Raw genomic sequence first — 65165 nt, 5'->3', positions numbered from 1 at the left:
CTCTTTCGGTCTTGGTTTGGCATTCTATGGCGAGATTTCCTGTAGATTCAACCAATGGCAGCCATAGGTTACTCACCTCTAATCCAGAGTATCTGTTTAGTGAAGGTTTAATAGTGTTAATGTAAAATGATCCTTTGATTTTTCTTGTCTTCCAGAATTTGCCTGTGTCGTTGATTCTAGTTTTCTCCCAGTTTATTCTGTGTCCAGTTGACATGGCACGCTCTGCAATGGCTGAATTTTGTGTTTTCTTTAGTCTTGAACTATCTTTATGTTCTTTTATTCTTCTCACAAGTTTTCTTCCCATTTTTCCAATGTATGTATCATTGCAGGAACAAGGAATTTTATAGATGACGTTTTTAAGATTCTTTTTGATAGGTCGCTGTTTGTTTGTTACCAGAATGGATTTTAAGGTATTGTAGGATTTCCACCAGACATCTATGTTGAATTTCTTGGCTATGCGTTTGAGTTTTTCACTGAAATGTTGCAGGTATGGTAGGTAAATGGTAGTAAATGGTGATTTTCTGATATTTTCTTTCTGTCGTGTATAGTGTTTGTAGAGGTTTATAATATCTAGTGCTCTAATGTTTGTGGAGAAAAGTTGTTGAAGCTCAGTATATTGTATTCCAGTTGTGTTGGTTAGATGGTGCTTCTTCCGTCTATATTCTTCTGTATGCAGTCTTAGGAGGTGTCTGCTGGTACTGTCGAGGACCTTTTTATCTTAGTAGTTCTGGTGAAAGTAATTTCTTTGAGTTTCAGAAGGTACGGGATGACGTTGGAATCCCTGCAGTGTTATAGGAAGGTCAGGTGATTAGAGCAGTGTGCAAGCTTTGTAAGGTTCTTATTGAAGTCTTTGATCTTCTTGATAGAGGCTGGTCCATAACAACTCTTTAGGTATTCTTTGATAAATTGTTTAGGCAGAGTATTCATGATGTAACGTTGTAGAATTGACGGAAACTGCCTGTTGTAGAGACACAAGCGTAGAGGACGACGTTTCGAAAGTCTTCCGCCTTTCGTCTTCAAGTCAGTGTGTATGAACGAACGAACGAAACCTTGGTAGGGGTTTACTTTAGAGAGAGAGGAGGCTGAGGAATTCTCTCCTCAACTACATGCTTGTAGTTCCTCTTCGTCCTTGCTCATGGAAGATTATTTATCTGTACATGGGGTTTCTCCTATATTTTAATTTGGTTTACTTGAGGCAATGAAGTGAGGTGGGGTAGTATGAAAATGTTGAGTGAAAACGCTGAGCGAGACAAAGGCAGCAAAAAGGAAGTGGTCAAGTCCGGAGCTCATATTCAGAAAGGAAGCAAGCCACAGACCAACCCCGCGATAATCTGTGGAACGTCCCGTGATCAGGGACACGAAGTGACTGGGATCTATAAGTCTAAGTGCCTTAGAATTTGTTGTGGGGGAAAACGGGAGTGCCCTAAGAAAACCTACTTTCACAGGACAGGTGCTGAATATTCTACCTATCTTGTGCCCAGAGCTGAGAAAGAAAAACACCATATATAAACGTAAACATATATACACCTTATTTATGTTGCGTGTTTTGTGATTGTTGAAATACGTTGTGCAGTTAGATGTATTTTGTAGGAGCACTGGCTGATTTGTATAGCGACGCAGTTAGTTCATTTCTACGTTCTGCTTTTGAATAATATTTGTATGCTATTTCAGTTAGCCTGTTCCTAAGGTTGGGTAGTTTACTGATTTTGTGTACGTAGTTGACAGGTGTGTATGTTGGTAGTTGGTTTGCTGCTCTTAGTATTTTTATTGTTGTACTTGGATCTGTAGTGTATTGTTAGACATGTTATATGTGACTTGACACCCATATTCTATTAATGGGCGGATGTAAGCCTTGTATATTTTAATGATGGTTTCAGGTGAGCAGCTAGTGTTTGCTAGCTATGATCAGCAAATGTGTGTGTAAGGTGTTGTCGATCTTTTATAGTGTCCTGGTGAATTGTGGAGAATGTGTTATGATTGGTTGGATTATCACTGTTTGTGATTGAAGGAGAGATTCAACCAATAGTAGCCAAAGGTTACCTCTAATTTGGAATCTCTGTTTAGTGACTCGTAATCCGAGGGTCGTGGGTTCGCGCTAAACATGCTCGCCCTCCCAGCCGTGGGGGTGTATAATGTTACGGTCAATCCCACTATTCGTTGGTAAAGAGTAGCCCAAGAGTTGGCGGTGGGTGGTGATGACTAGCTGCCTTCCCTCTAGTCTTACACTGCTAAATTAGGGACGGCTAGCACAGATAGCCCTCGAGTAGCTTTGTGCGAAATTCCCAAACAAACAAAACTGTTTAGTGAAGGTTTAATAGTGTTAATATAAATTAATCAAAAACAGTGATTATCCAACCAATCATAACATGCTCTCCACAATTTACTAGGACACTATAAAAAGACCGACAACACCTTACACACACATTGACCTGAAGACAAAAGGCAGAAGACTTTTGAAACATTGTTCTTTACACTTGTGTCTCTAAAACAAGCAATTGCCGTCCATTCTTCGAAGTTTCATCATTTAGATATAATAATCTGGATATTGGTCTTCAGTAAGCAGTCCTGTGATCCAGTAAAGTTTATCTCCCTTGGAATTAACATCAAGCACACTCATTATGTTTATATTTCATAATGATTGTTCATTTTGCATTTCAATTTGTGTCTAGTCTCGTTACTTTATTGTACATTGATTTAGTTAGTAAACTACTTAGCATTGTTACATACTTAGTATCATAAGAGAATATCTTATCTAGAGGACCTATCAGCTACAGCTGTGACATTAATTCAGATTTATCTGGATATACTACAGAGTGGATGGGTAATAGAAAGTTGTGATACCACTACTGCAGGATATCGATATAGAAAAGGCTGCTATATCTGTTTACATGACTAAGAAAACATATGAACAAGAGAAAGAGTCATTTGCTGAGGGCAGATGGTTATGGGCCTGAGAGAGGTCATATCCTGGACATAGGGCTTTTGTAAATGCTGCAATGGCCCTTACCTTTACTTCATTACAACCAACAACCCAAGGAGAAGAGTTACCAATTTCTGCTACAATCAGATCTCTTGTCCAAGATATCCCTTTGACGTGAAAGAAACACAGGATCATCACAGTTGTGTGGTAGCTGGGTAGATCACTCTGTATAGGACTCAAAGTCCGATTTCAATTTTAACCAACCAGAGCTATTTCACCAACAAACGCTGATTAGTTAAATAAGTCATGTGGCAATTATGGTCCTCCCTGAGCCAAAAGGTATACAACAAATATATACATGGTCCACGGATTAGCATAGCTGGGAAAAAGCAGTAAGATAAACTGCTTAGAATATCTTATAGTTCTGCCACATTAACTCAGAAGCCTACTGCTCATCAGAGTACTTCAGATCTATCAAATTCAACCCCTAATGTTTCAGTCTACTATTGGGCAACAGTCTACAAAATAATACTTTATGATGTCTCACAATTATCTGCAATTAAGGCTAAGCAAATTTCTCCTTGAATTATAAGAGTACTGCTTAGGAACGTCTGTATCACATCCTTAATCAGTTCAGAGAAGATGCTATCTGGAATGAATGGATTAAGAGGCAGGCAATGCAGTGCCTAATTATAAATCTACATAATGCAGCATGTCTCTTGATGAAACATTTGGAAAAGAAGAAAGTAATTGAACATACTTGTCCAGCTATTCACAGCAAAACAGATGAGAGAGTGCCATATTTACAGGTGAGAAACAGCTTTGATAATCAGTCAAGTCACAACAAATGGCTTCTGATTTTATTTGGCTGAGTAGCAAGAGCTCCAACAAGAATACCACATAATTTGTGTTAGTTCTTTTGTATCTAGCTGAGCAGCAAGAGCTATACTGAGAATACCACATAATCTGCATTAGATCTTTTGCATCTAGCTGAGCAGCAAGAAATCCACCGAGTAGACTTTTAACCATCTTTGTGCAAGTTTACAGACATGATGGTATCTAATAGTGTGTGAATGTTTATACATGATGATCGTATCCATCAGTGTAAATGTCTAGATAGTTTTTAATAGTATGTAAATGTAGATACAGTGATGTTATTTTGTAATGTAAATTTGTCTAGACTGTAGTGGTGGTGTCCAGCAGATTGTAACTGTTTAGATATAAATGATGGTATTTAGTGAGTATAGAGTAGGTTAACACTAATCAAACACAGATGCTAATCTGGTAGAATAAAATTGGTCAAGTAGAATGTGGTAAGAATGGAAATCAATAACAAATTGTTAAAACCACCAGTGGTATTCAGTGAAGTATAAATAATTCAGATACAAAGGTGATATTTTATTTCACAGCAATCACTGTTTTACTAACTTACTTGTATTAGAGATACAGTTTTTCCTTCTCATACAGTAATACTGGATGTGAGAGAAAGTAAGCAAACAGATCAAGCTTCAATCATTTTCTTATAAAAAGTACTTTATTACAAAATATCTGATAACAAGAAATAGGTCTTCAGAAAGATTATGTACAAAATGCACATTTACATAAGTTTTTAAGGCTCACAAAACCCTTCTTAGCAGCACTGACGAAAGAAAACATATTGCAATTCAAACTGGAGTTAGAGCAATAATAACTTCCTAATTTTTAGGTGTTTAATCTCAACCTTGAAAATTGAAAACTTCCCATCTTAATATCTTAGGATTACACAGAAGAAAAAACAAACTTATTATTTGTGAACTTAAATGCAGCTTACTGAACTTTAACAAAAAGATGATTTAAATTAAAACAAAGATCTCTTTACTGTAATACATTTTTATGTTCAACACTATGACATAACCAAAACGTCTAGCTCATTGTACAAAAAATACACAACTAAATTATAGCCATATAGATTTTGTAACTCATAAGTGAGTTTCTTTTTTGCTATATAGGTTATTAAAAACACACTAAGTACATTAAATTTATATTCAGCTGCCATTTCAGAAATAAATATTAGTCCCCTGTACAAATAATCATTTTTATGAAACTTAACTTTTTCTTCAGCATAAAAGCTAGTGTCAGATAAAAAACCAAAGTCAAAGTTCATTTCCACAACCTTTATAACAACATAAATTAATTCTGGCAGTTTTGTTTGCAAGGCCTGAAAAAAAATGGAAGATTAAGTATTGGGTATTGTTAACTCAATTACTAAGAACAGACAAATAATTTCAGAAATTAAAAGTCAACTTTCAAACTGATACAAGACCTGCAAATATTGTTGGGTTGTAAGCTTAATTATTAAAAACTGTAATCGGGGTTAGTGCACGAGAGAAAGGGTTAATAGTTCAATAACAATGGTGTTAGTAATGGATGCCAGGGCAGGAAGTTTATAACAAACAAATTAACTACAAATAAATAAGGAGCTAACAGACAAGTTAGTAAGTCAGTACCAAAATGGTAGCCAAGAAAGTTTCATAAACAAGAAGTTAGCAAGCCAAGAGCAAGACTAAATTAGGGTTAGCAGGAACATGTTGATAAATTGGAAGACAAGTAAAAGCTAAAAAATTACAAAGGCAATACAAAGACTGAATTAAGGTTAACAGGAACATGTTAGGTTGGAAGACTGTAGAAAAGTTTGATAATGGTATGATATTGTGAATTGAATTATAAAATAATAGAATGCAGCAGCTGGTCAGTAAGTGGTATTTTCTGAAGGTTACCATTTGTCTAATACTCACCATCACTGATACAGATTAACTGATAACATGTCACAATTGCAATTAGAAAAATTTAAGTAACTAGACAATTTATGTATGATGTTTGAATTAGGATAAATATAGAAATAAAATTCAATAAAGATTTAAGTCAAAAATATTTTGTAGATACCTACTTCACTCACTAAAAGATAAACTTAACTACACCTATTTGATATGATAAAGATTTTACTTGTTGAACATAATAAAAAACAACTACATGTTTGCAAATATTTCAACTCAAAGAAACCATGGATGTATTAAAAGGTAAAAACTAATTTTAAGCAAAGATATCTTTATTAACCCTTAAACAACATCTAATCATGCAACTTTGTTTTTTCACACTGTATATATACATATTTGTTTCTATAGAAACAACCTATATATGTGATAATGATTATCTTCTCCAAACATTGAACATTTGTTACCCATTCAATTTTTTAACCATATAATTTTACTATATGTAAAGATATCCAATATCTTCTTATTGAAGAAAATTTCTGTAGCTTGAAAACAGATACAGTTTAATATACAAAAACTTTCACAATCTGCAAGTGAAAGGTTAAAACACTTACAGAAACCAGGAAAAAACATCACTGTTGACATAGTCTAATTATTGCTCTGTCCAACCATATTCAAGCTCTACTTATAACTGCTTTAAAGTTGTTTCTTTAACAAATGGTTAATCCATTTGATATGACATATTATGAGGTTTCATCCAAAGCCTGTACAAAAACAAAGATAAATGTTTTAAAATCAATAAAATGGATATTGTATTCGAGTTGATAAGTTCTTACTCTCTAAAATGGACGTACAAAAAGCCAACAAACATAACTAAGTGGATTGTTTTGTTTAGAGGCAAAACATTTTCCAGCTGTAGAGAAATAAATGTCAGAAAATGATAAATATTGGTTCTAAAACATTTTTAAATGAAGTTAAATTTCCATAAAAACCTGAATTTACATTAGTATCTCAAGAAATTCCTTCAGGTGACAAAAAGAAAAAAAGCCAAAGAAAATGCTGTCTTTAGACTTCACTATTTTTTAATCGCAAACTTTGTACATGAAAACATAGGTGCAACACAACTGCACCATTTAATATTTAGAAACAGTGAGAGTTACTCGTGCATCTGTCCCATGTTGCAACAATATTGAGTACACAATATGTGATACTGTTTTTCATATATATAATCATTCACAACAATACTGGGGCCTTAAGAGTTGTATCTACAACTATGCATTTATACGCTTTGTAACCAATCAAGTGAAATGAATAATCATAAGTGACACTACTTATTAATTACACAAGTACATAATCAAAGTAAAAACCTAGTATTCATTGATATTCTTGAAGTAGCCAAAGTTTAAAGTTCAACAACACAAAAATCAGAACATAAATTAACTTTTATAACTATCAAAAGTTTTATTATAAAACCTTATATTAAAAAGTTATAAAACTAGAAAGTCTATTCAGATAAAAATTATTATTGTATTAACAAGTAACAGTGATTCACGTTTTTACACTAGCTGCAGTAACATTTAATTTTTATACGATGGTGTGATAATAGTTAACTTTCAAAATGTTACATTTGTAATACTAGAACCAAATTTTTAGTACTTTTTACACACACAGTACTTACACTACAATAACACTATTTTTAACTAGTCAGTATTGACCATATAATCTTAAAGTAATTTAAGTAAAATTAAAATAGCGTTAACATATTCCATGAATAAGTAGTTCACGTCAGGTTACAATTCAGTAATTCTAAAGCTTTATTATTTCTAGTAAATTGATTGATATGAACTTCAAAACAAAGACTATAAATTTCTAATTAAGATCAAGTACTCTAATGTGTATTCTAGCTTTTTAACAATGAAAACTGATGCTGAACAAATCTATGTTACAAAAGCTGCACATTGTTAGTGAGTCTGGAAGAAGACAAAGCAACATGATTTACCATTGTAACATAGGACTGATGTTCACATTGTTGTATTACTCAGAAAAAGTCAGTTATTGGTTCTTGCAGTAACTGGATTGATGTAGACTTCAGTTATGTTGATTTAAACCAGTCTTAAATACTTTTTTGTAACTATATAGTAGTGAAAATATCTGGATATTTTAAAATTAATTTAAAAAACAAAGGGGGGTTTAGATCTCTCCTAGGTTTATTCCTACTTATAAAACATTGCCCTCTTGAACTTTACATCAGATCCATGAAGGAAAGAGTTAATGATTCTGAAAAACTGGAAGGTACAGATCCCTTAAATCAACTCCTTTTTATACAATATTAAACAATATAGTTAATTTCTGGAACAAATGGATAGGGGGAATCCAGACTGCTTTAGTCCCTCCCTTAGATCTATGCCTGCTTATATAAAATTAAAAAAATATAGTTAACCAATTATAAATCAGAAACATGAATAAATTTACAGTATTTCACACTTAAGTAGCTAGAGAGTTGATGGTGGTTGTTGCCAGCCTGTTGCCTTCCCTCTAGTGACCATTTCAAAATTTGTGACAGTGGCAGATAGTCTTGGTAGCTGAGCAAGAACAAAGACAAAACAAGCAAATTTAGTGGAGATCTTCAAATCATGAGGTGTGTTGTTTACTACTACTTTCACTGACCATTAGCCTTTTTCTTCCTGCTTAGATTAATATTTTGACCATTCTTTGCATATAGTTTAAATTAAGAACAATACAATAACAATATAACATTTATCAAAGCATTAGGGGTTAGATTATTTGACCCAGTAAAGTATGACTAATTAACAGTATAAGAGGTTTTTTGAAGTGGAAATGAAAATAAAACTCTGTATATCTAGTAATCTTACCCAAGATCCACAAGTGACATCTGGTTAACTCTAAAGCTGTAACAAACTTTGTTCTGCAAGGTTTAGATAATAACACAGTGTGTACACAAACAAAAAAGTGTGTTTATGGATAGGAAACAATATCGGCTATCTGTGCTGTAAAGAATCCAAACAGTTTTATCCACAAACATCAGCAATTAAATAAAACAATTTCCATGTGAACAGAGATGTTGGGACGTCAGTTATGTTGAACAGAGATGTTGGGACGTCAGTTATATTGAACAGAGATGTTAAGACGTCAGTTATGTTTGGGAATCTCTACTAAATAAATACATTCATTATCACAGGTAAGTTAGGGAAGCTACAGGATTTTAAATTTCCTGCACCAACAACTAGTTAAGTCTCATGGGTTTATTAGCTTTAATATACTTAGTAAGGCCAAACAAATGTTTTGAGGGTTTATTCACACACTTGTATATAGAGCCTTTTATATGTTGTCACATAAGTTACATGCAGTAAGCAAAAGGTTCCTTAAGATATCAGCTTTAATTATTAAACCTATCTATCAAGACAGGTTTAATGTTCACTTACACTGAGGTCAAATCTCAAAAGATATTACAGTGAGCCTATGCACACACACAGAATGAAATATTTAATATATTTATGCTTCTGTTGAATCAAACATAATATAAAAGTACAGGTTTATTAAACATTCTTATATAGTTAGTGATTACACATGTTCACAGTGAATAAGAATTTTTAACAAAATAGGTCTAGCCAATTTGTATGTAATTTTGGTTAATGTAAGCACCCACTGAATAACATATGCCAAATCTTACTATCAAATTAGCTACATTTATTGAACATATGTTTGTGTACAGGCTGCCTAGATGCTGTCAATGTCTAGCCATATATGATAATTAGTCTTCCTAGATGCTATCAGTTCCTTGCTATGTAATTATTATTACTTTAAGGTTAACTTGTGCTTTGAAGTTGTACAAGATATTTCTATGGAGTTAAAATGCAGAGAAAAAACATGTACACACTGAATGATACCTCTCTTTGTCAGTAATTAATTAGTATAGCCAAACAAAATTACCTTTTATGGTTAAGAAATGTAAACATCGGGTAATGCGTACTGAATATAAACCTAATCTTTGTCCACTATACAGCTTTAATATTAGGCTATAGTTGTATATGCACTACATTACAATTACTGACTGTATTTTATTAAGTAACATCAAATCAATACACACATCTGACTGATTATATTTAGTATATTACAGACAAGCTGTATTTTAAATTTTAACAACAGAAAAATATGTTTTGTATGCTCTACTGCCCACAGTCTGGAATGTCAGATATATCCCATTATTGTCACCCTAAATTATAAGCCCTTATACTCTCTGTCAACAATTAAAGTAAGTTTAACTATCACCACCTTCACCAAAGGTTACATTTTTCTAATATGCAACAGAAGCTTCTTTGTATTCAGAGCCTTCTTGAGTGAAGAAGTCTTCCAGCTTCCATTGTAAGGTTTCAAATGTTGGTCGTTTGAGGGGATCTTTATGCCAGCATTCCAGCATGATCTCATAGAGGTCCATGGGACAACCTGGTGGGCATGGCATACGATAACCATGCTCCACCTGGTGAAGAACTTCTGCATTTGTCATCCCTGAAAAGGGTAAAACACAAAATCTTAGCTTTATTTACTGTTATCTTCAAAAATTGAAATTTAAAAATTGTATTCCTATTTTTGTTAACGTTAGGCATAACAGCTCTTGACAATTTACTAGATGATGGAAAACAATTTTAAATGTGATACACCTCCAAAACTGTACCCAACAAGTTATAGGATGTTTCCGATTTGTTTTTAGAATAAAACAAAACATAGGTAACAAAACAGCTGCATGAAAATTACTTAACAGTTTAAAAGAAAAATTGCAGACAGTGAGAAAATGAGTGGAGGCACTTTTTATAAGTTCAAGTTTTCGTTTTGTTGTAGAAGTTTATTCTTTTCAAATGAAGACACCTCAGTTGCTGTTGTTTAACTTGCTTTCAAATTCCAACCTTTCAAATTCAAAGACTAATTATTAAGTTCAATATTTATGGAATTGGTGAAAATGCTAAGATGTGGACAGACAGTAGATAGAATGCAAAGCTGCATAAAATGGAAAAACTTAGAAAATATCACTGGTAGAGAGTTCTCTTCAATAGAAAAATGATTGGTGAGAAACAAGTCTCTGCTGCTGAAGTAATACACTTGTGAAACAGTTTACATAACAATGTGGATTTTGCTGATACTTTAAATCCTTTAAAACCTTTGTTGGACAGACAAACAAAGAGCTATGCCTATATTTCAATCAGTTTAAAAAAAAAAAAAAAAGATGACAAAAGAAAAGAATTAGTGTTAACTTTCTGAATATGATGAGTGATCTTCAGTCACCTCAACTTTTCTTAAGGTATTTGGAAAAGTTCATCATAACATGCTTTACAAATGTTTCAGGATTCAAGATATTTTGATTTTATTACACGTTACTAACCACTGTTTGATAAAAGAATTTTGCTCGACACAACAGTATTTCACCAGCTTGTACTATTTTACCCCTTCTCTACTGCTTTTTCAACTTATGAACAATCATATTGTAGTGAATTTACTCAGTTACTTTTAATTGTTGTTACACACAAATTTCCAAAAATTCTAAAAACAAACACTTTCACGTACACCTTTAAATGTTAAGAACATCCCTACTTGAACATTGTGATTATCATATCTACCTGGATAAGGTATTCTACCATATGTGACAAGTTCAGTCAGTAAAATACCGAAAGACCAAACATCCGACTTGATGGAAAACTTGCTATAGTTAGCTGCTTCAGGAGCAGTCCACTTGATAGGAAACCTGGCTCCAACCCTGGCTTCATATTCATCCTCCTAAAAGTATCAAGTGCAGAATAAAGTAATAAAGTTGACAGCTTAAATCATGAAAAAAACTACTTGAGTAAAAGTTCTATACCAGTATACAACCTAGAGTAAAATGTTCCTCATTAAGTCATTATAGTGTATTAGCTAACATAAAACATACTAACTTCATAAACATAGCCAGAAAACTATAATGTAGTTAGAAAATTGATATGTATAAGTTTTTCCAATTGCTTATGAAGTTAGGCCAATTGCTCATGAAGGTCTTACCTTAATTAAACGAGCTAGACCAAAATCAGCTATTTTTACAACATTGTTTTCTCCCACCAGAATGTTTCGTGCTGCCAAATCTCGATGAATGTAGTTCTGAGCTTCAAGGTATGCCATACCAGAAGCTATTTGAGCTGACATGTCAATCAAAGGATGCAGTTTCAAGGATCTTCCTTTACCTATGGAAACAACATAACTAAGTAAGACTTACTATTTATCATAGAAGTAGATGACTTGGTTGTTATTAGAGTAGATGCAAAGGTACACAATGTGCTACCTGTGCTTTGTCTGTCACAAGTATCAGAACTCAATTTTAAGTGTCAAAAGTATGCAGATTTACCACTGCACCAGTTGGTGCGTGAAGTCCTGAACAGTAGGTAACAGCATAATGTATTTTTAAAATTCAGTAATTATTTTATACAATTCACTGTTTACATACTCAAAGAACTAAAATTGTTATATAGTTACAATATACAAGAATCACCAGTTCAGACATACTTCTGCACTTCAACTCAACAATAAGTAGTTCAGTTATAAAATTATTTTAATATAGAGCATGTCATACACAAAATTAGAGACTTGGAAGTCTTGATGTTCAAATGTTGACTGAATCTTTCTTGGTAAACCAAAATGTGAGCTACGAAGATATTGTAATACTATCAAACAGACATAACATCCAGTTATGCTTAGACACCTGTATAAGCTTCATTTCTCATTTAAACAAACTATGCATGCATACATTTTATGGGATTTATTACAATACAGTAAGCTGTGTAAGTGAACCTAACAGAAATTGTTAATATTTTTGCTTTGTTAACTTTGTAAAATGTTAAAACACTAAAATGTGTCATTCTTACCTATTAAGTCTTATGAGACTTTAGATAAAGCATCATTACATCAGTCAATACTTACATTAATGAAAAGATTTATACCAACCTTGCAGGTATTCTAATAGACTTCCATTTTTCATAAGTTCTGTTATAATGTAAATTGGTTCCTCTAAAGTGCATACAGCATACAACTGAACAAGTTTAGGATGTCGTAGTTTCTTCATGATGTGGGCCTCAGCCAAGAAATCTTTTGGATCCATCGTTCCTAGTGTTTGAATTGTTAATAACAGTACAATAAAACATACACATTCTGCATATTCAAATTTATGTATAGTATGTATAGCTGAACACGTCTTGGGTAGTGTACATTTAGTTGGTATAGTTGAACCCATCTCAGCACTACATGTTTAGTATGTATAATTGAATAAGCCTCAGTACTGAGAAACACTGCACTCAAACTATTGGTAGATAAAAAAATATTTGTATCTCTGACATTATTTCAAGCACAAACATGATTATAGCAAGAAGTCATTTGGACTGTCTTTTATTTATTATCAACATTTATTTGTATCTCACTAGAAATTTTCTTTTCACCCCTTTCAAATGTTGGGGGAACAATTTATCACTTAATTATATAGGCCTATATAATATATAATAATTAGGGAGTTGCAACAAGTCGTAATATTTGTCTGTATGAGCATATAGTGGTAATGTACACACCAAAATCAATGATTACGCTCAAATCATAATGGTTGGCATCTCTGATATTGATTGGTAGAAGTGCATATTCATACGTTTTACAATTACATTCAAAGTTGAATTATACTATTTTATTAGCAATACATGTCAGTACAACTGTCATCAAAACATAGCTAAAAAAATCAAATTTTAATACATATTTTTGTTTTATAAGGATATATCTAAATAAATTTAAATTTCAGTTTTCTGTATTTTGTAACACTTGTTCACTCCAAATTTCACATATTAGATAATCTTTCCATCCCTATTTGAGCTCTGGAATTTTAATGCAATTTAAAAACTGGCACAATACATAATGTTAAGATACAATCTAACCTAAGAATCTTCAACTGTCTTGCTTTACTTAAAGACATACCATAAGTTAAATACCGTTATACTCTTATGATCCACTGTCTTTGGAAAATCATCAGTAACTCTCTCTGATGTTATATTATTTATAACCCATATGAAGAGAATATTTTATATTATTGATTTATATATAAAACTAAGTTGTTATTTCACCACTAACTGAATTATGCATTGTAAAGATTCAACGTTTTTATGGATGAATTCAACTCGATCAGCTAAGGGAACAGTTTTGATGCACTTATAGCTCAATTAGAAACTCAGTAAAGTTCTAATAGTTATAGGACATTATATGCTTTGTGAATGTTATTATTGTATGTTCAAAACTGTATATTTGAAATACATAACTTTGTAAATTACTAACAAGCATAACAAAAATTAAGATTAATTTTAACTGACACTTCAATGTCTTAAAACCAAACATGTTACCAAACCCATACCTAAGTACTTATATTATTGTTCTTTACATGTATTTATAAAAGAGTGTAAAATGGAAAAATTAGAATATTATTAGGTTAGAAAACAAAATAAACAGAAATGAATTATTCAATGAGGTATGCATACAGGATATATACGAGTTATGTAGTTCAATACTCTGTTTTAACACAGCTTGAGTTTTTTGCTCACCAGGTGTTTATAACATTTATGTCCTCATTTAGTGGTTAGATGTGGTTTAAAGATCAATATAACAAAACAGATGTAGACTGTTACAACCTTAAGGTTCTTTAGGATAAATAATTGTAAATTTCTGTTATAATCTGCATTGTTACGTTGTAGAAAGAAGAAAGGGTAATTTAAGATTTATTCGGTATTTTTTCAAGGTGATTATACAAGTTCAGTAAAATGAACTGATATATAATGTTAGGGTAAATTAAATAACAGGCAAAATATAATGTTCTATTGAAAGAAGACTCCAATATTCATTTGATATTCTAGAGATTATGAAAGTTGAACACTAAGATAAAATTAGCAACGCTTAAAGTATATTTTCAACACTCCTCATCTCTCACTTTAGCTTGTCATGATTCAGTGCTGTCTTCTGTAAGCAAACTCTTTTGCTTGCCACTAGCCTTGAGGACTTCCACCTAATCTCATGATTTTCTGTGATATTTATGCATTGTTGTTTGCAAAAGAGCATGTAACTACCTTCATCAATATGAATGCAACATTGCCTCCCAGCATAGCTGGCTATTTCTACACTTATTGTTCAACTATTACTTCAACACTAGGAAAAAAAGATGCACCAGAAGTTGGAAGTGTGAGAAGAGAAGTATCTATTGGTAACACAGTTTTCACTGATAGAAATGTTCAAATATAACACACAACAAGCTAGAATACCAAGGTGAAATAGTGAAAATACAAAATTTTACCTTCATGAGCCCCCATCAGGATGCCCAAAGAGAACCCATGAAGTGCAACACCCTATAGATTGGAACAGTATTGGAGCACACTCTTGGGAGTCCTTCCTGTATTAGGGTACACTTTTCAAACAGAAAGTGTTGCAAGCATAGGCAGAAGATACATGCACCATCCCAAACCTGTATTAGGCTTTTGGAAGCAGTACGTGTGTAGTGTAATTAAGACCTGTCAAACTGTACGTTGGGAGTCAACTCTTCTCCAAAACCGGGTGATACTATGAATCCAGCTACCAGGCATGGGACCGGGTGATACTATGAATCAAGCTACCAGGCATGGTAGGAGGAGGATACTTACCATCTTCACCAGCGAGTCAGAATGGAAAGTAACATTTGCTCAGCAACTTGTGAAAACTTGAGTTGGTTGGTCCTTTAACCAATTCAACACATCATCCAGGAACTTAATATTCAAATGAAGCAGAGAATGTGTTCTGCTGTGATGGGAATAGAATAACATATTCATAGAACCAGATACTGGTTGGATGCGAGATGAGACTTCTTTAGCTTGACCAGCCAAACAAAAGATGCTTTTAAAAATAGATGAATAAAGAATATAAAAAGTGAGTGAGTGTAAGGCAAAGATCAGAAAACTGAGCTTGATAGAGAATTATGGAAGACAATGAATCAGAACTTCAAGACCGAAAACAAAACAAAGATTGGGAGTAATCTAAGGCAATGTATAACTAGTTGTGGAGGATGAGGCAAACCAGCACCAGAGGGAACTTTAGATAAAAACAGTTTCCAGCATAGATTCAGATACAAGGAGAAGGAATAAAAACATTATAAAGAAGAGACAAAGAAAAGGAGACAATGTTGTAAAAAGTAGGACAGAGTGAAGAAGCTAACATGTCTGTGAGGTTACAGAAGGAGACAGAATGTTGTAAAAAGTAGGACAGAGTGAAGAAGCTAACATGTCTGTGAGGTTACAGAATGTTGTAAAAAGTAGGACAGAGTGAAGAAGCTAACATGTCTGTGAGGTTACAGAATGTTGTAAAAAGTAGGACAGAGTGAAGAAACTAACATGTCTGTGAGGTTACAGAATGTTGTAAAAAAGGAGACAGTGAACGTCTGTTGTTACAGAATGTTGTAAAAAGTAGGACAGAGTGAAGAAACTAACATGTCTGTGAGGTTACAGAAGGAGACAATGTTGTAAGGAGGAGGACAGGGTGAAGAAACTAACGTCTGTGAGGTTACAGAATGTTGTAAAAAGTAGGACAGAGTGAAGAAACTAACATGTCTGTGAGGTTACAGAAGGAGACAGAATGTTGTAAAAAGTAGGACAGGGTGAAGAAACTAACATGTCTGTGAGGTTACAGAAGGAGACAGAATGTTGTAAGGAGGAGGACAGGGTGAAGAAACTAACATGTCTGTGAGGTTACAGAAGGAGACAGAATGTTGTAAACAGAAGGACAGAGTGAAGAAACTAACATGTCTGTGAGGTTACAGAAGGAGACAGAATGTTGTAAAAAGAAGGACAGAGTGAAGAAACTAACATGTCTGTGAGGTTACAGAAGGAGACAGAATGTTGTAAGAAGGACAGAGTGAAGAAACCAACATGTCTGTGAGGTTACAGAAGGAGACAGAATGTTGTAAAAGTAGGACAAGGAAGGAGGACATGTCTGTGAAGAAGGAACATGTCTGTGAGGAGGACAGAAGGAGACAACGTCTGTGAGGTTACAGAATGTTGTAAAAAGTAGGACAGAGTGAAGAAACTAACATGTCTGTGAGGTTACAGAAGGAGACAATGTTGTAAAAAGTAGGACAGGGTGAAGAAACTAACATGTCTGTGAGGTTACAGAAGGAGACAGAATGTTGTAAGGAGGAGGACAGGGTGAAGAAACTAACATGTCTGTGAGGTTACAGAAGGAGACAGAATGTTGTAAACAGAAGGACAGAGTGAAGAAACTAACATGTCTGTGAGGTTACAGAAGGAGACAGAATGTTGTAAACAGAAGGACAGAGTGAAGAAACTAACATGTCTGTGAGGTTACAGAAGGAGACAGAATGTTGTAAACAGAAGGACAGAGTGAAGAAACTAACATGTCTGTGAGGTTACAGAAGGAGACAGAATGTTGTAAAAAGTAGGACAGAGTGAAGAAACTAACATGTCTGTGAGGTTACAGAAGGAGACAATGTTGTAAGGAGGAGGACAGGGTGAAGAAACTAACATGTCTGTGAGGTTACAGAAGGAGACAGAATGTTGTAAGTAGGACAGAGTGAAGAAACTAACATGTCTGTGAGGTTACAGAATGTTGTAAAAAGTAGGACAGAGTGAAGAAACTAACATGTCTGTGAGGTTACAGAATGTTGTAAAAAGTAGGACAGAGTGAAGAAACTAACATGTCTGTGAGGTTACAGAAGGAGACAGAATGTTGTAAGTAAGACAGAGTGAAGAAACTAACATGTCTGTGAGGTTACAGAAGGAGACAGAATGTTGTAAGTAGGACAGAGTGAAGAAACTAACATGTCTGTGAGGTTACAGAAGGAGACAATGTTGTAAAAAGTAGGACAGAGTGAAGAAACTAACATGTCTGTGAGGTTACAGAATGTTGTAAAAAGTAGGACAGAGTGAAGAAACTAACATGTCTGTGAGGTTACAGAAGGAGACAGAATGTTGTAAGTAGGACAGAGTGAAGAAACTAACATGTCTGTGAGGTTACAGGAGGAGGCAGAATGCTGAGACAGATCCACATCTGCACTGAAAAAACTGTCTGAAAATAAAAAAAAATAAATGTTGTTTTACAGATACTTCAACCAAATAATGATGTTGAGAAAAAAAAGCATCTTAACACATGCACACCAGACTTAGAAGTGACGATTAAACAACCAGTCTAGAAGGAGCCACCTGTGCCAAGTGGCAGTGTTATACTCCTATTGGTGGAGAGTTTTTGCAAGCAACAAGGGAGCAATATCCCATGGAAATGCATAAGACTGGGTGCAAGCCTCAAGGCTAGTGGCAAGTAAAAACATTTGCACATACAGGGCAGCACTGAACTGAGAAAAGCTAGATGTGAAACAAAGTTATATATCATGTTGGAAAAAAGTAATTATTTTACTTAAAACAAAAATCACTTCGCACTCAAACTAGTCACAGTTTAAGTCAAATTATGATTCCTTAAGTTCACACACAAAACTTTAGTATAAATATTTGATCAAAAAGACATTTAATGTTAACCATAAACTTTAAAACGTTAATGAGAATATACTTACTATATTTAAAATTATAATTTGGATAGTTTTGTGGTTATATTGTGGTTAATAGATTAATGAAAATGGAGAGCTAAAACTGTACCTTACAGTAAACATGACCAAGTCAGACTTCAGATATATTTTTCATTATGTATGACCATCAGACTAAGGACTAAAGTTATGCACACAGAAATATTAGCCTGTAGACTATGTACCATTTATTCAATACATCTGACTTTGAAGGACTTTGGCCCAGACACTTCTTCCCCTCCTTGAAGTACTTACCTGGTTTGAGGGTTTTGATGGCCACAGGAGTGGTATTATTCCATAATCCTTCCCAGACCTCTCCAAACTGACCCTGTCCCAGCTTTCTAACAAACTTGAGTGAACTTCTCTCAATTTCCCATTGATCTCTAGTACAATGAGAAAGACTACTTGTTGTGGGCTTCTCCACCTGGTGATGAGAGATTGAACTTAAGCACTAAAGACAGTGTAGATGGACTTTCAGTCATTTTTATAAATGCACAAACAGATAAGTAAATCATATTAAATAAGAATTTTAATAATTTTTCTTTATGTTTAATGGTGAACTTGGAACTTAGTAACTAAAAAGTCCTGTTTCACTAATAATGCTAGTTTTCACACTTTTGGTATGATTCACTACTTCATACACATCTGATCTACTGTATCAATCATTAGAAATCCTGAAATGTAGTCATTAAAGAATCGTTAATGTACTATTAAATAATTAAATATATCACAATGCATTAGTAACAAGTTTTTAGATCAGGTATGTGAAACAACAGCATTAGAAGGATATGTTTAATTATTTACATGGAGACAAATTCATAACTTAGTTGGTTGTACTTCTTATAACAGACCTTAAATAAGACAATAACACACAATATTTTTTTTTTTTTTTAAAGAAGCAAACTAAAGAACAGAATGATCAACAACCTAGTGGATTAATTTTTCTGGAAAAACTAAAATTAATATACATACACTATACTCACAAACAAGACACATTATATACCTATGGATATATTATATAAAGTGTTTAACAGACATCTGATATTTCAAAATAAATATAATTTGAGGCCTCATTTTTGTAGAAACCCTAAAATATATTACCAAAAGAGTCCAGATTATGAATTCAGTGAACAAGTCTCTACAATATAAAATAATTTCTTTCTAATTTGGATACCAGAGTAACACCACAGGGTCATTACAAGTTTACAAGTATCTAACAAATCTCCATGATGTAAAACAATGTTTTTGTTTTGGATACAAGTTTGGTGGTAAATACTGTTGAATTAACTTTCTAACAGCATGACAGTTTAATATCTTCCAGTTTAAAATAAATAACACTACTACTTATTATACCTTTCATATCTTGTTTTATCTAACTGATGTATTCCAAAGTCAGTCTTCCTCTATAAACATAAGGTCAAATTACACACACCAGTTAAATTGCTTTATAATCATCTTGAGTTTGGATTTTTTTTTTTTTTTTAATATAATACTCTCATATGTATTCTTTTCTAACTTAGAAGTGAGTTACTTTCATAATGGTTGTAATTCATAAGAAGCTGACTGTTGTACACGTTGTTATGCACTTATTTTTTTCTATAACAAAATTTGAAAGGTACACAAAGCATTCAGCCATAAGCAAGTGTAGAAACACCTATACAATACCTATTCCAATAACTCTGCTTAAACTAAATATTTCTCCTAATAATTACAAAGATCAGATTTCAAGATTAATCAAAACCCATCGAGTTTATATATTTTTGATAAATAAATTAAAAAAAAGTTAAAGGTAAACTATTTTACTACAAGTTGTGTGTTTACTGGAAAGGTTTGTATTACAAGAATCTACCACAACTTTTAACCTAATTAGTTTCACAAGAATAATTCTTATGAAGAAGTTATATTTTTCATAAGAGAACATAAATATTTTTAATTACCTGAATACAAGGTTTGCGAAGATTAACACATAAGCCATCAGAATCCTTGCTGTAATGTTCTACTAACTCTTGTAAGGTTCGGAATGTTGTCCTTCGAGCAATGAAGAATCCCCCTTCGTCCAGCTGTCTGATACGATAGTGTTTTACAGTGTCTCCATCTTTCACTGTTAGTGATAAATTAAATAATTTTATTTCAAATATAAACCCTTTACTTATAAAAAACTAACTTACTTAACTAAAGTTTGAAAAATTCAGATGGCAAAACTATGGGGAAAAAAATCTGAAAATTATTTGAACGAAAAATATATCTCAGGAAAAATATACAAGTTACATATAATCTGTGTGCTTTCAAAGGTAAAGCTTTTCTCATCTGTGGCAAACTGGGAATGATCGAGTTAAGTGTTGTGCAAGAAAAGATGGATTGATACCATGGTAGATACCCATGGTAACCTGGATGAAATCAGGTAAAATAATCTATAAATCAAAATTATGATTAAAGTCATGAAAATAAGTAAAATTTGTTTCTGATTATTACTGTTTTGAATTCTTCCAACTATTCAAATATTGCGATTATGGTTTCCCATTATTAATAGATTAATACAAGTTTGTTCAACTAAATCAATTCATATTAGAATTCACAAAAATAAAGAACTATTCAAAATTAGTTTCCAGTTATTAGTATTTTGATTGTTCCAACAATTTTGATCCAAGTAATCAAAATATTATTACATACTTATGCATATTTAGCCATAATGATGTCCATTACTTTTGTTCACCTTACTTGGGCTCAGTAACAGTAATTTTACTTATTATTTAGAGTACAATTGTTTTTAAGAGACCTGTTGTGTATTAATTATTCTTTATTTCCTTAAAACAATGTTGTTTATTAAATGACTTGCTCATTTAACTGTGTTAAAAATTACTAGACACAGACTGATGACAGTTTAACAATGGGTAACCCTGTCAAATCTTCAGTCTATTTACATGAACACGACTCCTGTTTAATTATAACTTGTTATAGCTAGACAGGAAAAAACAAAAGTCTAGTTGCTGCTTAAACAGTTCCTACTCTCTTCAAACCTTTAGTGAAAAATGTAAATATATTAATTATGAATTTTTTCTCTAAATTTGTTACTTTCAGTAACTTCTCACATTAATACTTAATAAAGTTGTTACTAATTTTAAGATTATTTTTATTGATGATAGAGTTAGAAAAAATATTACAAAATATCTGTAATTAAAGATTTGTTATATTACTGTAATTTTAATATTTTTTTTTTTATAATACATTGATTTCCACTTTACACGTCTAAAATAGAAATCAAACAGTGGATCTAGTATCATTGTAACCTTTCTTACAAAATAGATGTTCTGTGATTATTGTTTTTCTGTAATCACAGTCAAATTGTTTGTAGTGAATTCTTTAATAATTATCACACACTGGTCTTAGTTTTATCACATGAAATAAAAGAATAATTATATTTAATGAAGAATTAGTTTGAGTTTAAATAGAAATGGATTCAAAAATGTGTAACGAGAAACTCACAGACAAGTACTAACCACAGTTTCAGCCTGCTACCTGTTTCATAATATATTGCATACATGATCAATTTCCATAAATGACAGTTTACAATCTTAATCTTAAACTGTTGTACCTGAAAACAAGTGTTACTAAACATGATGAAAATACAAAGATTAATTTCATGTTAAATAAACTGGTTAATTGATCACAAGAGTCCACTACTTTCCTAGCTTTATTTCAAAATATTTTCAAAGTGTTACCATGCCAGTATTTAATACTTTTATAATTATAGAAAAATTTAACTGACTGTATTATACACATCATTTAATATCACTTGAAAAAATAAAGAAATAAATGTTTAATATATAATGTTTATTTTTTACCATAATGTTTCTCTTTTTTTTAGGAATATTTTATTTTTAGAAACTACTAAATAATAGTACTATTAGAGAAAAATAGTTCCACCCCCATAACACTTCTCCAGTTACAAAAGGTAAATGTTAGTAAGCAATGCTACATAGGACAAAATTGTTCAGATGGATTTGATTAACAATTAGCATGTTATCCTCAACATATTTTTAACACATTATGGCAGCTAAATTCATCATTAAAAGTTTTAAATCTTTGTAAAGACATCTCTTGATGAAAAAGAGGTTAATGGTACGTTTTTATTCTAATAATTAATATTTAATTGTACCATACATGACATTTCTTGAATATATAGTTCTTGGTATATAAAATAAAACTTGAAAACTGTAAGAACTAGGAAACGTCTCAGCTGTTGCATTATTTTGTGAAGTAACCTGAAAATAATACAACAACAGTTTCTTTGTTTCTGGTGAGACCTTAGCACTCTTCACAATGTGGTCTCCTTGGCTTTTTAAAGAAATGTCTACTGACATTTAAGCAGTAATTATTCCTGTCACCATGGGCATCCTTTACTGTGAAGGTCAAGTTTTTAGTGTCTTACATTCAATATTTAATCAAACTACTTTTTATATGTTCAAGTCATAAAAATTAGTATAGCATAAACTTCTAACTAATAATCTATGTTTTAAGTTCTTAGCTTTAATTTCCAATAGTGTGAGAATTGCAAGATTTTTTCTCCAGACATCTCTCCTCCATTTTATTTATCACCCTTCAACGGTTCTTGTTGTAAGTTAGAAAAACAGAAAACCTTTGGTAGTTATGGGACATTGTTTGCTTCTTCAATTTACTATACTATGGTCAGTGGTACATTATTTAAATAAAAATTTAGTGCACTACTACCATTAGTATAAAAAGTAGGATTAAGTGTCATTGACTGTAGACAGCAAATAAAAAGAAGGCCGAGGTAAGCAGTTTATTTCTGTTTCATGAGTATTACATTTATTATTATAAAGATAACAAAATGTAAAAATAGAAAACTCTTTAGGTTAATCTAGGGTTAATAAATAATAATATAATAAAATTTTTTTACAAGGCACACATGCAAACAGCTTGGAGTAATTTAATGTAATTCAATAGCATAGTCAAACATTCCCCTCGTGATTTACAATTTGTATCATAATGTTGTAAATAATTCTAGTAGTTACACCTTGTTCAAAGAGAAATACAACAATAAAAATTTATGTATAAATACAGTCATGTGAAAAGTTAGGACACCCTATGAAAGCCTGTGTATTTTATGTAACATTTTTGGATATATGGATATTTAATCTCAATTTTAACAATACTGAGAGATTATAGGAATATAACTAAAGAATTAAAACTGAAGAAAAGACTTAGATCTTCTATAAATGTAATTCTACAAAAGTGCATATTCTAACTGAGGAAAAAGTTAGGACACCCCACATTTATTCCCACTTAAAATGGCTCAACTTGCACGCAGGTGTATCACACCAGGTGCACATGATTAGAAGATCATTACTCAGCATTGTGAATGAGGCTTGCCCTATTTAAACCTCAGACATTTAGTTTGGTGTGCTCCTGACTGTTGAAGTGAGAGTGAGCACCATGGTGAGAGCAAAAGAGCTGTCTGAGGCCTTCAGAAAGAAAATTGTAGCAGCTTATGAGTCTGGTAAGGGATTTAAAAAAGATCCCAAAAGATTTTGAAATCAGCTATTCCACTGTCCAGAAAATAGTCAACAAGTGGAGGGCTTTCAAAACAACTGCCAACATGCCCAGGTCTGGTTGTCCAAGCAAGTTCACCCCCAAGAGCAGACCACAAGATGCTAAAAGAGGTCTCCAAACACCCTAACATGTCATCACGGGACCTACAGCAGACTCTGGCTACTGTTGATGTGAACATGCATGCCTCTACAATCAGAAAGAGACTGCACAAGTTTAACTTGCATGGGAGGTGTGCAAGAAGGAAACCTTTGCTCTCTAAGAGAAACATCAAGGCCAGACTGAAGTTTGCCAGAGAGAATGTAGACAAAGACCAGGACTTCTGGAATAATGTTCTTTGGACAGATGAGTCCAAATCTGAATTATTTCAACATCAAAACAGATGACATGTTTGGCGTAAACCAAATACAGCATTCCAGGAAAAGAACCTCATACCAACTGTGAAGCATGGAGGTGGAAGTGCTATGGTTTGAGGCTGCTTTGCTGCAGCAGGACCTGGACAGCTCACAATCATAGAATCCACCATGAATTCTACTGTGTATCAGAGGGTGTTTGAGGAACATGCGAGACCATCTGTACGAAAATTAAAGCTGAAGCGGAACTGGACCCTGCAACATGACAATGATCCACAACATACCAGTAAATCCACCAAGGACTGGCTGAAAACTAAGAAATGACTGTACATATATACAACTATGCATTTAAAAGCTATTTAAGATAAACAAATATAGTTTCATGTTACAATTTTAAGTCATTCTAGAAAGAAAAGAGATTTCAATTTTGTTTTTGGTGGTTACAAGGTTGGTCAAATTGATCAACCTTGTATAGAGTTAACATAGAGAAAGTAACAAATTTAACTATAAAAATGTCTGAAATGTATTTAGGAGGTTTTATAGATTACAGAAATAAAATTAAAGATTTTTGCAATGAAAAAGTATTTTTTAATCTTAACATGAAGACTAATTTTCACTTGAACTATTCAAAAAGAAGACTAGGTATTCATAGACAAATCTTTAGTAGAAGTCTTTCATTAAAAATGATTTAGTGTACAAGTAACTTGTAATGTTTACAAAAAAGTCTGCTAAACTTTATGATGATACACATACTGCATTAAAAGTTGTAACAGTAAAACTATGTACAGGTAAAACAGATCATGTGGTTAGATCTTGGGACCAAGTTATAATTCAGAAAGTTCATAACTGGCTAAATTCTAAATGTGAAGTGCATATGTTGTAGGTACAAACTCTAGTCTAGTTGGCTAGGATGTGAGCAATGACCTGACACATTCTAAACATCATAAACCAACTACTACAAAATGTATGTGTATACAATATGCACATGAAAAAGTGTGAAAATACCATGTGAATTTTGATGTGAATTTCTGAGAAATGAATATCATTTTTGGTATATAAAAGCAAAACATTAGGCACTTTCACTGTGCTGTTGTAGGTCTCTAAGACCACATACAAAAGAAAGGAATGATTTGCATGAAAGTGATTCACAACTAGGGCTGTTATTTTATTTGTAAATTGCAAACTCAGATATTTCATCCTCTGTACCATTGGTAATTTATTTTACGCCACCTGTATTACATTAACAATAATTAAAAAATCAAACTTTCTTCATTCTGCTTTGCAGACAGTATTGAAAAGTGCTTAAAACAATGTAAAGCAACACCATTTGCAGCTGATTATTTAATAAAAATGAGTAAAATTCTAGCAGTGGAAAGATTAATAACTAATTAAATACATTCAACTTTCACAATCATATTTTTCAAAACTAACCATTGTTCAGTTTAAATTAAAACTAGATTTGTATTAATATAAAAATGGAACATATTTTGCAATATCTTTTTATTTTATGACAGGTAAAACATGACCATGTAAAATATGTAGTTATAATCTAAACTACACAATTAGACATACACAATAACGTACCTGAAAGTGAATAATCGTTACGCCTGCTTTCACTGTCTCTAACAAGAAATGCCCCATGATCATTTTCTGGTAGTAACAGCTTCTTTTCCGATTCAATCCTCTTGATTTTACCGAAATACCACCTTATAACAATTAGATTTAATCAGCAATACTAATATTACAAAAAATAATTTAAGAAGTAATTCCTTTACTCTAGTAAATTAATGAGTTCTGTACAAACTAAAAACCACCAATAACATTTAACAGATATCAAACCAAGTTTTTGTTTAAACACTTGGTTTTACTATTACATTCTGTAATATTTTTTACATATACAAGTATTTAAAGGTTAGGTTATCAAAACATAAGACTTGTAAACTGTTTATTTATAACAAAAAATCAAACTCATCACTGAGTGCATAATTCTCTGTTATCAAATTCCATCTATATTTGATTTTATGTACAAACAACACACACAGGTTCCAAACAAGCAGCTCTAAACAACTAACAAGCAGTACATCAAAGCAGCCATAATTAACCCACGTACGGCTCCATCCAAGAAGTCCAAACCATCTGATATGGGACTCAAAAAAAAACTAATGAATTAACTATCACTATTTTCATAATACCATTGGTGTTTAGAGATTATACATACACAATTGTCAGCATACTGTACATTATACATACACTGTTTTCAGCACATTGTAATGTACAATACAAGTTCAATCACGTCACATTAAGGTAGTTTAGATGATTAAAAATTTCAGACATTTGTAACCACAATTTGTTTTACTAACTTAAAAAAAAACAAAACCAGATGAGTTAAACATGATGTGACCTGTGGAAACTATCAACATATTCTTACTGACAACCATTAAAAAATTAATTATATTCTTTAGTGACAACCTTTAATTTTAATAAAAACAGGTTTTGTTACATTCCTAATGACATTGAGGTTTGGAATATTAAATTACAACTTAACTTAATTACTTCATTTAAAGGTATATTTGTTTATAATGGCTCAATATGCAGTAACTAATTTACTGTCATACATTTATTTTAATATTTATGTTTGTTTCAGTTTGATGCATGCAACATATATTGTTAAATACGTATTGTGCAATTCCCACGTTTTCTAAATTTGTAGAAGATTCTTGAGAGTAAGACTAAAAAAATATAACATTATCTTTGACACATTGAAGGACAAAAAATACTGTTTGGCTGCTACAGTCAGTACACTATAAACCACAGAGCTATAAATTGTGACAAATGCTTATTAACTGGAAAACTACAAAATCTGACCAGGAACTTTGAGATTTTGAGCATTATAAACCATTTAACTTCTTTGAATTACCTTTAGATGTTAGTATTTCTATGTGGACATTAAATATCTTCTTCACTTAAAAGCAGCATGAGGCAAGCCCAGCTAGCCAGCTTAAGAGAGTTGCGACAATAAACTCAGAATTAATTTGCTCATCTGGACCACCAATAAAATATTCAGTTCTAAACCACAAAGAATACTCAGTATAGTTTATAAAACTCTTGTATGTAAACCATTATTTGTAATAAACATTATCACAAATTGCATTGTTTACACATATATTCAAATGTATTTGAATCAAGAAAGAAAATTGTGTACATCAATATTGTTCACAAATATCATACACTTGATATATATTAACATTTAGTTAACTTCTAAATCCAAATTTCTGGTTATTTGAAATTGTAATCCATAACATACATAATAAATCAGAAACTTGTCCAAAATAAATTATGATACATATCAATATAAACTAGCATTACAGACAACTCCATCAAAAACTAATTTACAGACATCTTTGAAGAACTCAAATATTCTGATGATTTCCAAGTAAAAGTACCTATGTATACACGTAAAAACAAAACAAAAAGCTTTGTAGGACAATTTACGTGCTTTGGTTACCTTAGCCAATGAAAGAAACTTCTTTCTTAAGGACTTAAGGTTATCTTATCTAATAAGAAAGATATCCTCTTGGTAGATGACTTGGTTACCTTACCTGAATAAAAATACATCCTCTTGGTTGGCTGGTTTGGCATGTTATGGTGCAAAGCAACTAGACTATCTGTACCAAACATCCAGCAAAAAGTTAAAATTAAAGTAAAATTAATAAAATTTGTAAAAAGGAATCAAGATGAAAAAAACAAAGCTTAATTTTTGAATTAAAAACAAATAGCATCAAATCCAATTTTATATCTAGTTTACAGCAGTAAGAGAGAAACTACAGTAATACAAGTTGTAAAGATTAATGACCTTTAAAAACTAAGAACATTTATAAGGTGGACAGAGTCACCATTGCCAATGACACTGTCCAACATTATGGATACACCTTTAGACAAAACATGTTTAAAATGGTGCCTTTGTTGAGAGTCATAACAACAGCAAGACAGTAAAATGTGGCTTATTGTGACCCAAGTGTCACACAGACAATACATTGGTGCATCATTTCTAAATAAAAGAAAATGATGCATAATCAAGTTAGGACAATTTCTGATCCTTATGGAAGCAAGATGGCCAAAGTCCAACAGAGAGTTTTATTTGGAAAAGCTTCTTTCATGTTGCTCACTTCAAGTCAACTGACAACTGGCATTGAGCCAAGCCTTGAAAGAGGACCATAGTCCATGTTTGGAACAAGCACAGCAGTGATAGTACCAGAGCAGATAGATTTCGTTGCAGTGTCGGTGAGCTTGTTCCCTTGAATACCAACATGGCCCGGTATCCAGAAAAACTGGATGGAAGTAGATGTTAAAGAAAAATGGGCCAGTTGGTTTTGAATATCTGTGAGAACTAACATAAAGCAATTCCAGGGCCAGAAGAGAACTAAGAGAGTTAGTATAAAACAGTGCAATTAAAATACTGCTTAGCTTTTATGTGATCCAAGGCAAGAGAAATGGCATACAGTTCAGCAGTGAACATAGAAACTGTAGAGGGGATTCTGTGTGCAACCACAACAAACCACAGCAGAGCCCAAAGAGTCACCTGATTTTGAATCATCTGTATAAATAGGAATGGAAAGATGGTTCAAAAGATGTTTATTAAATAACAGATAGTATTTCCAATTGGGAATATCTGCATTTCTCAAATGACTTAAAGAAAAGTTACATTTGGGGATTGTAATAAGCCATGGTTGAGGGGGTTGACCAGTGGATACAGCAATGTTATCCAAGGACAGACCCAATTCATCTAACTGCACCTGGATATGAAGGGCAAAAGGAACAGCAGATCATCTATTCTGAAAAAGCATGGCCCACTGAGGAAGGAAAACACCAATTTAGCAAAATACAGTAAAGACAGTTCCAAACAGCTAAAGTGTAGAGGAGGTTCATGAGGCTCAGTATAAAAACTGGACTGGAAATCTGTGGAAAGCCCTTGTGCAGAGCCAAAGCCCCAGATGGTGAAGAGATTTCAACAACTTCAAGGCCAAAGTCCTGGCAGGGCCATAGACCAGTGACCCATAGTCTGGTTTTGATTGAATAAGAGCACAATATATCTTTAGCATAGAACGTCAATCTGCTCCCCAATTAGTGGAGAGGACACGGAGGATGTTCAGTGCTCTTGTACATTTGACTCGTAGCTGCTTGATGTGTGGTATAAAAAGTTAGCTTTCAGTCAAAGATAAGCCTCAAGAACTTTGTCTCTGAAATCACAGGTAGCACAACTTCACTAATACAGAGTTCAGGATCAGGGTGAATACCGTTTGCAGAAAAAATGCATACAAAAGGTTTTAGAGAGTGAGAGAAGTCATAGACATTTGCAACAGTAAGAGGAAGTTGTTCAGTGATGGCATTAATTTTTATATTTAAAAATGTGACACTCAAAACACAACCCCAAGGGACTTCAAGTACATGTAGAAAAGAACAAGAAAGTGTCGAACCCACACAAACTTGGAATTGCCAGTTTATTAAAAATTTTTAAAATAAAAATTGGCAAATGACCACGTAACTCATATAAGTGAAAGTCTCACAAAATCCCGTATCTACATGTTGTATCATAAGCCTTCTCAAGGTCAAAGAATATTGATACAAGATGTTGTTTGAGAAAGGTTTCTCTGATTGATGTTTCAAGTCAAATCAGGTGGTCCATGGTGAAGTGCTGTTGACAGAACTTATACTGGGCAAGAGGAAGTAGTTTGATTCAAGGAACCAGTGAAGACAGGCATTAACCATCCTCTCTAAGGTCTCACAGAGACAGCTCATCAAAGCAACTGGACAGAAGTTTGAAGGAATCTTGGGATCCTCCCCCGGTTTAGAGAAATGTAGGACAATTGCCTGGTGCCAGGCATCAGGAAAATCATTCTCATCCTAGATCCAGAAAAACAATTTGAAGAAAAGCAAGAGAAGCAGGAGATAGATAGCGCAGCATCTCCTAGTGTACATCATCAGGCCCAACTGAAGAAGGGCTAGTTTGAATTCCACCAGTGTAAAGGGGTGATTATAGTCAAAGAGACAATCAGCTCAAAAGGAAAGAGATGATCGCTCTACCAAAGTCTCAATGGCTAAGAAGATGGAGGATAAATCAGAGGTTCTAGATACCTGACAAAAGTTTTCACCTAGAGTGTAAGCTATGCTCTGGATATCAGCTACTTCTTGGCCATCAGAGAGCAAGATCAAGAATGGGACAAAATTATATTGTCCATTGACCTTTTGAATATTGTCCCATATTTCTTTGGAACTGGAAGATGTGCTGGTTGTGAACTTAATCCAAAGTTTCTTTTGGCTTCGATGTCTTACCTGCTGAGCATGTGCATGAGCCTGCTGGAAAGTGATGTGGTTTGAGAGTGTGGGACACATACAAAACTTATCCCAGGCTCATTTTTGAGCTTTCCATGCCATATGGCAGGCAAGATTCCACCACAGATGAAGATATCATGGAAAACGTGTCAAGGTTTTAGGAATACACTGAGCAGGTGCCTGTATAATAGTCAGTTACTGCTGCCACACAGTTGTCTATAGATAGCTTACAGATGATGGCAGGATCAAGTTCTGCCAGAGCAGTGAAAGAGGGCCAGTTGACTTGATCCAGCTTTCATCAGGGCATGCAGGTTAGGTGGCAGAGACCATAGCTTATTTCTTTCAAAATTATAGGAAAATAATCACTGCCTCGTGGATTATTGTTAACCCTCCATGAAAAGTGGGAGAATAATTAAGGGGAGCAAATTGAGAGATCAATAGCAGTAAAGGACTGACTAGATGAGTAAAAATAAGTATAATAACTGCCAGTAAAAAGAGAAAGATTGTGATATGAGAGCATGCTCTCTATGGAGCAACCCCTCCCATCAATATTGGCACTTCCCCAGAGGGCATGATGTTCATTAAAGTCCACAGGATTAAAAAAGGAGATGGCAACTGTTCAATGAGAGCATCAAGGTCTGACTGATCATAGGTCTCTTCAGGCAACAGATAGAGAGAACAAACAGTGATGGTACAAACAGTGATGGTACAACCTGAAGAAACATGGATAGCTATGGCCTTCAAGGGTGTATTAATTGGCAAACACAGGATGGACAAGTGCTGATCAACCAACAGTGCCACTCCTCCATGTACTCATCTATCACATGGCCTGTCATATCTATACAGAGAAAACTGATGAAAGGTGACTGTATCGGCAGGTTTCAGAAATGTTTCCTGTAAGGAAAACGTACAGGAGGGTGATTAACAATCAGTGCTTTAATATCATCCAGATTAGAATGTAAACCTCAACAGTTCCTTTGCATCAAGGTGGCCATTTTTATTTATGTGTATGTGAATTGGATGGAGAGCTCTTCTGTTTATGACCATGTCTTTTTTCTTTACTGTTTTTATTCGAGGGAGATCTATCGACCTCCATGGATCTTGCCCTGAGTCGATTGAGCAGGACTTTGCTGTTGGAAGAGGATTCCAGAGACTGAAGACATGAACAAATGATCTTTTTGCATCTTGGGGTAGGAGAAGATGTACATAAGGAAATGTCCATATCCAGAACCAAAGGAAGTGGATCTTGGGATTTGCTGGAATGTATGTTAAGAACAGAGATGGGTGTTGAAGTTAATTCATCAACTGTTTTTAATCATGTAGATCAAAAGACTTGTTTTGAGAACAATTCTTTTGGAGGCACAGAGATCTATCTGCATTCTCACTGTTGTAGTGGAATGAAGTGTAGCAGCATACGTCCGAGATGAAGCAGTGGATAGCAACTTTCAAGCCTCAGTGTAAGTAATGTTATAAATTGCTTTCAAACACTGCACCTCTGTTTCTTCCGACCATTTAAGGCAAGAACGAAACTAGGACAGGTGAGTGCCATTACAATTGATGCAATAAGGGTCCGTTTCACACTCACAGGTATCATGGTCCTTGCCACTGCAAGGAGCACACATCATGGAACCACGACATGATGTCTTAGAGTGACTGAACTGCTGAAACATCTGAGAGGGTTTGGAATGTATGGCCATACCTTGCAATTAAGATAACCTGCCTTGATGGTGGCAGGTGGATGCAGTGATATAAATGTCAGAATGAGGACATTGGTCAGCATCATAATTCCATCTTTGCAAGTGGAGATATGCCTCACTGCAGAAACTCCTTGAGTGGAGAAACTAGCGAGAATCTCTGACTCAGGGATGTTCTTCAAATCCCTCTCAACAGTAACTCCTCATGATGAATTCAAAGTAGCATGGGACATAACCTCAATGGGTATATCCCCAATCGCCTTCGAATGTAAGAGGAGTTCACTGTGTTGAGACGTAGATGTTTCCACCAATATGTCACCAGAGTGAAGCTTTTTGACTAGCTTTGGAGAGCCAGCAAGTCCTTCTTGTCCCTTCTGAATAAAAAAGGGAGACATTTTCCCTAAAGGTTTGTCTGAAAGAGAATGTAATATAAGAAAATGAGGTACAGGTGTAACAGATGTTGAAGACTGCTGCTCAGAATCTTCAAGATGTGGTCATTTATCTATGGACTGCTTTTTCACTGTTTAAAGTTTTATTTGTGGGATCCATAATAAAAAAGAATGTTTCTGTGCTCACTGACCCCACCCACCATAGAGTCCTAAGCCCTATGAGGGGATGCACTACAATGCCAAAAAAGACACTGCAGCAATGCCAGGGTTTCGTGAGCACTATGCCTAAACACCAGCATCACATACACACAATGTCCACAACACTTGTTGAGAATATCCAACTGGTATTTTGTTGATCCTAGCCCAAGTGGACCAGCTGACTGACCCTAAGGGGGTCACCCAAGGCTGCCCATCTGCAAGAATGAAAGGCCAAAGTAGGGTATTAGGGTTGGACCCCTCAACCGCCAGGATCCTCTCATCTCCTTCACAGGTCACCATGCACGGCAAACATGTGGGTGGATGTTTAGATCCTAGATAGGGTAAACTGAAAGAATAGAACCTTCAATGGGAGTTCCTCTCACCACTTACAAGAATCTACACCGAGGGGTTCTCTTGGTTGATGGCCTGTCATTACCTTACTCGAAGAGAGGATATATTGTTTTGTATTTGAGGATAAGAATATATATTCAACACCTGTTACTACAGATAATTTTCAGGAGTTTTTCCTCCCACTACATGAAAAACATCTATAAGGGTACTGTGACGTCTCCTTAGGAAAGAAAGTGAAGAAACACTGTAGTGTTAATAAGTTCCATGATCATAATATGAATTAAGTGAGATTTGTGGTGAAAAGAAGCCCAAAGCAATGGTATTTATTTCTTTTCAAAGCATTATAGTGCAGTGAATTGTTTTTGTTTGGAGTAGCAGGTGTGTATAGATACAGGTATGCATGTGTGTTTATGTTTCTTTATGCACATACATAAATATATACAAAAAAATTCACAGTTAGACTGAAAGATCAATTCTTTCTTCCCCATTACCAGTTCTTGTTATAATGGTCTCACAGTGGAAAAAGCCGAGACATTAGGATCCAAGACCACAGACATTTTCTGCTATAAGTTATTGATGCAAAAATGACTGGTAATGTAAAAAGAATTTTTAATCTTTTAGTCTTATTGTGAAGTAAAAATGTATCTCAGGACAGCTGGTATGGGTATCGACACTTATTAATAAAGCAAAAAACAACATACTTTTTTAACCTGAACATGACCTAGAAAGGTTGAAACATTATTCTTTGCTTTATTAGTAAAAGTGTTAATACCTATGCCAACCATTCTAAGATACAAAACACAGAACCATTCTACGAGCTGCTATGGCACAGCTAAAAATACAATTTTAGCATATATAGAAATTTTGCTGTTTATTTGGTTGTCTTAAATTCTTTGACAAAGATATTTCTCCAGCTCCAATGCAGGCAAATGAAGACCATCACTCTCAGTCTCCATCTACTCGATTATCTTACCCTATATGTTGAAGGACATGATCACTCCTGATTTCCTTAAACCATGTGGAGTTGTGCTGAACAAGTCCATGTGTTTGATCCTTGGTGATGTTTGAGCTTAATCTTTATCTGATTCTCATTCAATGTCCATGAAAGAAGTTCACCAGTGACACGAAATCATCCAAACTATATCAAAATAAAGTGACTGACAGCCCTGGAGGATGGCAGCACCATTTCAAGATAAACAGGGTGACACTAGTGAATAATAAAAGTTGCAGCACCAACCTGTAGGACCTCTCGCCTGTGAATATGTATATTTTTAATTTCACTATTCTCATGTGCCTTTGAAATTAAGTTGTAAAGATGTAGATACATACAAAGGTCTTCATTTTGTAGAAAAGGTTCAATATTAATGCAACTTTGGATTTGTCTTCATTTTGTATTTATTACACATTATCCTTTAAAATGTTTTTATTTAATGTACAACTTGTCTCAATTTTTCACAGATTATTTTAAAATAGATCTTATCTATGTGCTGTATCTTTAGTATGTTAATGGAGGTGCATATTAAAGGTTTTATTTTATATATGTTATTCAAGAATTTTCTAACATTTCTCTACACAAAGATTATTTGCATTTTTTTTTTATATATTATTGCATTTCGTTCCTAATACCAAGTTCTTTAGCAAGAGCCTGGTTTAAAAAAAATGAAAGCAGGTCTTTAAGTGCAACCACATTCGACTTCTACACTGAGGCTTTCTCATAAAGAAATCAATCTTAGATTTAGTTTCAGTATGTATTCCTTTGTTTTCTATCCCAGACAACAGTTAAGCGGTTCTCCAGTTCGTCCATATTTCTGTACCTTTTTAACGTCTCATTTACATTTGTTTGGTTTTTGTATAAAATTAAAAGCTACTTTCTTACTTTTGTTTTTCCCATTGTGAATAAAAGATTAAATTCCCGGTACCTGTTGTATCTGTGTCGAGTTTGCCTTCTGTAAAATTTAATTTTTTTTTTTTATGTACTATTTTGCGACTTTCATTGTAACTTGGATTTTTTAAATGGTTATTATTTTAGTTTACCTAGTTATACATTACCCGTTTTAGTTGGTATGCTGTGTTTATCTGATGACCGACATTCGTCACATTCGTTAGCTTGCTTAGGGGTGGTTGATTAATTAAAAGGGTGATAATATTGTGTATTAGTATGCAGTCCAACACAAATTGTGGTTTTCAGATAATTTCACCGGATCGTATTGTAAGTTTTTATTGGACTTAAATTAACAGTTAACTGGATGACAAGTCTAACAAGGAAGAACGTCGGTACTTGGCCTAGACGCTACTCGCCTTACTTTCCTATATATATATATATATATATATATATTTATATCTAAAAATAAAAACAACTGCTTCTACTTTAGAACGTCCTAAATTGAATTCAGGTCACCTATTACCTTTTGCCTGAAGTTATTTTTTTATAGCTTGACCAGTCAAGCCACTTATCTCCTGCTACAAGGGAACACCTTCTGACTATCGCACAAAGACATTTTTGCGTTATGGCGTCCTTTTTGTTATTGGTCGTCTACAGAGAGGAACTTTATCGTGATTCGTGAATAGTTTTTAAAAGAGATTCACTCTGACCTTCAGAAGGGCATACTCGCTATCTGCCTATAAGTGGATGATCACGTCAGGCTTGTTTCACTTCGTTTTAAGTGCAGTCTTCACTTTAATTATCAAAATATTTTTTCAACTTTCACCGTACAGTGTAACAGTTTGACCAGTAGCTGGTTAATTTCCTATCAGTAGAATTATCAAAGTGAAAGTGTTTCAGGTTCGTTTTCAACCCAACTCTTCTCTCCGACATAGGCTCGGCATGGCCAGGTGATTAGGGCATTTGACTCGCAATTTGAGGATCACGAGTTTGAATCACCGTCCCATCAAACATGCTCACCCTTTCAGCCGTGAGGGAATTATAATGTAACAGTAAATCCCATTATTCGTTGGTAAAAGAGTAACTTAAGAGTTGGCTATTGGTAGAAATGATTAGCTGCCTTCCCTCTAGTCTTTCGGCGCTAAATTAGAGCTTTCTCAGATTTTCAATACAACGAATCGCTACACCGGTTCTTCTGTATAAAATATCCATGAATTACTACAAAGTACAAAAATCACGTTTTACTGCTGATTTAACACATTTCATTACAAATATAAAACCTGGGTGAAAGATAAATGTGAATATGTTTTTTCGCAACTCTCATTATTTATATTTCTAACAAATGTATTATAATTTTGTTAAAAGTTGAACAAATTTTCTTTCCTACATAATGCGAATTGCTTTTTCTGACACTGGCTTTAGGCTATACGTTTAGTCTAAAATTGCCAAACCTGTTTAAATGCTTGTAGTTACCGTCATATACCGCCCTCTAGAATATAACAAGTACAAAACTACATCCATGAGATTGGATTCAGAAAAACCCAAAAGTTTTAAGTAATGTAATCTTTAATCCAAAATACATATATAGAAAAGCCAAATACAACAGAATACACGTCAATCACTAATATACCTGTAAAGGACGTTAGCCACGGTACTTAAAAATCAAATAAATACAAAATTCGTTCCTATATAATAATAATAATAAAAGGGTGCGTCTTGTGTTTATTATGACCGTCACAGCTCCAAGAGCAAAGAACCTATCAACCTAAAATTTTGCATCTTTATTAAGTGAACCATGAGGGTGTGCACCTGAGTAGTATTACTTATCCAGAGGGATGTACGCATGCGAATCTTTTTAATGTAGCAAGGTAACGTAAAACACAGACGTTTTTTATGATTATAAAAAATAAAGATGTTTAAAATATTTTTGTCTTTCTATACTAAAATACGTTATAATACATGCTGACACTCATCTAAAATATATCAACCTAATAACCCCAGGCAAAGCCAGGTACTTTCGTTAATGTATTATGTATGATATTTGTGTCTGATGATCCTGGTGTAATTAATAATTTCATATTTTAGTCATTTACTTATTCCAAGTTGTACATTTTAAATATGATACAAAGAGTTTCTCTAGTATTACAATACAATTTTACTGTGGAAATCACAATATACCATCTTATTATTTATATGTACAGTGTTTTAGATGTTTTTCACTCAACACAGTGATACTATTCTTACACAGGAATTCAATAATATTATTGATGATACACAATTATGATCGCGAATTATCCAGTAAACTGGTTGAAACTTGGCTTCACATTTATTTTTTAACACATCCCTCAGAAGCCAACACTATAATATCATTGATATTATAACAATTTGTTAAATATTAAAAGTAAGTTCAATTCGGAAACTTCCCCAGGGCGGTTTTGGAATACTATTTTCAAGTTTCTTCTTTGTTAATTTAAAGTGAAATACAGCATCCTCGAGTCTCAAAACTGACTGGTATTAAGATCCATACCCTAGAGGTAAATTCAACGAATATATCAGGTCACCCCATAAGTTATGCCCGAAAATATTATACAGAAAGTGCATCATTATTTCTGTCTTTGTAGAAGGCTTTAATGACTGAAATATGTAGTAGGACGTGTATAAAAATGTTCAGACGAATAAAACAAACTAATCCAGCTATACTTTATCAAATCATTAATCAAATAAATATTTATAAACATGGGTGTAGGAGGTGGACACTGGGAATATAATGCTTTACGAGTTTAAAAAAGGCAATAGTGCAGCAGAAACTGCATGAAACATTCAAGGTGTTTATGGTGCAGAGTCTCTCAACTAAAATGTTGAAGGTGGTTTCAGAAGTTCAGAGCAGGCGACTATAGCTCAAGTGATGTGCCACGTTCAGGTCATCCTGTTGAGTTTAATGATGACTTACTGGCTCCACTTGATGAAAATTGTGTTGTAACCGCTGAAGAACAAACACAGAAGCATAATTCAACAGTTCACAGTCATCTGCAACAGCTTGAAAAGGTGTCAAAACTTTAAAAATGGATTCCCCATGATTTGACAGAAGCCAACAGTAGAGCAAGAGTGGACATTTGCACTTCTCTGCACTCTCGTGAACGTAACTCACCTTTTTTGGACAGGTTAGTGGCTGGAGATGAAAAATTGATATTTTATAAAAATGTTAAGCGCTGCAGACAATGTCTCAGTGCAGGTAAACTAGCTAAAGCACAATCCGTGATGACAAGAAAACCCACTTGTAAAGAAGAATATATACGTAAAAGCGGCTGGTATGTGTGGAGAAAATTTTATGTAAAGGAACGAACAATGTTTCGACCTTTTTACGGTCATCGTCAGGTTCACAAAGAAAGAAAGAGGTAACTGACTGACAGCTGACCACTTGTTTGAAGGCGGCTGTGTAATTGAGTGTAGGAATGTAGAGACAATATTTTTATGACACAAGCAATTAACACAGCATTACATCCACCACTATACTGGTACAGATATGTAGATGACACGGTTGCAGGATTCACATCTACAGAACACACACTTAATTTTTTCAATCATATCAATTCTATACATCCCAACATTAACTTCACATGTGAACAGGAAGAAAGCAATCAAATATCATTTCTTAACCTCAAAATTACAAGAACCGATACACAATTTAAAACAGAAATCCATCGAAAAATCACCCATACTGAACTATACATTCCTTGGGACTCAGCACATGAAACAAAACAAAAACTCAACATACTAAGAAACCAAATAAACACAGCCATAAAACTATGCTCACCAGATAAAATTAACGATGAATGAGACAAAATAAAACAATACTTCATCAACATCAATAAGTTTCCTCCACAAACCGTAGAAAACATTATACGCACACACCTAGACAGAAAGCAAAATCAACCAACTAAAGAAAATATATCTAACAAATCAAAAAATCACAAAACCATATACTGCTTTATACCATATATTCCTGACATCAGCAAACAAATAACCAACATTTGGCAAAAATTAGTAACAAAATATGACATTCCAGTTAATACCAAATTCATTCAAAAAACCAGGCACAAAACTGAGGTCTATACTATGTAAAAACTACACTGACAAACACCACACCAACATTATTTATAAAATACAATGTGATAGCTGCCACGACGTATGTATTGGAGAAACAAGTAGAAAAATGGAAACCAGATTTAAAGAACATAAAAAGTCACCTTCATACGTTTTCGAACACTGCAAGTCAAATAAACACAACATAATCATAGAAAACACTCAAATACTAAATAAAGAAACAAATAAACAAAGACGAAATTAAAGAAGCCTTACTTATACACAACAATTCAAGCCCAAAATAAACCAATACAAAGGAACGCCTTTATACCTATATTAATAAATATAATCCAACATCTAACCACGCCCTCTACATTTCTATACTCAATTACACAACTGGCTTCAAACACGTGGTCAGCTATCGGTCAGTTAATATCTATCTTTCTTTGTGAACCTGGCGATGACCGGAGGTCGAAACGCTGTTCGCTCCTCTACATATAATTTTCTCTATCCATACCCGCAGTTTTTACATACATATTTAGCTGAAGCAAGCCAATATGGACCTCCACCCTAGGAAAGTTAAATGTTTGGTGGGATATTGTTGGTGTGATACACTTTGAGTTACTCCCACTCAATGTAACAATTACATATCAGACTTCTATCACAAACAGTTAGAGCACTTGAATATTGCACTGAAAGTAGAGAGGCCTGCTTTGATCAATCGTAAAGGTGTTATGTTATACCCGGATAATGCAAGGCCCCATACAGCAAAGATTGAAGAGCAAGACTGGGAAAAACTTCCACATCCTCCTTATTCTCCAGACCTTGCCCCATCTGATTACCATCTATTCCGAAGTTTGCAGAACTATCTTAATGGAAAAGAGCTTGGAACACATGAAGATGTTAAAACTACCCTCTGCATTCTTTTCCTCCAAACCCTCAGAATTTTATAGAAGTGACATTCAGAAGCTTGTGAATTGTTGGTAGAAAGTAATTAATAATAATAATAGAACATACATTACTGATTAAATAACATTAAAATCATTTGAAATCCTCTCTCTTTTTCTGAACCTAAGATCGAACATTACTTAAGGGATGACCTTATGTATATAAAGCCACATTCTCAGCATCATTTATAAAACTGCCAACCTTTTGTGCTTCTACTATCAAATTTATGTTCAGCTTTCAATTGAAATACGAACGATTTCACTTGCGATTCGGTAAGGAAAGCCAAATCATTGCAACAGTAGGATGAACAGATAGGAACATTCCGAATCCAGACACAGACATAATATCGTACTCAGCTTGCGACACAATATCTACCAAGATGGTTCTAAACGGTTCGTAAATATATCCGTGTCATTTAGAAACTTCATGCTCTTTGTACTTGGTCGTTAAGCTCGTGAATATATCTGTCATTTAGAAACTTCATGCTCTTTGTACTTGGTCGTTAAGCTCGTGAATATATCTGTCATTTAGAAACTTCATGCTTTTTGTACTTGGTCGTTAAGCTCGTGAATATATCTGTCATTTAGAAACTTCATGCTTTTTGTACTTGGTCGTTAAGCTCGTGAATATATCTGTCATTTAGAAACTTCATGCTTTTTGTACTTGGTCGTTAAGCTCGTGAATATATGCGTCATTTAGAGACTTCATGCTTTTTGTAGTTGGTCGTTAAGCTCGTGAATATATCTGTCATTTAGAAACTTCATGCTTTTTGTACTTGGTCGTTAAGCTCGTAAATATATGTGTCATTTAGAAACTTCATGCTTTTTGTACTTGGTCGTTAAGCTCGTGAATATATGTGTCATTTAGAAACTTCATGCTTTTTGTACTTGGTCGTTAAGCTCGTGAATATTCGTGTCATTTAGAAACTTCATGCTCTTTGTACTTGGTCGTTAAGCTCGTGAATATATCTGTCATTTAGAAACTTCATGCTTTTTGTACTTGGTCGTTAAGCTCGTGAATATATCTGTGTCAGTTAGAAACTTCATGCTTTTTGTACTTGGTCGTTAAGCTCGTGAATATACGTGTCATTTAGAAACTTCATGCTTTTTGTACTTGGTCGTTAAGCTCGTGAATATATCTGTCATTTAGAAACTTCATGCTTTTTGTACTTGGTCGTTAAGCTCGTGAATATACGTGTCATTTAGAAACTTCATGCTCTTTGTACTTGGTCGTTAAGCTCGTGAATATATCTGTCATTTAGAAACTTCATGCTCTTTGTACTTGGTCGTTAAGCTCGTGAATATATCTGTCATTTAGAAACTTCATGCTCTTTGTACTTGGTCGTTAAGCTCGTGAATATATCTGTCATTTAGAAACTTCATGCTTTTGTACTTGGTCGTTAAGCTCGTGAATATATCTGTCATTTAGAAACTTCATGCTTTTTGTACTTGGTCGTTAAGCTCGTGAATATACGTGTCATTTAGAAACTTCATGCTCTTTGTACTTGGTCGTTAAGCTCGTGAATATATCTGTCATTTAGAAACTTCATGCTTTTTGTACTTGGTCGTTAAGCTCGTGAATATATCTGTCATTTAGAAACTTCATGCTTTTTGTACTTGGTCGTTAAGCTCGTGAATATATCTGTCATTTAGAAACTTCATGCTTTTTGTACTTGGTCGTTAAGCTCGTGAATATATCTGTCATTTAGAAACTTCATGCTTTTTGTACTTGGTCGTTAAGCTCGTGAATATATCTGTCATTTAGAAACTTCATGCTCTTTGTACTTGGTCGTTAAGCTCGTGAATATATCTGTCATTTAGAAACTTCATGCTCTTTGTACTTGGTCGTTAAGCTCGTGAATATATCTGTCATTTAGAAACTTCATGCTTTTTGTACTTGGTCGTTAAGCTCGTGAATATATCTGTCATTTAGAAACTTCATGCTTTTTGTACTTGGTCGTTAAGCTCGTGAATATACGTGTCATTTAGAAACTTCATGCTCTTTGTACTTGGTCGTTAAGCTCGTGAATATATCTGTCATTTAGAAACTTCATGCTTTTGTACTTGGTCGTTAAGCTCGTGAATATATCTGTCATTTAGAAACTTCATGCTTTTTGTACTTGGTCGTTAAGCTCGTGAATATATCTGTCATTTAGAAACTTCATGCTTTTTGTACTTGGTCGTTAAGCTCGTGAATATATCTGTCATTTAGAAACTTCATGCTTTTTGTACTTGGTCGTTAAGCTCGTGAATATATCTGTCATTTAGAAACTTCATGCTTTTTGTACTTGGTCGTTAAGCTCGTGATGTCCTGACAGATTTTTTCACTTAACCACTTCAAATCACTTTTAGCAGTCCCAACCCTAAAAGAGGGTAGGAAATGCTTTTTTTTTTATCCCCAAAAGAACAAAAACAAAACGGATTGGGTAGTTGTTATTTGAAAAATATCTCCCACTGCCTCGTGAGAGGCCTGAAGACACAACACGACTGATCATACACACACATTCCAGACAATATATCAATTATACAGGGTGTTTGGAAAGTCACTGTGCAGTTTTGTAATCATATGTCTATTCAGTCTATTTCAAGCCAGCAACTGATAGCAGTGTTTAGAAACAGAATAAGAAGGATCCAAGCCTATATTGATGTCAACGGAGTCACTTTCAACATTGACAATTATAAACATTCATATTTACCTCCTGTATTCTATATTGAAACATGTCTGTTAATAAATATATAAGTGCACAGTGACTTTCCGAACACCCTGTATATTCTATTTACACAATTACACTTTCAGTCCACAAACTGAGTTATCCACTTGTGGTTTTAATAAATACAAGTGAGATGAGATGAATGCGAGTTAAAAATAAAGCATCCACAATGAAAACAGATATTAGTTCCAGTCAGTTTCTGTCAAATGTTTCTTTGTATTTTGGCCTTAACCTACTTTCATCTGTAATCAAAAACTATAGTAACTGTGGTTTCGACACCCAGCGACTCTCGTAGAAAATAGCATCACTTGGTATTTGCATTATGGCTGGAAGCGTGAAACTCCATTTAAACGCTAAGAAACGGCTGAAAATTAGTTTCTATATTGAATAACTAACCACCGTGTAATGTAGAGTTCACTAGACGCAAATCCTGTAATTACCTACAAAACAGGGTTTAGTTTAGATATAGAAGGAAGGAGGTGGAGTTAGAGTTAAAATTAAGAAATGAAAGGAAAGGAAACTGTTGTCTTCGGTATTACTTAAAAACAAATAACGTTAAGTTTATACAGACTTAATATGTATGTCATTCAACAATTCGACAATTATAATTACACAGAACATTAGAAAGCAATTCAATACCCTTATTCAAATACACGTGCAGGGCAGCATATAAGGTCATCTAAACCTGTCTTTTCATACACGTCACCAATAGGTGTGGTCGACAAGCCCGAATCAATGCTATGTTCTATTTAGATTTACTTTATCAAAACCTGGGAAACTTAACCATCAAGTAAACAACATTTTTTAAATGTTATTACAAATAATTATATTATTTAAATTACAATATTCAATTACTGAGCATCACAAAAATAACTAAAAACCGTTAGTGTTAGTAAACCGTTCCTTGTAAAATCTATTTCAAACACGCGCATATAAGATGTGTGCAAAAGTAGGAAATAACCCCAGTTTTCATCGTATTTTATCAAATATAAAATATTCAAGAATTTCATAAAACAAACTGTACACACCTACAGCGCCCTCTAGGAAAAACATATACAAGACGATCACTCAATTATTCACACTTGTGTTGCTTTATTAACTGAATGTAACATTATACAAGTTAAAATAAAAAACATCACATAAAAGTGGTAAATAGCTATCAACGACACCTGTGACGAATACAAAAGTCACAGCAATGCTCCTTCCTCTCTACCATGAATACCGTCGTACAACAAGTCAAACGTCTTCTGTAGCTACGTCATAAGGCAGCTCTTGGCACAGGAGAATATACAAAAAAGTGGCCCTTCTTTCTTTAGATTAAAAAGTGGAGGGTAAACACAAATGATGTAGAGTACATTCAACACTGTACTGCAAAGTAGTGTTTTTAGTTGTATAGCCAGGTTTGAAAAGAGCTGATGGCATCTCCAAAGTCGGCCTTTGTTTAGCGATATAAAAACTTAGCTTGCGAATAATCCAAAACTTATAATTTGTATCACATTTAATAATTGTTGATCTTGCACAGGCTACCAACGAATCTCTACGATACTGTGGTTGGCTGCTGGCAAACTCAGCCGTTTCACTTGCAATGTATCAGTCTAAAATTTCACCACTACGAAACGTTATACTGGTAGCTTGACGTGAAATGAAATTTGGTATCTAACCCTTTTGTTTAAGAATTTTTGCTCTTAGATACACAAGAGACATCCAGACAAAGCCGTTCTTAAATTTGAGCCGACAGTCAAGAAGCTAGGTAACTACTTAAAAACACCTACCGCCACTTCTTAGACTACTCATATCTACTTGACCTTTATAGTGCACCCGAGAATCCTAATCATTGAATTAGTCCGAACAGAGTAACCACCAGGTAACGCTCGCCTCCTTTTTAAAAATATGCATGCAAGCTATAAAAGTTCCTTTATCAAAGTTGAAGCGACGTTATTTCAAATATAATTATGCTTTATAACCCTAATTTCGTGATACTGTTTTACTTCTGAAAGACTATAAAATGGGAAAAAAACACCAAAAACATTTTTCCAAAATGAGATAAACATTTAATGGTATTTCTTTTTCACGTAATATTTAATTTGTTTGTTATTTGTGTTTTTCTTATAGCAAAGCTCCATTGGACTATCTGCTGAGCCTACCGAGTGGAATCGAACCCCTGATTTTAGCGTTGTATATCTGTTGTTAAACTCAAACCTAGTTGTCTGTGCTGTGTCCATGGTTATTGAAACCCAATTTTTAACGACACTTATCGCCGAGAAAAAGAGAATGAAGGTAATAAAAAGAAAAAAAAAAGCACAAGTAACTACATCTACTGGACAATCATACTGAGTTAACTACATCTACTGGAACATCATACTGAGTTAACTACATCTACTGGAACATCATACTGAGTTAACTACATCTACTGGAACATCATACTGAGTTAACTACATCTACTGGAACATCATACTGAGTTAACTACATCTACTGGACAATCATACTGAGTTAACTACATCTACTGGACAATCATACTGAGTTAACTACATCTACTGGAACATCATACTGAGTTAACTACATCTACTGGAACATCATACTGAGTTAACTACATCTACTGGAACATCATACTGAGTTATATTTTGTGATGTTCAAAGTAGCAACTAGAATACTTCAAACCAATATTAAAAAAATATACACTTTTGAAGAGTGGACCTTCATTAAGATCACTGATGAAGAAGAGTCCACCTTTTGAAGCTCTCGGGTTACAAAATAATTTGTTTTTTAACCTACGTGTTTCCTTAGTTTCATGAATCGAACCACTGATTTTCAGTAGCATCATGAAGTGTATACTTCATAACTCGCAAGCCTCACGATTCGAAAGGTTTCATTTAGTTACCTCCTAGAAACAAATAGACGTGTACTTTAAGACAAGTTTGCTGAGACCTAAGACGTTTTAGTGTAAATAAGCATCCTTCACTTGACAAACTTACTATTATTATTTGACAATACAAGATCCATCTTTTATACTTAACAATAAAACTCCTCTGAACTTTCCAATATTTCACCATTTGTTAGAGGCTTATTACTTATGTATTTATTCAGGGTGAACTTAGAAGTGTAAAAAGTACTGTTATTATAAGCTATATTTTTAATGCAGTAATATGTTAGGTAGATAACGCTTCATGTTAAGGTCATGTAAATGCTAGAATACTTAGAATATTCTAGATGACGTCACAAAATAAGTTTCTAGCATTTTATCATCATCCAAAAAAATAGGTTCTTCTCCCTCTAGTACGTAATCCAGGTGGCGGTGTTTCTAATTTCGAACCACCGACCAGAAAGAGGTAACCGGTTTGCAGTAAATGTTTTGTTTCTTCCAAAATGTTACTTATTAATCTATTTGTCTTTAATTATTTATCATTATTATCCATCACTTTTTAATACCAAATTTTCAACGAAAATAACAGCAAAACACGTTTTTAATACTCGGTAGTAGTGATAACAAGAGTAAACTGGTGCATAAACTACCCAAGTTAATTACTATATTCTCAAACTCGAAAAATTAAGAATATTAATATTTTTTTGCTACAACTACTGAGAATCAAACCTATAAAGGGTTAACTAGGTAAGCTAGGCGCCTCTTAACGTCATTGTTTTTCTCTAAGAGACAGTGACAGTTAGGCATTTTACGTAACGTTTATCAGGCCTAGCCACTACTATTCCGTTCTGCTGCCTTCTTTGATGTTAATGTTTAACAATAAGGAGATAGGCCTACCAATTTACTATTTAACGTATCTACTAAGTAAACTGATTATAACCGCGTGTTGTATTTTCAAAATAATTCAAAATTAATTACAATACTTTAAAGAAATTAACAACAAACTTATTTGGGCCTTAAATAAGAGAAAAACTGTTAAAAGATTTCGGGTACAGAATCAAAAGCTTGCAACAAAAATTTAGTTATTGTCCAATAACTTTATTTGTGCAGAGTTATGTTAATGTTCTAACATAACCACTATACTGTAAACCTCGTCCTGTTAAAAATAAGTTTGAATCGTTTATACCCAATCCAGTTATAAATGTAGTCAATTATAATAGCTCTTCAGGTGTTTTGTCACAAAAGTGTATCACAATATAACATCTAGGACAACAGAGGACCATCCGTACCTTAATGGCTGTCCTTAAAAACGTATCTCAGAGAAAATTAAAATCGATTGTTTATTTTTCAGGATATCGTGTATTCCTTCTAAATTGAAAGTGCTGACCGCCACTGTTGTTGATAATAATCCATTCCATAAGTCAATCACCCTGTTAAAAAAACTAAAATGGTCTTAATAGGAGCCCAGATTATTATTATTTTACAAAGTTTAGACCTGCTATATTCTGACCATAGCACAAACAAATCAGGTTTAAAGATCTAGCAGACAATGTAAACTTCAGTAAGATCTCTTATCCTTAAGAGAAAACAAGTTAGATCTTAACCTGTAACAATTACATTCTGAAGTTACCATAACAGCTCTGCTCTGAAGTTTGTTCATCAAATGAATAGCCTTTCTTCGATAAGATCAAGTGCTCCGTTGCGACAGTATTAGTACAGCTACTGTTTTTAGATGTAATATTCTATAAAGAAACCGCAAATTTGCTATAGACTTTTAACATTTTATAACAATTGTATTTATTTTCAAATAACTGGTATCTTCATTGATCTAAACTAGCCCACAATGGATATGTAAAAGGTAGCAACTTACATATTCTCTGCAAGATATTTACACAATAATAATATTATAATTATAGGACTAATGGAAAAAAAATAATGTAAAACAATCTAGAAGTTTCAGCCACGTAAAATTATATATTTATACCACTGATATAGTAACTGTATAATAATTAATATTATCAAAGGCCGCACACACACTGTAGGTGGGTATAAATATTCACAAGTCCTGAAAATTAAGAGGGAATGAGGTAGTACGAGGACATTAATTAAATGCTTGTCTCCCAGAAGCAGTTCCAGGTAAAACTAAAACACGGATATTTCCGTTTACAAAAGTACACTTTTCCGGTTTATTCCATGTTTAATTAATTTATCATTATTTTTATACTAAATCTTTGAATGAACACTAGCTTTATAAAAATTATCTCTACAAAAATGATCTAAAAAACAAACAATGTGTATATAAACATACATACGTGTACAAATAAATACGTCTTTGTATAGCCACCTACCGGTGAAATGTGGCGGCATGTATGGAATTTCAGACCCCCCTACACTATGGCCTAGCAGCAAAAGGTGAAGGAACATAGAGAGCAGACGTTCATCGCTATTACCTTGATCACGTGACACCCAAACGAGTACTCATTCCAGGTCACAAAGTAGCAACTTGATTGGAGAGGCAAATTTTATAGTAGGATACGTGAAAAGTCTTTGTACAATTAATTAGCATAGTACACGTCAACAGTGTTTATCTAGAGTTAAATCATCCGATACATATTTCCAAAATGAAACTATTAACTGTTTGTTTCTCTCTTTTTTATTAGTAAATAAAAGTTACTTTTCTGTGACAGAAAAATGTAATCTCTTTGATCTAATAAAACCAACAACATCAGAAGTTTGTTTTAGAAAGTCAAACTTTCCATTTTGTGTGTGTTTCATATAGCAAAGCCATAAAGGGCTATCTGTTGAGCCCACCGAGAGGAATCGAACCCCTGATTTTAGTGTTGTAAATCCACTGACTTACCGCTGTATTAGCGGGGGACTCCATTTTCTAATCCTTGTCAATAAATTTCAATAATAAAAAAATAGAAACTTAACTAATTTTCATGGCGAAAATAATATCCTCCCAACTTTAGAAATACATTACATTAATAGTCAAATACCTTATTTGCTACTTTTTGCTTCTGGTGGGGTCAAAATAGAGGACAACAAGGAACCATTCTTTTGGTCTGTTGTAACGGGCGTAAAACATTTGGCAACATCACCAATATTCTGTATGAATCACACAGAGTACAATGCAGCGGCAGCGATCACTCTGTGTGAATCACACACAGTACAATGCAGCGGCAGCGATCACTCTGTGTGAATCACACACAGTACAATGCAGCGGCAGCGATCACTCTGTGTGAATCACACACAGTACAATGCAGCGGCAGCGATCACTCTGTGTGAATCACACACAGTACAATGCAGCGGCAGCGATCACTCTGTGTGAATCACACACAGTACAATGCAGCGGCAGCGATCACTCTGTGTGAATCACACACAGTACAATCCAGCGGCAGCGATCACTCTGTGTGAATCACACACAGTAAAATGCAGCGGCAGCGATCACTCTGTGTGAATCACACACAGTACAATCCAGCGGCAGCGATCACTCTGTATGAATCACACACAGTAAAATGCAGCGGCAGCGATCACTCTGTATGAATCACACACAGTACAATCCAGCGGCAGCGATCACTCTGTATGAATCACACACAGTAAAATGCAGCGGCAGCGATCATTCTGTATGAATCACACACAGTACAATGCAGCGGCAGCGATCATTCTGTATGAATCACACACAGTAAAATGCAGCGGCAGCGATCATTCTGTATGAATCACACACAGTAAAATGCAGCGGCAGCGATCATTCTGTATGAATCACACACAGTAAAATCCAGCGGCAGCGATCATTCTGTATGAATCACACAGTAAAATCCAGCGGCAGCGATCATTCTGTATGAATCACACAGTAAAATCCAGCGGCAGCGATCATTCTGTATGAATCACACACAGTAAAATCCAGCGGCAGCGATCATTCTGTATGAATCACACACAGTAAAATCCAGCGGCAGCGATCATTCTGTATGAATCACACACAGTAAAATCCAGCGGCAGCGATCATTCTGTATGAATCACACACAGTAAAATCCAGCGGCAGCGATCATTCTGTATGAATCACACACAGTAAAATCCAGCGGCAGCGATCATTCTGTATGAATCACACACAGTAAAATCCAGCGGCAGCGATCATTCTGTATGAATCACACACAGTAAAATCCAGCGGCAGCGATCATTCTGTATGAATCACACACAGTAAAATCCAGCGGCAGCGATCATTCTGTATGAATCACACACAGTAAAATCCAGCGGCAGCGATCATTCTGTATGAATCACACACAGTAAAATCCAGCGGCAGCGATCATTCTGTATAAATCACACACAGTAAAATCCAGCGGCAGCGATCATTCTGTATAAATCACACACAGTAAAATCCAGCAGTGATCATTCTGTATAAATCACATACAGTACAATCCAGCAGTGATCATTCTGTATAAATCACATACAGTACAATCCAGCAGTAATCAGTTAAAGTAATTCCACCATCGATGATATTTTTTGGGTGACTCATGTTATTATAAGCAGCGGTACGAGGACTTACAAAGCTTGAATGTATCTCCAAAAAGCTTTCCTTGTAGTCCTCACATGTAACAAAAAGTGCTTATTGTTAAAGCTGTTTCACTTCTCACAGAGACAAGAGTGAGGTCGTATCTATTTTTCCCTATCTCACCGGAAAGAAACTAGCGACGTTACTGGTTATTAGACACTTGTAATAAAGTCATGAACCTAGAAGTGATCTTGTCCTTAGATAGTTTAGAAAACTATGACTAGAAAGGATAAAGGATGACGGAATTCTACATGTAAATATACACTCGATGTTTAATAAAAACATGCAAAAGTTGCAGATTTAAAATAATACATACTGAGTTCAGGGATTCTGGGTCGACTCTCAACTCAAATTTTCTTAAAAAGAGGTTGACTATGCTAAGTTAAAATGATTTTAAATATACAAATCAACGAGCTAACCTATGTGACAAACACAGCCAATGTAAAGTCGCAGTGCAGTAGAAGGTGTCAGAAGTACACTTTGACATTGATTAGAGTTTTGCAGGTTGTGCGCGACGCCACCGAAAAGTTGTCACTTCCAGAAAGGGTATGTAATAGTTCCTTCTGTTGTAAAACATTCATACATCATTTTCATACAGATCCGTTAAGACTGGGGGATTTAGAATCTACAAGACAGGAATGTATATTGAGGATTGTAAACAAAGGAAAACAAAACGAAGCAACATGGGGTACCAAGACCATCACGAGAACGTGAAAGTTGCAAGAAGTCGTACTTTATTTACGATAAGTAAGCAAGGTACGGCGTCTAATAACAGTTGAGAATTCTCGAAACATAAATGTCAGTAGCATATACCATTTACGTGTTCAAGTAATTTTACCTGATATAACCAAAAAGAAGCGAGACAAGTCATATGTACTAAAGTTGAATGGATATGTTGTATAATCAACAGCTCAATAGCACATAAATCCAAGTAGAAACATATATTTAGTTAAATACACTGATTGCCACGTTGATTTTTAGTTTCACTCTAAGTAGACAGCTTGTTTACTTGGATTTATGTGCTATTGAGCTGTTGACACGAATGCTGGGAAACCGTTGTCATCGCACACTAGTTGGTTTATGGAATACAACAAGGGATCAGTGCTATGCTTTTGACAGGACAGCCTCATGACAGTGTCTTCTACAATGGAAAGTACATGCAGTGCTATTGTAAAGATGCACGGTCGTCATATAAAAGATGGGCGGATATGGTGTCACAGGCTGTAAAACATGGCGAGGCTTTAAAATTGTTTTGATATAACATACTCAACAGGCCGGCTAGAGCATCATTATAAAATATACAAATTCCTAGGTACTTACGAACATTTATACATCAAGTATTACAAAATCTATTAAACGTTTTCATCCTAAAGCCTACTGTGTGGATAACAGCTTTTTTTTAGTATTTTCCAACATTTTGGTAGTTGTACATTTTATCCTTTATCAGAGCTATTAGTGACAACGATTGTTAGTAAATAGATGGTTTGAATCATAAGATAATGGAGTATAGTCACAGAAACACGGTAACTAAAAAAACAACCTATATCATTGGTGTGAATAAAATTAATTATTAATAAGGACCTGTATAATAATCAGTCACACTGTTATTACTTGTCTTATTAACATAAGACAAGATTAATTAAATTCTGTACAATCGCAGCACGGGCCAATAATCAGTTTACAGTTTCACTAAATGAAAGAATTCTAATTTTTACTACGACGGTAGTTTGTTTTCTTAAAATGTCGAGTTTTCTCTAAAAATATTGTATAGCAGCATTTAAATTAATACGATTTAAACAAGTTCGAATCCCATTCGATTTCAATTCTTTCAAATATTAATACGTCAGGATTATGGCTGAATGTCGTTAACAGAAGCTGTGACATTTGTTTTATTACTGCCCATTCTCATCGTGTAACAAGTAGTCTTCAAGAAACTGTTTCGTCTCTGTTGATATAACTAGTTTTTACGTACAGTCGTGAACGTATCCAAGAAAATGCCTGCAAAAGTACTTCTACCTAAACCTTGTAGGTCTACCAGTACTACAGGAATTCGACCTATATCTACCAGTACCCGTCTCATTCTTGGCAAGTTTGAGCAAACACAATCAAACCACATACAGGTAGAAAACAACATTATGTAACAATATATATACATACTGTTGTTCATCAAACGACTTTTATTCGACGATTCTAACTTTTATATTGGCTCTTTCCTCACGAAGAGGGCCTAGCATTTTCATCAGTAATAAATTTTCTGTTATCTCAAGAGTTGACACAAAATACATATAAAAATACATCGTAAATATCATGGACTGGACTAAGTAAGAAAATAAAACACAATTTAGCAACGACGTAATAACACGTCCACCCACTTGTAAAGAACAAGGGTTAGTAGCACACCATCATTTTAGACCGTCAATACAGCACTTGTAATGATGGATACGAACATGCTAGACTACAGCAGCAGTTGAAGTGCGTCCAGACAATATTCTAGAATACGAAAGCAACATACAGGATTGGATCAATAGGTGAGATGCATGCAACCAATACACCGAAGCTATAATAGCACTATACACTATATGTAATATACTCTGATATAAACAAAATATAACAATGATAGAATTGTAGTATATGTTAGATCCACCCACTTGATTATTATGATGCACTTATAAAACAATTAAAGGAAAAACAGAATTTATAACATTTTTGTCATTTCAAAGTCAATCCTGTACAATAAAGTAATACCAACATCAATTCCTCAGGTCATCTGGAAGAAATTGCTTTATATGTCAACAGTTTGTAACAGTTCAATATAATGTATATATTTACTTGTTTTGTGCAGGTTTAGGTACCAAATAACCAACCATTTTTTTTTTTTTTTTTCTAATAGCACATCCAAAGCTACCTGGCTGTTTATTAATTTCTTCACTCACTAGCTAAAGATATTTTGGCTATAATTTCAACAGCATTAGCCTAATCAGAGCAAAGAATGTCTAAATAATTAAAATACCTCAGAGAATGATACATAAAAGCATACCACTATAAGGATGATATTTTTGGAGGACGGTGTATTGAAAAATAAAGAAACCCTTTAATTCAGTCTTTGAATTACACATACAATAATTTATAGAGTCCAGAACTATGTACCAAGATTATCTTCACTGACTATGCAAACAGATAACATGCAATATATAATGATACCCCACTTTTGATAAAACTTTGGGGCATATCAACTTGCAATACTTACTGTTTATTATAGCTATAAATCTTTTTCATATGTAATTGTAAACCTTTCTAAGTATACAAAATGAAAATTCATGACATATGCAACTAACTTATTTAAACACATTTTGGTTTTCATAGTTGGCTTAATGCTCTTATAACCAGAAATATCGTAAAACAACATATATGGAAAATTTGATGTCTAAACCATGATCAATTTATATTCCAGACAAAACAAATGGAAGGAATACAATAAAAAGTGTTATTATCCTACTGTTGACTGAATATAGAAAGAGGAGTCCTATTTCCACTGACTAGCCTAACAAAGCAGTCCACCTAGAATAAATTATACACCTCTATATATGTAAAAATGGCTGGTATGGGCTGAGAAAATTGTTTATGTAGAGAAGCAAACAACTTCTCTACAAGTGGGTTTTCTCATCATCACCGAAGTTCTACACCTGTCACAATCGGCAATCTTGCAAGGGGGACTAAACACTAGTAAACATAAGCAGCTACTCAGTTTACAAAGCTGTAACATTGTCATCAAAGTCTGTGTGTCCAAATATCATAAACACTATGTTTAGGGTAAATGAAGTGAACACAAAGCAAATTGACCATTTCAGAGTATATGACAGGTCACTAAGTATTGGATTTGAAAAATACTGAACCAAGGGGGATAAAGTATTTTATAAATACATTACAAAACATGAAGGGTATCTCATATTTTATAACAGTATTGAAGTATACACAGTTAAAAGGAGTACAACAGTTACACAATAAACAACTTATTAAAACAAGAACCAGCCTTAAAATAACTACATTTGTGTTTTTACAGCACTTGTGTATATAATTTGTGTATTATTTAAATTATATTTTATTCTACACATTTTATTCTATTTATATATATAAATACTTTGGCTACAAATGTGTAAATGTTGAAATCTTTTAGCAAGTTACAGTGTCGAGTTAAATTTGTCTGCATGTATTACCATAGGTATACAAACACACACACATTACCCACAGGTAAAGAAAACCAACCAATCAAGATTTGGTTTTCATTGAAACCAGGAATTACATGCCTATAAAGCTATCAAACTTAATCATTCTAACATCTGCTACACATCATTTATAAATATATGATGTTAGAAAATAAATGTGGGTTCAAGAAATCTATTTAGCATAAAGACACAACACCTTATTATGAACAAAGAGAATGACTCAGTATTGATGAAGGATGAGATTATCAGTGACTTATTTTTCTACCTAGTATTGAAGGAGTAGTTATTTTAAAACAGGTTTTGATGTTTCTGGAGAATAAAGCTCTTGGCCTTGATGAGATTTATCTTAAAGCATTGTATACATTTAGCAAAAGGTTAAAGATTTCTTTAACCACTGTGTTTGAAAAATCTCCACACTGGGAAAATTTCTGATGGTTGACAGAGTGAATTTTAAAGGATCAGGGTTATGTGGAAAGTGAAAGCAAATTAATTCACTTCTGTTCTAGGCAGTGCTGTGTATTTTTAAGCCACATGAAACCTGGTTTCTGGTGTTACAAGTTTTATTATTTATCACTAAATCCTAGAGGGACTGGCAAAGTGTTAAAATCTGTAGTTAGAAATTCAGAAATATATTTGCAAAGTTACCATTTAATTATCAATCTCCAGCAAGTGTTAACAAGAGGTTACCATCTATTATAATTGTATTTCAGATGAGGACATGGTTAACTTCAACTTTTAAAATCTTTGATTACATATTTAACAAAAGATTAACAATTATGTTCAGTATCTAATGCACTAGTGGGGAGGTTAAGAATCAGACCAAAGATTGGCTTAACAATAGAATACAGCATGTGATGATAAATGGGCATTTTCTGATTGGAGAACGCAACTAATAAGGCCCCTTACTGACCCATTTTAGGACCTCTGGTCTACAGTATTTATATTAGTGGTTTGGATAACCTTTGGAATTACATTTTGAAATTCTATGATGAAGCTAGAAAGAGCTGATTGTGTGAACTTGATATTTTCTTTTGAAAGGTCTTTGATAGTTTTTGGGACTAGGTTGCAGTGAGTAAAATTAGCTTTAACTTGGTGTTGCAAAGTTATGCACTATTGATATGGATTGAAAATCTTCTTTTGTGTGGGAGGAAAAGACGACATTTGTATAACAAGAGAAAAAAGTTGGTGAGAGTAGTACTAAATACTGAATCCAATTACAAAGTGTCTTAATGTATTGAAAAGATCAAACAGAATTTTGTTTTATTTACTGAAATTTAATATAAGAATGAGAAGGCTTTGTAGAAATGTACTGTGTATAGTTTTTGTCTCGTATAAGGTGGAGAAACATGCTACTAGAAGAACACCTGGTTTAAATTATCTAAACTAACATGAGAGTCTTAGAAGTTTGGACTTTACTCAATACTGCAGAAGAATTGCAAAACATTATCAGGTTTACAAAATTGTTAAGGATTAGGAAGTCTTCTATGACTTTGTGTTAGAATGAAAAGGTTGGGTATTGTATCTTTTTGCCTATTATCATAAATCCAGTGTCCAGGCTTGGTCCATTAGACCAGGGGTTCCCAATCTTTTGGCACTCACAACATGAAAATGTAATTGATGAAATAAAATTAATGTTATCCCAAGCTACTTCTAACAAGGCTATGTGACTCCCCTGCCAAGGCTTTGTGACCCACCGATTGGGAACCCCTGCATTAGACAGAACCCATAATGAAGAAAGAATATTGACAATTCCTAATGTACCAGGTATGTCTACACAAAAATGGCAAACTTTTTACTGAGTAAAATGTACAAGTTTGTTGGAAACAATAAAATATTTGATGTATTACAAGGGTGTTTGTACTCAAGATATGTCTGTGAATTAACAATACAAGTCTGACAAATCAGTGTGTAGAGAATAGACACTTTTATCCATCATCAATTTTATATATAGTAGTTACATAACCTCTAAAATGCATGTCTACAGTTTTTCAGTATCTCTGTACACTGTATCTGGTATTTACTCTCCTCTTCCATGAACTATCGTTAAATTAGCAATGTTGAATGAAATAAATAGTTAATCTATCCAACATCAAACACATAATACATTGTTAAATAGCACTTTGTGAAAAGTTGTGACTTGCACACTTTCCATCCATCCACATTGGGTTCATATGTAGACATATGTTCAATAGTGATCATGTTATTCTAACCAATTATGTCTTATCTTGTAACACCTTTACACTGATGTAGAATTTAAAATTATTTTTAAGGTTCTTAGTGTTCAAGCTATCTTTACGTAGACTGAAAGTTGAACAGTCTGTTGTTCAATATTACATAAGTTAGTTAGGGTTCCAGAATGCAGAATAGTTATGCATGTGTTTAGTGTGCTAAAGAATTTAGTTAGGACTCAGTATTTTTAACATAGAACCAACAGGAACATTTTCACATCAGCCATCTTGAACCTGAAATTTCAGTAAACTACCAGTGAGGCAGTTAAGAAATACACAAAGTTTGTTATTTTATTTTATTCACCAAAATGTTAATTTTAATGTAGATGAATAGAGATCTTATTTGTTCTCTGATTCATTACTCCTTTGCCAGAATTTATGGCTGCCTGGAACAGTGCGAAACAAATTAATACACCATACCTCACATAGTTGTAGAATGAAGGCAACCTGTATGCTTTAGATATATAGTCCTAATGATTTTGTCCAGTCATGTCCAAACAACTTAAGTATCTTAGGTTATCAGTGGTGAGTGTAATACTATACTAGTAAGACAAGTACCTGCATGTGTAGAACTGATTTCAGTTCACTGAGTACTATAATTAACAGTGTTTTGTTCTGGAAGCAAATTGTGATTGAACATTTATTTTTAAAATATAGCATCTTATGCACATTATCTCTAATACCAGCATTACATTAGCTGAAGTGGGTCTGCTATTTTAATCTATCTCTTTCTAGAGAAACTGTGATAAGAAATACATGCCTATACACAAACCAGTGTTTAATTAAAATAAGCTTTCATTCATTTACATTTCCCTACCTTACAGATTTTTTAAGTTTAGAGTCTAAATCCTAATGACCTAAACATTCTGCTACCATGCTAACTAAAGTTATCAATAGAATATAGGATATTTGTGAAGGGGGCTTCTCCATAACATGTGTCTACACAAAAAGGTAAATACAAAGCTGGATTATTTTTAATTGGTGAAGAGTTAAGAATCCAATCAACTGGCTTGTTAGTAGAAAGCTAGGAAGCAGTAACATGTTTTCAGTGACAGAACATTAGCAAAACATACCTTCTGAAATATCTGTTGTTTATTATACTGATCTGGATAACTTGCTGCTGATATAATTTTTCTATTATTATGAATGACCTTGACAGCCTTCAATGACAGGACCAGAACATACAGAATAAGTTCCAACACTGAGAAGTGCTGCATCTGGGTCCTCACAAGTTGGATTACACATTTAATACAGACTGGAACTACCTCCGTAGTGTAAGACACTGTACTTGGGTTATAAGTTGGATTACATATTTAATAATAGGTTCAAACCATTACCACAGCGTAAGGCAGTGTACTTGGGTTATCATAAGTTAGATTACACATTTAACATAGGCTCAAACCACGTCCCTTGTATGAATGAACAAAACGATCTTGATGTTTGGTCCATAAATTACTCAAGCAACTGAAGCAGTGATATTTTGCTAGTACCACAACTACTATAAATGTAGGACATTCTTACAGATACACTAATTACAAGCCAAAAAAAGTTAACTAATTATTTCTCTATACAAATCTCTAGATACACTTCACTTGGAATACTGTGTACAATTTGGTCTCCTTATTTTAAGAACAATATTCGCTCATTGGAAATGGTTTAAATAAGAGTCACTAGGATGATTCCAGATGTGGAAGAGCTATATTAAACATGTTAATTATTTTAAGAGCTAGGCATTTTATATTACCAGCATCCGTGAAAACTTTGGAAATGTCAAAATGTTAATACTTGTTTGATTTATTGTACACTTTGTTTAAGAATTCATATATCAACACATTCACTACAGAAAATTCTCCAATACCCATACATGCCCCTAGAGTGAGTAACAGAAGGCATACACAGTATAACCTATGGTAACATTAAGGACTGATATTTCTTCTTGAGAGGTGATCTTATTAAAGTTTACAAGGACATCTAGAGGACAGACAGAGTACAGATTTGATTTCTTTGTACTTTTACCTGATAGGATGACAGAATACAAGTTTATGGCATACTAGGCTCCAGTTAAGACAGTTTCATTTTTATACATGATGAGTGGCTTATAGAAATTGATGTTACCAACAGTGATTAAGACCAGTACTTTACAAGAGTTTAATAAGGGAATTATTTACTGAAAAAGAAAGGGTGGGTTGAAATTTTTACTTTTCTCAAGAGTGCACACACAGATACAGCTTTTAAGGACACATTGGTTCCTTGTCCTTATGACCATTTTAACCACCTGATAAAAGGTAACACCTATAATCTTATAATCCCACTTTGTTTTTCAGAAACTGTGACTGTGTAAAGGACTCTTTCAACTATAATACTACTAAGAATTTTTGCCATTCAACATCTTGATAACATAAACAGTATGTATACACTAGTAAACATGTACAACTATTATGCTTATTAAAATAATGCCTGGTTTTAGTTGCTAAGTTTAGTATGTACAATTCTCATGCAATGTTTTTCATTCTTTAAATGTTGGTTGAATATATATATATTATATGTGTGACGGTCACGTTAATGGAAGGTCATGACAGCTGTTAATAATATAATCAGTAAAATACTATGACATTATGTTACAGAATTTGTTTTTATGTTATTCTGAATTAAATATTATATCTATGTGATTACACTTGCACTTTACAGAGCATAATCTAAAGAAACACATTCCAAAGTAAAAACAAAACATATACATACGGTTCTGCTTCAATAGATTTAAGTTTTGCAACATAGTTTGATGGAATGTATCCTTCCTTTTTTGTGGCTTTTGAACGAGCAAACCACCAATCTCCTTGAGTATCATTTAAAATTTCCAAGTGGTCTCCTTTCTTGAAACTTAAGTCCTCATCGGTTCTTGCGTCATAGTCATACAGAGCTACAAATATTTTAGTACTAGTGCCAGACGTGGTCTCAGTTTCTGCTGGAATTGGAGGTAAGCTTGGTCCATTTCTATTAATCGCAGGTAAGCCTAAATCATGGTGGACCTGTCTTATACTTGTAGGTTCATGTGTTTGAACCTGTCCCACCAGAGGATTTAGTCCTATATTTGTTGGAAGTCCTATGGAAATACTCTCATTTCGTTCTATCGGAGCTTGAACGCCCAAGTTATCTACCTTTTTGAGATTGTTACTTCCTGTATTACTAAAACAGTTTCCCATTATAAAACAAACCTATGTTACAACCACGCAAAGGTGAATTATTAAAGGAATAAAAAGTTGTAATTCATAGACTGAAAACTATGGATGGTAGTGCCCCACACTAGTACAAGCAGCAGTAATTTTTAGATCTGGCAGCTATCAGGCAAAAAAATAACCAATTCCTGTTCTACCTAGGAGAAACAATACAAATAGGTAAAGTTTCAAACATCCTTTTCAAAACCAGTATATTCATTTGCACATGCATTAAATAAAACGCGTTTAGTTACTACCTCACACTAACACAACATTGGACAAGTTCCACCTCTTCCCAATAGACCCCAAGAGATAAAACTTTATTCTCTTCTCACCTGATTACACCTACCTAACGCGCGTGCGCAGTAACATTTTTTATAAGTAAATTTTGATAAAAGCTGACCTTGAGCGTAAAGATATTTTTTCAACGATATCACGCACCTGCTATGTAAATAGTAGTATGATTCTTTCCCGAAATGTTTTTACTAAGATTTGATAACTATAAATTATTTCACACGTTCAAGGAGCTGAGTTTATCGCCACCTGGTAGTTAATGTTAAAACTACGTGGGTGTACATATTTATATGACATAAAGAAAGCTAGGAATTTCATTACTTGTGAAGTCTAAATTTATTATACAGCACGTTTCCTACGTTATCTAAACTACATCAATTATATTAGCATCACATGAAATGCGTGAGATTAGAAAGGACATTGAAATAGTTTAATAACAAAGGTGAAGACAAAATACTTTATTTACCAGGTACGAATGTGTAGGAATACACTTACTCCATCAACAGCGCAATTTAAGAACAGCGTTACAAACATGTTTATTAATTAATGCTATAATATTATCAATAACTATCAGTCACTTAAGTAATTTCTGATTTTTAGGTTCCGAAAAAGAGAAAGAATTTCAAACACTTTTAATGTTATTTAATCAATAATGTATGTTTCATTATTATTAATTACTTTTTTACCAACGATTCACAAGCTTCTGAAATGCCACTTTTGCCCTCGTCGTACCAAACATGATCGCCCTTTCAGCCGTAGGTGCGTCATAATGTTATGGTCAATCCCACTATTCGTTGGTAAAAGAGTAGCCCAATAGTTGGCGGTGGGTGGTGATGATTAGCTGCCTTCCCTCTAGTCTTACTCTGCTAAATTAGGAACGGCTAGCGCATAGCATTCGAATAGCTTTGCGCGAAATTCAAAAACAAACAAAATAGCCACTTCTGTACAATTCTTGGGGTTTGGAGAAAAAGAATGTTGAGATGGTAGTTTTGACATATTCATGTGTTCCAAGTTTTTTCCATCAAGATAGTTCTGCAAACTTCGGAATAGATGATAATCAGATTGGACAAGGTCTTGAAAATAAAGAGGATGTGGATGTTTTTCCCAAACTTGCCCTTCAATCTTTGCAGATATGATCTTTGCTGTATGGGGCCATGCATTATTCTGGTTTAACACAGCACCTTTACTATTGATCAAAGCAAACATCTTTTTTGTCAGTGCAACATCTAAACGCTCTAACTGTTGACAGTAGAAGTTTGATGTAATCGTTACACTGATTTGCAGCAACTCAAAGTGGATCACACCAACAATATCCACCCAACGCTTAACAAGACTTTCCTAGGGTTGAGGTCCATTTTGGACTGTTGTTTAGCTAAACATATATGTAAAAACGGCTGGTATGAATAGAGAATGTTTTATGTAAAGGATGGAACAACGTTTCGACCTTCGGTCATTGTCAGATTCACAAAGAAAGAAAGAGGTAAATGACCAACAGCTGACCACGTGTTTGAAGGCAGTTGTGTAATTGAGTGTAGAAATGTAGAGAACGTGGTTAGATGTTGGATTATATTTATTAATATAGGTATAAAGATGTTCTTTTGTATTGGTTTATTTTGGGCTTGAATTATTGTGTATAAGTAAGGTTTCTTTAATTTCGTCTTTGTTTATGTTTGTTTCTTTATTTAGTATTTGGGTGTTTTCTATGGTTATGTTGTGTTTATTTGATTTGGAGTGTTCGAAAACGTGTGAAGGTGACTTTTTATGTTCTTTGAATCTGGTTTCCATTTTTCTACTTGTTTTTCCAATATAGAAGTCGTGGCAGTTATCACATTGTATTTTATAAATAATGTTGGTGTGGTGATTGTCAATGTAGCTTTTACATAGTACAGACCTTAGTTTTGTGCCTGGTTTTTGAATGAATTTGGTATTAACTGAAATGTCATATTTTGTTACCAGATTTTGCCAAATGTTGATTATTTTTCTGCTGATGTTGGGAATATATGTTATACAGCAGTATATGGTTTCGTGATTTTTTGATTCGTGAGATATATTTACTTTTGTTAGTTGATTTTGCTTTTTGTCTAGGTGTGTGCGTATAATGCAGAGATGCCAACTATTTCAAATGATTTAGCGTAATGATTGTAGACAGAGTCCGTACAGATTTCGTACAACCACTGGATACAGTTTTGAATCATCCATATCTGTAGCTAAACTGTAAACACTGTTAGTAAGTATACTTGAAATCATTTTGTCATATTCACAACCCAACATTTGTACTATGGCTGTAGTTTTGGTTCTAGCACAGCCACATGTTTTCACTGTATCATAGTCTGGGAACATTTTTCTAAATAGATGTCCTGAATGATCGGCTACAGCTACGGGTAAATTATGAGCAATGACGAATTACATGAACATCACTTCTGCGTTTATGGTTTCATATTCTGAATTCTTACTCATAAATGTCGTTATCTGTATCGTTTTTGTCTTCGCCTCAGCCTTTTGTTGGTGAGATGCCAATTTTGTATGTCTGGAACAATCGTTTATCCCGCCATGCGCCACAGAAAAATTGATGTGACAAACTGTACAAAACGCATGACTGTCACTCACTTTTGATGCAATGGCTGGATATTTTGCACTATACTCTTTCCTAAATTTTTGATTCACAGTTTTAGTCCTTTTAGATTTGCCAGAAACAAGACAATGTGGTGAACAAGGCCTCGTTTTTTTTCCAACTTTTGAATGATGGCATTGGTGTTTCTATGCCGCTTAGAAAATGAGAAATACTTATCTACGCGAGCGCTGATTGGCTGACAAGCACTGATGACGTAACTATGGATTCCCCCATGTACCCAGTATGGAGAAGCACCGCTCTCAAACTATTGGTAGACGTCGGAGATATAAATATCTTTTATTATTTCAAGCACAAACATGATTATCGCAAGTAGCCATTTGGACTATGTCTTTTATTTATTATCAAAATTTATTTGTATCTCGCTAAAAATTTTCTTTTCATCCCTTTCAAGCCCTAGGGGAACAATTTATCACTTTATTGTATAGGCCTATATAATATATAATAATTTGGGAGTTGCAACAAGTCGTAATATTTGTCTGTATGAGCGTATAGTCGTAATGTATACACCAAAATTTTAATGGTTGGCATCTCTGATAATGTTCTACGGTTTGTGGAGGAAACATATTATATTGATGAAGTATTGTTTTTTGTCTAACTCGTCGTTAATTTTATCTGGTGAGCATAGTTATATAGCTGTGTTTATTTGGTTTCTTAGTATGTTGAGTTTTTTTTTTTTTGTTTCATGTGCTGAGGAATGTATAGTCCAGTATGGGTGATTTTTCGGTGGATTTCTGTTTTGAATTGTGTGTCAGTTCTTGTAATTTTGAGGTTAAGAAATGATATTTGATTGCTTTCTTCCTGTTCACATGTGAAGTTAATGTTGGGATGTATAGAGTTAATGTGATTGAAAAAATTAAGTGTGTGTTCTGTAGATGTGAATCCCGCAATCGTGTCGTTTACGTATCTGTACCAGTATAGTGGTGGATGTAATGCTGTGTTAATTGCTTGTGTCATAAAAATATTGGCTATACATTCCTACACTCAATTACACAACCGCCTTCAAACAAGTGGTCAGCTATCAGTCAGTTACCTCTTTCTTTCTCTGTGAACCTGACGATGACCGTAAAAGGTCGAAACATTGTTCGTTCCTCTACATAGAATTTTCTCCACACACACCAGCCGTTTTTACGTATATATTCTTCTTTACAAGTGGGTTTTCTTGTCATCACGGATTGTGCTTTAGCTTGTACTGAGATATTGTCTGCAGCGCTTAACATTTTTATAAAATATCAATTTTTCATCTCCAGTCACTAACCTGTCCAAAAAAGGTGAGTTACGTTCACGAGAGTGCAGAGAAGTGCAAATGTCCACTCTTGCTCTACTGTTGGCTTCTGTCAAATCATGGGGAATCCATTTTTAAAGTTTTGACACCTTTTCAAGCTGTTGCAGATGACTGTGAACTGTTGAATTATGCTTCTGTGTTTGTTCTTCAGCGGTTACAACACAAGTTTCATCAAGTGGAGCCAGTAAGTCATCATTAAACTCAACAGGATGACCTGAACGTGGCACGTCACTTAAGCTATAGTCGCCTGCTCTGAACTTCTGAAACCACCTTCAACATTTTCATTGAGAGAATCCGCACCATACACACCTTGAATGTTTCATGCAGTTTCTGCTGCACTATTGCCTTTTTTAAACTCATAAAGCATTGTATGGCTAATGTGCTCCTCAGACACATCCATCTTCATGAAGGTTTAATTTTATTAATGATTTGAAAAAGTGTAGTTAGGTTAGTTTGTTTTATTCGTCTGAACATTTTTATACACGTTCTGCCACATCTTTTAGTCAATAAAGCCCTCTACAAAGACAGAAATAATGATGCACTTTCTGTAGTCAATTTTCGGATATTACTTATGGGATGACCTGACAGTTTAATTATACACAGGAAACCCTAGAATGTATCTGAATACGTCAACTACTAGGGGAATAACTTGAACTGAAACATAAAGAAAAACAACATCCTCTATCCAAACTAGAATGCGAACGTCAAAATTTCTGAAAGTGCGTATCGTATATTGTCTCATTACAATACTAGTAATGGATTCATGATGGAGAAACCGAAGTTTAATAATAAATTTTTATATTTCACTAAAGATGGAGTAACCATATATCCTAAACGTTCGAACCTTATACATAAAATCTTTTGTGAACTGTCTTCATCCTTGTTATTAGAAAACTTCAAAAACTGCGACCTCACTCAATATCTAAGTAAACATAATTATTAATTATACTATAACATTAGTTAATAAATGTCTTTGTAAAACTGTTCTTGGATTTCAATAAAGATTGAGTAAATATATTCCAAAACATTCGGATGTTATATGTAAAATGTTTTGCGTCTTGTTAACCGTCTTCATCTTTGTTAATGGACTTAGTTT

The 65165-nt window shown here is 34.0% G+C and overlaps 1 protein-coding gene and 1 long non-coding RNA gene across 2 annotated transcripts; one reads left to right on the top strand and one right to left on the bottom strand.

Moving 5' to 3' along the window:
* Positions 1-4435: 4435 nt before the first annotated feature.
* LOC143229938 (tyrosine-protein kinase Src42A-like) lies at positions 4436-60318 on the bottom strand. Its single transcript, XM_076462815.1, has 8 exons — positions 59389-60318; positions 25789-25910; positions 20221-20384; positions 18539-18707; positions 12652-12810; positions 11716-11894; positions 11301-11457; positions 4436-10197 (listed from the first exon to the last, which is right to left on the bottom strand). The coding sequence occupies exons 1-8, from the start codon at positions 59847-59849 to the stop codon at positions 9986-9988; spliced, it is 1623 nt and encodes a 540-aa protein (XP_076318930.1). The 5' UTR covers positions 59850-60318; the 3' UTR covers positions 4436-9985.
* LOC143229939 (uncharacterized) lies at positions 44116-48217 on the top strand. Its single transcript, XR_013016130.1, has 3 exons — positions 44116-44653; positions 44902-45066; positions 47990-48217. It is a non-coding gene; the product is annotated as an uncharacterized LOC143229939 (long non-coding RNA).
* Positions 60319-65165: the final 4847 nt, after the last annotated feature.

This window comes from Tachypleus tridentatus, chromosome 10, assembly GCF_004210375.1.
Source record: "Tachypleus tridentatus isolate NWPU-2018 chromosome 10, ASM421037v1, whole genome shotgun sequence".
NCBI classification, from domain to species: Eukaryota; Metazoa; Arthropoda; class Merostomata; order Xiphosura; family Limulidae; genus Tachypleus; species Tachypleus tridentatus.
This window is presented reverse-complemented; position numbering and strand designations above follow the sequence as displayed.

Coding starts and splice junctions, on each gene's coding strand:
- LOC143229938 (XM_076462815.1), bottom strand. CDS start 59,849: ATGGGAAACTGTTTTAGTAATACAGGAAGTAACAATCTCAAAAAGGTA. Junction 25,911..59,388: donor AAATCTATTGAAGCAGAACC/GTATGTATATGT, acceptor AATTGTTATAAG/GTGGTATTTCGGTAAAATCA. Junction 10,198..11,300: donor TGGTAGAATACCTTATCCAG/GTAGATATGATA, acceptor TACCCTTTTCAG/GGATGACAAATGCAGAAGTT.